This window comes from Leucoraja erinacea, unplaced genomic scaffold (assembly GCF_028641065.1).
Source record: "Leucoraja erinacea ecotype New England unplaced genomic scaffold, Leri_hhj_1 Leri_105S, whole genome shotgun sequence".
Lineage (NCBI taxonomy): Eukaryota > Metazoa > Chordata > Chondrichthyes > Rajiformes > Rajidae > Leucoraja > Leucoraja erinaceus.
This window is the reverse complement of record NW_026575297.1, coordinates 13,149-85,014: the sequence shown is the minus strand read 5'-3', so window position 1 is coordinate 85,014 and position 71,866 is coordinate 13,149. Positions and strand designations below refer to the sequence as shown.

The following is a 71,866-nucleotide window of genomic DNA, read 5'->3' as shown; positions in this document are numbered from 1 at the left end:
GGATTATTCTCCTTCCTTACAGTTGCAAAAATTAACCCAGTGCCTGCTGTGTTTAGTGCAACTGAACAAGGATTAATCAATTGGAATCAATGATTTCCCATTCTCCATTTGCATTCCGTTGCCGATATCAGAGAGGCGACGGGGGGGTAGCGCTTACATGATATTACATCCGGATTTCATTTTGGTTGAACGCTTTGCAATGCCTATCGCTGTGGCTATAGGGAGGTTTCACGTCAGTCGGGTTACGACCCATGACCCGTACTGTTGCTACGCTACTCCAAGTGGAGTACACGCGATGAACTGCAGGTAAGCACTTACCATTGTTTCCAGTGTAGCGGGCTCGTTAAAACCCGCTGAAATTGTCAATTTTTGTGCTGTAAATAATTATGGAAAGCGTGTGAGACATTTAGCCTACTTCAGAATTCCAAAAGTGAGGAGAAATGACAATATATAGAAGCGAGAGCTGATGGGACAACAACAGACAGAGTGCTTAGCGAACATTGGGCGTTTGCTCACTGCATTTCATCAACTAAGGCATTATTTGTGTTTTATCTTGATTTCTTTGGCATCTAAAAAGTTTCGAAAGTGATTAATCTGGCTGTAAATTTTTTAAATCGCCCATGGTTCTCAAGTGGGGTTTTACATACAAAATGAAAACGCGTCTGAAGGAAAATTTACAGCTAGATTTATCACTTCTGAGACTTTTTAGATACCAAAGGAATCAAGAAAAAGCACAAATAATGCCTTACTGTTGATGAAATGCAGTGAGCAAACGCGATAATTCCCAATATTTTCAATTCCGATATCTACACGGCTAATGTTCGCCAAGCACTTTAGCTGCTGTGGTCCCTTCAGCTCTGCTTCTCTTTACCTTCATTTCTCTTCACTTTTGGAATTCTAAAGTTGGGTACATGTCTCTCACACTAACCCCGACTTCTACAAATTTTTTCAGCGCAAAAAAAAAATCATAATTTTGGCGGTTTTTAACAGGTAGGAAAGTATGCGTTTCTTGCATTAATAGCATATACCAGAAGTTACGGATGTCTTCCAGATGGATTGAGTGGCCCAGTGACCTTACGTGCAACCCCCCCAATTTCCACAAGCGCCTCGGCAGCGAATTCCGAAGGCGCCATTTCAAAAAAGGGCTCAAAGAAAACTGCCATGAAGCAAGAAAGACGACAAGAAACACGAGAAGTGCAGGGAGGAGAGTTTCAGCGTCTACATCTTAAGGGTGCTGAAAGAGGTTCTCCAACGACAACTTTTAGCTCATCGCTGTGGAGGCTTCCCCTCTGGTGCATCACGCCCGCAGCCAGACCATTACTTCCTGGAGATCCAGAGTGTCGTCCGCCCCCTGCTGCCCGGGCGAAACCCGCCGCCTCAGAAGGGATGAAAGCAGTCACCGCGTATACCAGCTGCCATTAAACCGCCACTCAAAAGTTTTAAATGGAGACTATAATTGATCAAGAGCTTTGTTGGTGTCGAATTGTTGATAAATTGGCTATAATAAAATTCAAACCACTAAAAATTACAAAACCGTGGATAGTCCTGTCATGCAGCGTCCGAAAAGAAACAATCAAAGCTTCGTCAAACCTTCGTCGGCTTATCAATTTGTAATATCAAAAATGCAATCGAGACAATAAAAATCTTGTCCCTGGTTTGAAACAATCATTTAGTTGCGGTCTGCATACATTAAAATTGAAGTCATGGCTAACGTCATTCCGTTGTGTTGCTCCAATTCCATTCTGCTCGTAGCTCCTTTATTTGATATCAGTAAGATCAATATGATAGTTTATGGTAAGATAAACAGAAGTGGTGATAACGGGCAACCCTGTCTGGTACCTCTCTGAAGGGGGAAGTGGGGCGACAGTGTGCCGTTTGTTTGTACTGAGGCCACCGGGGACGAGTATAATAGACTGACCCAAAGAATAAAACTGTTACCAAGGCCAAACCTGTCCATCGCCTCATATAGGTACCTCCACTCGACCCTGTCGAAAGCTTTTTCGGCGTCGAGGGAGACCACTATCTCCGGGGTCTCACTACTCGGTGAATGGATGATGTTAAGTAGATGCCTAGTATTGTGGGAAGACTGTCGGCCTGGTATGAACCCTGTTTGGTCTAACGAGATAATAGAGGGCATCACAAGGGCTGTAGAGAGGGTTTTGAGGTCCACATTCAGGAGTGAAATTGGTCTATAGCTACTACAAAGCAGGGGATCTTTCTCCTTTTTCAGAATTAGTGAGATAGCAGCCCACGACAAGGTGGGCAGTAGGCGACGATGTAAAAACGCCTCATTGTACATATCTCTCAGGACTGGTGCGAGGAGAGCAGATAAAGCATTGTAATATTCTACAGTGAAGCCGTCAGGGCCGGGTGACTTTCCGCTTTGCAGTGATGTGATGGCTGCTTGGACCACCCAAGTCTCTCGTGGCTTCATCGTCAATTCAGGGAAACGTCATACTACTGAGCATGTCATCTGCAGTGGGAGGACTATCGGAAACGTATAGTTCAGCGTAGAATTTAGCAAATGCTTCATTAATTCTAAGAGGATCAATATGAATCTCCCCTAAACTGGATCTAATGGCTGGAATTAGCCATGAAGTCGCCTCGGTTCTGGCCTGATGGGCCAAAAGCTTCCCAGCTTTATTCACAGATTTAAAAAAGTGTTGCCTAGATTTAAGCAGTCGTAGCTTAGCTTTATTAGTAGACGTGAGGTCTAAGTCTGTTTGTAACCTAAGGCGTTCTCTATAAAGGTTAGGGTCTGGGTCAGATGCATATTTGTCATCAATGTCCTTTATTTTTTGTAACGGGTCTACCGTTTGGGACGTCTCGGTTCTTTTCAGGTTGGAGACAAGAGATAAGTTGGCCCCTAATATATGCTTTTGAAGCTTCCCAGAGTATACCTCTTTCTATGTCCGGCGAGTCATTCAGCTCAAAATATAAGGTGATTTGGGAGTGCAAGAATTGCGTGTAGTGAGCCTCTGCTAATAATGAGGAGTTGAACCTCCACTGTTTAAAGGGGTTAGTTCGTTTACGAAAGTGGAGATCGAGGGAGGTTGCAGCATGATCTGATGTTACGATGCTATGATACTCGCTGGATTTGATTTTGGAGAGCCGTCTGTTATCTAAGAGGAAGAAGTCTATACGGGTATAGGTACGGTGCACGTGGGGAAAAAATGAAAATAATTTAGTCGTGGGGAATGTAAATCTCCATAGGTCTGTGAGCCCAAGTTGTTTGGCGAATGCATGCAGAGTCTTATCTGATTTAGTTAAAGTAGAGGCTTTGTTCGAAGATCTGTCCAGTATAGGGTCTTGGACCAGATTAAAATCTCCACCCACAATGACGTGGTGATTTTCAATATTTGGGAGAGATGTAAAAAATTTGGTTACAAATGAGCTGTCATCCCAGTTGGGACAATAAATGCTGGCCAATATGACAGGTGTGTCTTGCAGTTTGCCAGACACCATGACAAAGCGGCCAGCAGGATCCTCCAGTTTTCTGTGGTTCGAACATAACGTTCTTATGAATCAGGATAGCAGTACCCCTAGCCCTATCATTAAATTTCGAGTGCAATAAGTGGCTAATGCATCCTCTCTTAATAGTGTTACCTCTCTGTTACGAAGGTGGGTCTCGTGAATAAAAAATATATTGCCTTTGAGCTGTTGCAAGTGGGCCAAGATCCTGTCAGTCTTGGTAGGACTTCCCACCCCCCTCACGTTCCACGAGACAAATCTAAGAGTGTCGTTTGGGTTTTTAACAGGTAGGAAAGTACGCGTTTCTTGCATTAATAGCATATACCGGAAGTTACGGATGTCCTCCAGATGGATTGAGAGGCTCCGTAAGTCAAGCCCTATGGCCCAGTGACCTTACGTGCAACCCCCCAATTTCCACAAGCGCCTCGGCAGCGAATTCCAAAGGCGCCATTTCAAAGAAGGACTCAAAGAAAACTGCCATGAAGCAAGAAAGACGACAAGAAACACGAGAAGTGCAGGGAGGAGAGTTTCAGCGTCTACATCTTAAGGGTGAAAGAGGTTCGCCAACGACAAATTTTAGCTCATCGCTGCGGAGGCTTCCCCTCTGGTGCATCACGCCCGCAGCCAGACCATTTCTTCCTGGAGATCCAGTGTCATCCGCCCCCTGCTGCCCGGGCGAAACCCGCCGTCTCGGAAGGGATGAAAGCAGTCACCGCGTATACCAGCTGCCATTAAACCGCCACTCAAAAGTTTCAAATGGAGACTATAATTGATCAAGAGCTTTGTTGGCGTCGAATTGTTGATGAATTGGCTATAATAAAATTCAAACCACTGAAAATTACAAAGCCGTGGATAGTCCTGTCATGCAGCGTCCGAAAAGAAACAATCAACGCTTCGTCAAACCTTCGTCGGCTTATCAATTTGTAATATCAAAAATGCAATCGAGACAATAAAAATCTTGTCCCTGGTTCGAAACAATCATTTAGTTGCGGTCTGCATACATTAAAATTGAAGTCATGACTAACGTCATGTCGTTATGTTGCTCCAATTCCATTCTGCTCGTAGCTCCTTAATTGATATCAGTAAGATCGATATAATAGTTTATAATCGATACACGTCGAATTTACTCGATTAATCAAGAAAATATCAGGATATTTTTTCGTCTCAATTTATTTTTACAATGCTGACAGGGATTATATTTGTCTTGATAAATTCAAACCTTTAATGGAAGAATATTTTGGATCTCATAATTGTGATTTTCAAAATTCATACTAACGCCCATGTTCCCAACTAATATAATTCAGTGAACGATTTTACAGTACATCTAAAATGCCAAGCAAACTCCACCCTAGTGTTTCGTCACCAGCTATTGCTGGATAATTCTAAGGACATTAATCTAGATCAAAATATCTATTTCCTTCGGATAAGCATTTTTTTTTTGGCTTGGCGCAATTTAAATATGGTTGTTAGTCTGTATAGAATTTAAGCTTTGCGGTTCAGTGACTACTTCTGTAATTCTACTGGCAAAAATTGATACCGTCAATGTTATTCCATCTGAGGTAGAGAAGAGATTTGTTTTGTGCTCCCCGGTGAGGTTTTGCTGTTTTCTTGATCATTTAGTGGCTCTGAAAAGAGCCTTTTTATAAGTGTAGTATATATTTAACCCCTTCGAGGGAAAACCAACAAGCGAGAAGTCTACCAGTCTATGACTAGAGAATTGTCTACTTCTACCAGCCCCTGGGTCCGGATTTTACGTGGGCGTCCCACCGGGCGTTTATTCATCTGCGGGTCGCCTTCCTCCTTCTGATCGACTGGTGCCGACAATAGACCCGCGTTGTCCGGGGTCTGCTTCTGCTGGGCTGGAGGCGGGACCGGGGCTTGGCATAGGGCCGGCCGAAACGTACTCGGATGGCGCTTGAAGGGTCGGGCGGCGGTCCTGCGCGGCTTGGTTTGGCGCTTGGGGCTCCTCCTCCCGGGCGCTCCCACTTTCTTCACCCGCTTGGATACCACCTTCCTGCGGGTCGCTCCCGCTTTTTTCACCCGCTTGGATGCCACCTTACTGCGGGTCGCTCCCGCTTTCTTCACCCGCTTGAATGCCACCTTCCTGCGGGCCGCTCCCGCTTTCTTCTCTCGCTTGGATCCCACCTTCCTGCGGGCCGCCCCTGCTTTCTTCTCCCGCTTAGACGCCACCTTCCTGCGGGCCGTCCCTGCTTTCTTCTCACGTCTAGACTCCACCGTCCTGCGGGCCGTCCCCACTTTCTTCCTCCTGGGCACCGCTGTCCGGTTGAACCTGAAGGAACCGGAGGCGCCGGTGCCGCTGGTCCGCACTAGCGAGCCCCTCTGCACCAGTAGCCGCACCGTCCGGTTCACGCGGCTGTTGTTGCGGCCCACGTCGTAACCTTTGGCAAACAGAGCTTTCTTCAGGGCGGCCAGCGAGATGCCGCGTCGCTCCATGCTGGACGCCGCCACCGACAGGACGCGCTCGGTGACGGTGGGACCGAACGGCGGCTTTTTGGGCAACTTCACTCGCTTGGGCTGCCGCTGAACCTGTTGTTGTTGCAGCCGCCGCAGCCGTCGCCTCTTCTTTACCGCTGCTTCTTTATCCGGCGCTGGCCGATCCTGTGGCGGGGCGGTATCACTTCCACCACCGCCTCCTCCTCCTTCTGCACCCATGCCTCCCCTCCTGCCGAAGTCGCCGGGAAATTCCGGCCTCTCGTCCTCAGCCATGTCGGAGTAGCCCGGAACCCGTTCTTTCCACTTCTTCCGATTCTAATCTCCAGTAGTGGCCGAAACTAGTGGAGCTGTGAGCGCCAGCAGGCGTTTATATGAGACATAGGCGGACGAGGAAGAGCGAATCCGGAAACAAGTCCTACAGCCTCTCATCCATGCCGCTTAGGATGCTCCATGTGCGCTCGCCCCACCGGACTACTTCTATTTTCATATGCCCTGAAATCGTTTTTCACAGGGTATTATTTTGGTAAGAACAGCGGCTAAATTGCATCATGGAAGCTCCAATCAACAGCAATGGTCTTAATAAAAGTAAGGCTCAAAATGCATCTTAATACCCCTTTAAGGATTTTAAGCCTTATTTGCACTTGCATGAGTTTCTTTCTTCATACACCCCATCAAATCGAGTCGGCATTTCATATCTGGAAAGGAATGACTGAAAATGAAAGTAAAATTCTGTCGAAACAAAACGCTCCTTATTGAACCCCATTGCACTACATCTCCCATTCCAAAGACTGCAAGCAGCTACCGTATTTTTATTAGATTGCAATTCGGGTCAGCTAATATCAGTGAAGCCTATATTTCGTCTTAAGAAGGGTCTCGACCCGAAACGTCGCCAATTTCCTTCGCCCCATAGATGCTGCTTCACTCGTTGAATTTCTCCAGCATTTTGTCGACCTTCGATTTTCCAGCATTTACAGTTCCTTCTTACCGTCCTGAAGACATCTTCATTCAATGCTGTTCCTTAGCCTTCATGTTTTGCACCCTGATAAAAACAGCAGAAAGACTATTTGAGGAATTTGCCCATCCCCTGTGGCTCCACATGTCGATGCCAGATCTTTTCTTTGGGCATCAATTATCTCTATGGTTATCCTCGTTTCAAAGTACTTGTCCCTGTGAGATGTGGTCAAAGAGTTTGGAAATGAAGGATGAAGTGCAAACAATAGGGTCCATCAGTTCTGAGTGTCTACTACGTCACTTGATCAGATGAACAGAGGGCATTCATCAAGATGAATAATAATGAAACATACAAAGTGCTCATACTCAGCAGGTCAGGTCTGTCCCTTTAGAACATGAATCGGTAAAGTTCTTGGTAAGATAATTCTTCTACCAGCACTTTGTGTTTATTGCCTTAGATTCCAACATCTGCAGTTCCCTGTGTCGACCTGATAATCCAAGGTTCTGGCTGTTCGACATTTTCTTTAGTTTGTACAGGGGGTTGCACGTAAGGTCATCGGGTCAAAGGGCGTGATGCACAGAGCTGCTCAATCCATGTGGAGGACTTGGCAGCCTCGGTATACACTTAACACATGAAACGCGTACTTTCTTACCTGTTAAAAAACGCCGAAATGAGCACCAATACAAGAGCATTTGATTCTGAGCGCTCAGTCACCCAAAACAAATAACCCCACAATATTGCAATCAAATTGCTCTGACTTTGAGTTTGTTTTATGTAGCGAAGGCTTATCGAGATGGTGCTGTCTCTCTGGACGTAACAATGAATGTGGCTATGAGTCGCGGATTGCCAAGCCAAACAGCTCACTGCACTTTCACTTCACTTCACTTCCATTGCCTTTCCAGTTTCAAGCACAGGGCAGACCAAGCTCATTTCATTTTCATTAAGAGCTAACAAATAATTTATTGCAAGTACATTGCAGACTCACAGTTCAGTTGATTCACAGCCTAGAATGAGATTTGTGGCCTCTCTCTCAGGATCTTGCAGATGGACTGAGTCATATTCAGGCATCTGGGGTTTTATAGTCCTGCCCCCCACCCCCTGGAAGGGGCATTACCTTCATTGTGGTGATTGACAGGCGCGAGGATCTCAAGGTTCTTTAAACACTCATAACTTTATTATTTTTCGTCGATGGGAAAAATGCTTGGGACTTGCTCAGTGGAGGACTGTGAGTAAAATGGCCAGAAATCATAGCGATATATGGTACCGTTTCTTCTAAAATCAATATACAGTGCAGACAGAAAGTGGTCAAGATGAGACTTTTAAATATATATCTATCTATCTGTCTCTATCTATCTCTATCTAACTCTCTCCATCTCTCTCTATTGCTCTCTATCTCTTTCTATCTCACGCCATCTCTTGCTATCTCCCCCTCTCTCTATCACTTACTTCTCTATATCTATCTCTCCATATCTATCTCTCCATATCTCTTTCTCTATATCCCTATCTCTATCTATCTATCTATCTATCTATCTATCTATCTATCTATCTATCTATCTATCTATCTATCTATCTATCTATCTATCTATCTATCTATCTATCTCGATCTATCTATCCAAATAGACAATAGGTGCAGGAGTAGGCCATTCGGCCCTTCGAAACAGCACCGCCATTCAATGTGATCATGGCTGATCATCCCCAATCAGTACCCCGTTCCTGCCTTCTCCCCATATCTCCTGACTCCGCTATTTTTAAGAGCCCTATCTAGCTCTCTCTTGAAAGCATCCAGAGAACCTGCCTCCACCGTCCTCTGAGGCAGAGAATTCCACAGACTCACCACTCTCTGTGAGAAAAAGTGCTTCCTTGTCTCCGTTCTAAACGGCTTACTCCTCATTCTTAAACTGTGGCCCCTGGTTCTGGACTCCCCCCCAACACCGGGAAAATCCTAGCATGGGTACAGGATTGGCTAACAAATAGGAAGCAGAGAGTGGCCCGATACAAAAAAGGGGAGGAAAAGTAGGGGATGAGGAGGATAGGAAGAGTCTGCAAAAGGATATAGATAAGCTAGTGTGGCCAAGCCTTTAATACAATCTTGATAGTTATTTTCTAAATGAGGAGGAGCTGCGTTGTAATGCAACGAGGGATCCCCTACATGAATCCTTCTGCAAAGCTCAGGAAGGCCAAGAGTTTTGGTGTATTGCTAGGGGGATTGAGTATAAAAACCCAGCTGCTCCATTTCCCTCAGCATACTTGATGTACAGCCCCAGCGAAGGTTTACATTCCTGCAATGAGGGGATTGAATTAACCTTAAGTAAACCTACTCGCTGCATATAAGATCTGAGGGGCCTCAATCGGGTGGATGCCCCGAGGATGTTCCCAATGATCGGGGAAACTAGAACTTCCTGCAGAATAAGGGGGCTCTTTTAAAACTGAGAGGGAAGAACTTCTTCAAAAATTTACACACAAGGGAGCAGTGGAAGCAGAAACTTTTAATATATTTAAGACTAAAATGTGGTTTTTTAGCTCACTAGGGCTACTGTAGGGCAGGGATATGGACTGCAGAGTATAGTAAGACCTCTTGGACAAGTGTCTCGCCTAGATTATTCCCGATTTTTTTCCCGATTTGGACCTCTTGTTTTTTTTATAAAGGTTCCGGTATAAAGGGGAGGGTATGCCATTCGTCTTGTTCTTCACATGAGCTGCTCGTAGCTGGTGGCATGCTCGACCTACTTTCTATGTTTCTATCCCCTCTTTCCAGAGTGTACAACCCAGCTGCTCCATTCCCTCAGCATATGACAGCCCCTGACCTACGCTGGACAAGGACCCCCAGATAAAGGCCAACATGCCATTCGTTTTCTTCACTGCCTGCTGTAGCTGCATGCTGACTTTCATAGACTGATGGACAAGGACCCCCAGATCCCGTTGTACTTCCCCTTTTCCCAACTTGACGGCATTTAGATAGTAATCTGCCTTCCTGTTTTGCTACCAAAGTGGATAACTTCACATTTGTCCGCATTAAACTTCATCTGCCCACTCCCCCAACCTGTCCAAGTCACCCTGCATTCTCATAGCATCTTCCTCACAGTTCACACTGCCAACCAGCTTTGTGCTACCTGCAAATTTGTTGTTACTTTGAATCCCTTCATCCAAATCATTAATGTATATTGTAAATAGCTGCGGTCCCAGCACCGAGCCTTGCAGTACCCCACTAGTCACTGCCTGCCATTCTGAAAGGGACCCGTTAATCCCTACTCTTTGTTTCCTGTCTGCCAGCCACTTCCCTATACAGGTCAGCACTCTACTGCCAATACCATGTGCCCTAATTTTGCCCACTAATCTTCTATGTGGGACCTTATCAAATACTTTCTGAAAGTCCAGGTACACTACATCCACTGGCTCTCCCTTGACCATTTTCCTAGTTACATCTTCAAAAAATTCCAGAAGATTAGTCAAGCATGATTTCACCTTTGTAAATCCATGCTGACTCGGACCGATCCTGTTACTGCTATCGAAATGTTCGACTCCAGCATCTTCCCCACCACCAATGTCAGGCTAACTGGTCTATAATTCCCTGTTTTCTCTCTCCCGTCTTTCTTAAAAAGTGGGATAACATTAGCTACCCTCCAATCCACAGGAACTGATCCTGAGTCTATAGAACATTGAAAAATTATCACCAATGCATCCACGATTTCTAGAGCCACTTCCTTATGTACCCTGGGATGCAGACCAACTGGCCTTGGGGATTTATCAGCCTTCAGTCCCATCAGTCTATCCAACACCATTTCCTGCCTAATGTGGATTTCCTTCAGTTCCTCTGTCACCCTAGATCCTCTGGCCACTACTATATCAGGAAGATTGTTTGTGTCCTCCTTAGTGAAGACAGATCGAAAGTACCTGTTCAATTCATCTGCCATTTCCTTGTTCCCCATAATAAATTCACCTTTTTCGGTCTCCAATGGTCCAACTTTGGTCTTAACTATTTTTTTCCTCTTCACATACCTGAAGAAGCTTTTACTATCCTGCTTTATATTATTGGCTAGCTTATCTTTGTACCTCATCGTTTCTTCCCGTATTGTCTTTTTGGTTATCTTCTGTTGTTCTTTAAACATTACCCAATCCTCTTGCTTCCCGCTCATCTTTGCTATGTTGTACTTCTTCGCTTTAATTTTTATACTGTCCCTGACGTTCCTTGTCAGCCATAGTCGTCCCTTTCTCCCCTTGGAATCTTTCTTCCTCCGAGGAATGAACTGATCCTGCACCTACTGTATCATTCTTAGAAACACCTGCCATTTTTGTTCCAGTCATCCCTGCTAGTGTATCTTTCCAGTCAACTTTGGCCAACTCCTCCCTCATGGCCCCATAGTCCCCTTTATTCAACTGCAACACTGACACCTCCGATCTACCCTTCTCCCTCTCTAATTGTAGATTTTACTTCGGAGTCATGTGAGTGATTCCGTGAAGAACCCGCCCAGTGCGCTGTTGCGGCATTATCGCACAGCTGTGCACACGCGGCCAGCGGGAGTCGGGCGCTCCCGCAACCAAGGAACGTGAGGTAAGTACTTACCTTAATCGGGCCTTGTGGTTTTTGCTCCAGGGGGAGCAAAGCAGCAGAGGAAGCGGCCCCCGTTCGACTCCAGCGAAGGAGCCGACAGTGGAGGGGGATAGGCGCAAACAGGACCGCACACGCTGCGGACCGCTAACAGGGAGCTGCGCTGATGCTGGTCCGCTGAACAGCTGTTTGGTTAACAGCAGCGGACCGGAGGGAAATTTAAAAACCCGACCGGCAGCCCTGCAGACTCCTGACAAGGAGAATCGCCGCCCGGGAACCACTACAATGCCGCCTGAAAAACGGCAGGCAGCCTCTAACTACAGGTAAGACAAAACCTTACCAAAACTACAGGTTCTACAGGAATCAACTTCCTCCAACACTGGAACAGGTGGAGACAGCAAAAATAAGTATGTCTGTCTCCCCAAGCCAGAGGAGGTCATGGAGTTCAAAACCTCCAGGAAAAACGAGGGGTCACTGGCTGAATGCCAAGGGAGCTGACACTCCTACCCCAGTGCTATTGCACTAGCCATCTCCCTTGTCGAGGGATTGATGCAACAACGGAGTTTGAGCTATGCCTCCTCCAATTTATAGCACACCCTTTTGCTCCCTCTTTTGAGGCTAGCTAAGGAGGCCAGGGCTGGGCTGGCTTAAACGCTGGGCAGGCGGACGAGAACAGCAGTATGCCAGGGGAGCAGGATCAGGAAGAGCTGCTGGGTGTCGTGGGCCACTACATGGCTCCTCCACGCGACCATCTTCCCAAACAAAGCCCTGCAGGAGTAGGCCTTTCTAGAGGCAAATCTGCAGGCAGCTGGGTCAGCAGACTCGCAGACAAGAGCTAAAAGCAGCGAACTTTGAAGCTCCTAACAGAGGGTCAAGATGTCACCGCCTTTGCTCGTTTTTTCCACGGATCATACTCACCTGGCAGGCGAGACGCCATGATCACCAAGGTGGTTCTCCCAGGATGAGACTATCCCGTTGCACTACGAGTGTGCTGACGCCTAAGATGTTCCCAAATTTGGGATACTCGACTGACATTTGTGCATATAAGACCTGCCCTCAACCCCAAATATACGGGGCTATGCAAACCGCTGCTGCGGGAAGAGAGGCAGCTAAACCTGTGCGCCTCATGAGGGCAGGCCATGGAACGAGCAGGACATCGCATCCAACACCCAGCTGGCAGCACCCCTCGGCATCCACCAGCAAATATCGAACAAGGACTGGTGAAAGCCTGGCGACCGCTTCACATTACCCCCAAAGTTCTTTTTAGACAGGGGCCCAGAGCGGAACCGTGGAAAATGCGCCGCCCCACCGACAGCACCAGCATACCAGCAAAACTAAGCCTTCATGAAAAAACAATGAACATGGAGGTAGGTAGTCGGGTTCCTCCCAGTTTACACAAAATAAGGGTGTTCTACTAACTGCGGGGGGGGGGGGGGGGGGGGGGCTGGGTAGGGGGGGCATTTACACTTGTTGATAAAAGCATATGGTGCTGTCACAAATAACTAATATATACTCAACAGTATTAGTGGATAAAAACTTGAATTCAAATTGGGCATATTACCGCCAGTTCAGCAATGCGCCCAAGGGCATTTTCTCCCTCCAAGAAAGAGAAGCGAGAAGGTCATGCTGAACTAGAAAGGCTCATTAGATTCAGATTCAGATTCAGATTCAATTTAATTGTCATTGTCAGTGTACAGTACAGAGACAACGAAATGCATTTAGCATCTCCCTTGAAGAGCGACATAGCAAACGATTTGAATAAAAAAAAAAAATATAAGTGTGGGGGGGGGGGGGGGGGGGTGATTGGCAGTCACCGAGGTACGTTGTTTAGTAGAGTGACAGCCGCCGGAAAGAAGCTGTTCCTCGACCTGCTGGTTCGGCAACGGAGAGACCTGTAGCGCCTCCCGGATGGTAGGTGGGTAAACAGTCCATGGTTGGGGTGAGAGCAGTCCTTGGCGATGCTGAGCGCCCTCCGCAGACAGCGCTTGCTTTGGACAGACTCAATGGAGGGGAGCGTGGAACCGGTGATGCGTTGGGCAATTTTCACCACCCTCTGCAGTGCCTTCTGGTCGGAGACAGAGCAGTTGCCATACCATACTGTGATGCAGTTGGTAAGGATGCTCTCGATGGTGCAGCGGTAGAAGTTCACCAGGATCTGAGGAGACAGATGGACCTTCTTCAGTCTCCTCAGGAAGAAGAGACGCTGATGAGCCTTCTTGATCAGAGTAGAGGTATTGTGGGTCCAAGAGAGGTCATCGGAGATGTTGACTCCCAGGAACCTGAAGCTAGAAACACGTTCCACCTCCGTCCCGTTAATGTGGATGGGGGTGTGCGTGCCACCTCTGGACTTCCTGAAGTCTACAATGAGCTCCTTGGTCTTCTTGGAGTTAAGGGCCAGGTTGTTGTCAGCGCACCATGCTGCTAAGTGCTGGACCTCCTCCCTGTAGGCCAGCTCATCGTTGTTGCTGATGAGGCCAATCACCGTTGTATCATCTGCATACTTGATGATGGTGTTAGTACCATGTACAGGTGTGCAGTCATAGGTGAAGAGGGAGTAGAGGAGGGGGCTCAGCACACAGCCCTGAGGAACGCCGGTGTTCAGGGTGAGGGTTGAAGAGGTGTGCTTGTCTAACCTCACAGACTGGGGTCTGTTGGTTAGAAAGTCCAGTATCCAGTTGCAGAGGGAGGGGTCGATGCCCAGGTTACCAAGTTTGGTGATCAGTTTTGATGGAATAATGGTGTTGAATGCTGAGCTGTAATCGATGAACAGCATTCTTACATAAGTGTCTCTGTTGTCAAGGTGGGAGAGGGGGGAGTGAAGTGCCGTTGAGATGGCATCCTCCGTACTCCTGTTCTTGCGGTAGGCAAACTGATAGGGATCCAGTGTGGGGGGTAGGCAGCTTTTGAGGTGTGCCAGGACCAGCCTCTCGAAGCACTTGGTGATGATGGGGGTAAGTGCAACTGGGCGGAAGTCGTTGAGGCTTGCCGCAGTGGAGTGTTTTGGCACTGGCACGATGGAGGTGGCTTTAAGGCAAGTGGGGACAACTGCTTACTAAACGGATCGTGGGAGTAAACATGAACCATTGGAATTTGTATCGAATATATTCACTAAAACTACAAAAGATGGTGAATGTAGCATCATCATTGATCTAATATCACTAAATAAATCTGTTGAGTATATACACTTTAAGATGGAGACGGGGTTTTTGTCACTGCCAGACATCTGATCTCCAAAGGATACCTTATGGCGAGCATTGATATGGAAGATGCAAACTATCTTATACCCATACACTAGGATCATTGTAGATACCTAAAAAAATTTACCTGGATAATGGATATCCCGGTTAGGGCAACAATGGGAGTATAGAGCATTCCCAATGGTCTAACCTCAGCCCTAAACTATTATAAATATTAAAAATAGCCATGAAAATATTAAGAAAACAAGCATAATCATGGCATATATTGGATGATATCCTCATATTAGGGGAAACAAAGGAATTAGCTGTGGCAGCAGTTCTAGCTACGAAACAGCTCCCTAAAGCACTGAGGTTCATCCCACGCCCAGATAAACCAGAATTGAAGCCGTTAACTACCATGGATTATCTGGGCTTCAATATCAATTCCATCCATATGACTGTTACTTTGCCAAGGTACTTGGGTCACTATAATCAAATCATGAATGTACCCACTGAAGCTATATCACAATTACAGTGGTGGGCAGACATATGTTTGGCATAGTTTTCAGCCCTATTATTATCACCAATCCCAACTTGGTTATTAAAAACCGATGCCAGTACTTTAGGCTGGGGAGCAACTAAACTCCATATCCAGCACAGGTAACAGATGGACCAATTCAGAATCATCGTTACTATACACACCGGGCATCAACTATTTGGGATTGGTGATCGCCTATTGGGCTAAAAAGCATATGCATTTCAAATGCAGCACGTACATATGCGGTTACGGATTGATAATACTATGGTGGTGGCTTATATCAACCATATGGGGAGCATAAAATCATTATTGTGCAACAAATTGGTCAAACAGATCTGGCAATGGTGTGTCAAAAGACATTTTAACTATCAGCTGCCTATTTCCTAGGAAGCTAGAACACAGTGGGAGACACCACGTCACGGGTAAAAATTTATGATAACATTGAATAGATGTCAAACCCAAAATACCTGCTAAAGGTATTAAGCAGTTTGAAAGCCAGATATCAATTTCGTTGCACAAGACGGAATCACCAGTAACCTATGTATGTGACTTAGGAACCAGATCAGAGGCAGCAGCGATAGATGCCTACACGCTGGAAGGGGGAATTTCTGCTTTGCCTTCCTCCCTTCTGCCTCATCAGTCGGGCACTTCGCAATACAGATGGAATCTGTCTCCGAGATATTGAACGTGCCCGACCGGCCTACACAGCCATGGTTCCCAGTTCATCACGACATGGTGGGCGAGTCACCTATGGATTTCCCTAGTGGACCATGGTTGCTGACTCAACCCAGTATCAGGCATAAGCCACCCATGCCATAAAAACATCAAACTCCTGGGTGCAGGTTTTGAATAGACCTTACCAGGGACTGGGATTATCCAAAGGAACCATTACCACCATGTCGGCATCCCTGCGAACAGTCACCAAGAGCATGGGAAAATACTGCCACGACGCAGGGACAACATACCAAACTATTCAACCACTGACGTATTGGAGTTCCTGGAACATCTACACCATGATTAAAAGGTGAGTTACAGTGCCGTAAATACAGCATGGAGCGCCTTGTCTGCTTATCTAAAAACAGCAGGACAGCAAAACCCAGGTATACCCATGCATGGGATATCGGTGTGATATTGACATATCTCAGAGAATGGCACCAGCCAGATCCCTCAGTCTTGCTCAATCTATGTTAAAAACGCTCATGCTTATGGCTCTTGTATACGCTCACAGAGTCCAGTCACTCCATAAAATTAGACTGGATAACATGGTGATTACCCCAGACGCATCACGTTCATCATTCTAGGTCTGGTAAAAACCTAACTCGCAGGTATATGGGACTAGGCGAGATTATGAGTTCGGCACGGACTAGTAGGGTCGAGATGGCCTGTGTTTTCCGTGCTGCAATTGTTATATGGACCAGGAACACCCAATTCACTGGTGGGATTCCGGGCCTACCCACCAGAGTCCAGGTTGAGTGTGGTGACCCGTCTACTACAATATATAGACACAACCCACAATCTTAGAGGGAGAGGAAAGCCTATGGGTCAACCACAGAAACCCCAAGATGGGGTACGAGCCAAACCACTTCAAGGTGGCTCAAACAGGTACTGAAAGCTGCCGGAATAGATAATAATACATTTTAATCCCATTCCACTAGGGCAGCATTGATATCAGCGGCTGAACGAATGGACATCCCGGTTGACCACATTCTCAATACGGCAGAATGGTCAAGGGAAACGACGTTCAGAACATTTTTTATTGTAAACCGTTGATAAGCCTGATTTAATTGCAGAAAGAATATTACAAACTGCAATATTAATTTAAGCTCAGGGGAGCTATTTATGTTGTTATTGTTAACAAATACCTTTCTGTTTCTTGTGAAAGCAGATCCATTGGTTGATTACGATAACACTTCCTCCCTCAAAAACTTCGGCAGTGAGTGAAATAAAAACTGTTACACGGTTTGAAATCACAGACCTTTGAAATCTTCACGGAATCACTCACGTGACTCCGAAGTAAAATAGTAAGATTAAACGAGTACTTACCAGTATGAAGTTTGATCTGTATTTTATGAGGAGTTACGATGAGGGATTACGTGCCCTCCGCTCCCACCCTCAATATATAGATCAAACTAATAAACTGATGTCTCATGATCTTTACTATGTTACTTCAAATATTGTGTCTATCCTGTGATTCCACACCGCTGCTTCGAAGTATGCCGCAACAGCGCACTGGGCAGGTTCTTCACGTAATCCCTCATCGTAACTCCTCATAAAATACAGATCAAACTTCATACTGGTAAGTACTCGTTTAATCTTACTATTAAACCTGACCATGTTATGGTCACTCCCTCCTAATGGTTCATTAACCTTGAGGTCCTTTATCAAATCCGGGTCATTACATAACACTAAATCCAGAATTGCCTTCTCCCTGGTAGGCTCCAATACAAGCTGTTCTAAGAATCCATCACAAAGGCACTCTACAAAGTCCCTTTCTTGGGGTCCAGTACCAACCTGATTTTCCCAGTCTACCTGCATGTTGAAATCTCCCATAACAACCACAGCATAACCACACATGCCAATTCTAACTCCTGATTCAACTTGCGCCCTATGTCCAGGCTACTGCTTGGGGGCCTGTAGATTAGTCCCAATTACGTTTTTTTTTACTCTTACAATTCCTTAGTTCTATCCATAATGACTCACCATCTCCTGTTTCAATGTCACCCCTTGCAAGGGGTGATGTGTGTGATATATACGATGTGTGAGTCAGTGAGTGTGTGTATGTGTTTGTGAGTGTGTGTATGTGTCTGTGAGTGTGTGTATGTGAGTGTGTGTGAGTGAGTGTGTGTGTATGCCGACAATGTCCATACTAGCCCTCTGGAAACCAGTCCCTTCGGCCCACAACACCCATGCTAGTGCTCCAGAAAGCCCTCCCCCCTCCACTGGCCAGCAATATTGGAATTGGTGGAGAGGTGGCATATTGCATTGTGGGACCAGCCCTCCCGTGTAAACTGGGACTAAACTAGTCCGACTTAGTCTGGTATACATATATTTATATATGAATTAATATATTTATATATATGCATATATTTATATGTATATATTTATTAATATAATTGCCTTTATGGTTTATGTACATCAGCTGACAAATCTCTGGGGGATCTTATAGAAACATATAAAATTATAAAAGGACTGGACAAGCTAGATGCAGGAAAAATGTTCCAAATGTTGGGCGAGTCCAGAACCAGCGGCCAGTCTTAGAATAAAGGGGAGGCCATTTAAGACTGAGGTGAGAAAAAACGTTTACACCTAGATAGTTGTGAATTTGTGGAATTCCCTGCCACATAGTGCAGTGGAGGCCAAATCACTGGATGGATTTAAGAGTTAGATTGGGCTCTAGGGGCTAGTGGTATTCAAGGGATACGGGGAGAAGGCAGGCACGGGTTATTGATTGGTCCGATCAGCCATAATCACAATGAATGGCAGTGCTAGCTCGAAGGGCCGAATGGCCTCCTCCTGCACCTATTTTCTATGTAAATAAATAAGATAGAGAGAAATAGTGTTGCTTTAAATCAAAGTTGCTTCTGATCCATGAGTAGGAACTTTGAGATCTATTTATCTCTAACTTGGCTCGCACACACACGTTCATATATATTTCGGGTTTGGGTCTTCTTTAGATTGATTCCAGAGATTTTTTCAAAGATGCTGCCTGACCCGCTGAGTAATTCCAGCACTTCATGTGGCCGCTGCCTCATCCTGTGAAGGATTCCGTGTTCCAATTTTGAAATGTAAACAAAATAAAAACCATACACATTTTGTCATACATTATCCAGTGAACAAATCAATAATTCGAGAATAAACTTCGATTTCATATTTAGCAGGTTTTTGTTTTCATTATTCAGCATAATTGGCACCTTTTAAATTGTTAACTGTTCAATTTGCAATCTCCCTCCATGCAGTATCGCAAATTAAACTTCACACAATCGTTTTGGCATTTTCATGACATATTTTTGTGGCTCTGAAAAGAGCCGTTGTCTGTTATGAATTATCTGCCTTCACTCAGGTGCTCTCTTGCTGCCCCGAAACAGCTAGGTTTCCTTTCTCGGAGCTAGTTTCATCCAGAGGTGTTTCTGCTTTCTTCAGAGGTCTGGTCGTTTTCCTCGGCTTTGCCCGTTGGCGACTTCCATTCCCGCCCGTCCGGTCTATTTTTTTTCTCGGGGCATTTTTTAATTTTCTTCCGCCTTTCGTCAACTTCCTGCGCCATCCGTCCTTCATTCTCCGCCGGGACGGCCCTTTCTTTCTGGGTTTCTTCGCGCGAGCGGGTCTTTTGGCCGCATATTTGCCCCTCAGTTGTTTGGTAGCCGCAGCGCCAGATACAATCACTGTTCTTTCCACCCGCTGCACCTCGTCTTTCTGCTCCTTGCTAAGTTTGAAGGAACCGGATGCGCCCACGCCCGTGACATTCACTAACGAGCCCTTGTTGATCAGGGTCCTGACCGCCTGGTTAATCCGAGAGTTGTTCTTCGTCACATTGTAGCCGCTGTCCGACAGCACCTTCTTGACACCGACTAACGAGAGCCCGCGTCGCTCATTCGTAGCTGCCACTGCTTGCACGATTAACTTGGATACTGTGGGCTTTTTGGTCATCTGCGGGCCCTTGGTCTTCCTCTCGGTACGATTGGCGCGTACAGTATGGATCATCGCAGTAATAAAAACGTGTTTCCCCCTGTGATCTGCGCGTGTCTACCTCGCTCTCCAGAAGTGAAATATTTCTAGCCGCAACCGCTATTTAACTTGATGTGACGGACGCTGCAGAGTCAAGCAACTCAAAGATCTCGGTCTCAGATTTCCTCTTATTAAATGTATAAATATAAAGGACACCTGAGACAGTTGCTGTACAACTGTTGCTTGCAAGATGACAATAAAGGGTGATTGATTGATTGGTTTGTCCATAAATCCTAAAGTGAAAAAATAATCTTACCAATAACAAATATTGGACAAAAACAAAATGTCGTTTTGCTGAAGAACGTATATCAATTGAACCAGAATATATTTATTAACGTGACGCGACGTTCACAACATGTCAGATTATTCTCTTTGCACAATTTCAGAGGTTTTCTGATTAAGTTTCTCCTCAGTAATTGAATCTTATTTTTTGCCTTAGTTTTCTTTTTTTGTATCGGGCGACGCCATCCACGGGGAATCGACCACGTCAATAATTGGATAGCTTAATTAAGGTACACAACATGGAAAAACATGACCTAATCCAATGCCTTTAAATTCAATATTTGTCAGTGAAGTGCAACCGCCGGCCTGTAACAGGCACATTCAATCAAACCCAAAACCGGGATATTTACCGGAACTTGGGTGATGGACATCAAAATGAGATTTCGTTCAGAGAAAAATAAACACATAGAAAGTCTATATTTGGATTTTGTAATCACTTAAAGTGAAACCAGGACGCCCCAGATTCGCATGAATAGCGCTCAAATCTACCCGATGTAAATTGTATTATTATAAGTACGTATATACGGTCAGATGGCGTCCAAGAAAGAAACTGTCAACTTCTCAGGTTGATACCATATGCTAATTAGGGATAGGTAAGATCTCGAGTTGTATTGGCTGAAATTGGGGAACGTTTCTGTTTTAATCTGCTGCGGAAGGCCAATCAATAATCAAAGAGGAATCAATTGACCAATGAAAACGGCAGCATTGTCCATCCGTTAGGGAGATATAAAAGTTGCGATGAGGTTTCAAGCAAAGATACTAGAGGAGCGCTCCTCTATAGTCTTTGGTTTCAAGTTCAATGAAGTTTCTGAGCAGTAGAATGGAGATGTCTGGCGGAAAAGAACGAGATAAAGCTAAGACCTATTACTCTCGAGCTGGTTTACAAAACACGACTGTTACGGAAGGGTCACGATGCTGAGCGAATTGGTGCTGGAGCTTCATAGAAACATAGAAATTAGGTGCAGGAGTAGGCCATTCGGCCCTTTGAGCCTGCACCGCCATTCAATATGATCATGGCTGATCATCCAACTCAGTATCCCGTACCTGCCTTCTCTCCATACCCCCTGATCCCCTTAGCCACAAGGGCCACATCTAACTCCCTCTTAAATATAGCCAATGAACTGGCCTCAACTACCCTCTGTGGCAGAGAGTTCCAGAGATTCACCACTCTCTGTGTGAAAAAAGTTCTTCTCATCTCGGTTTTAAAGGATTTCCCCCTTATCCTTAAGCTGTGACCCCTTGTCCTGGACTTCCCTAACATCGGGAACAATCTTCCTGCATCTAGCCTGTCCAACCCCTTAAGAATTTTGTAAGTTTCTATAAGATCCCGGTTCGGTTTGGTTATTCGCAGCGCTCAACTTAGTACCAGACAACTGAGATATTTGGACTAGCGGGCAAAGATACTAGAAGTTTCAATGAGATCGCATTCATCCTTCAAAACATCCTAGACAAAAGTGCTGGAGAAACTCAGCGGGTGAGGCAGCATCTATGGAGCGAAGGAAATAGGCAACGTTTCGGGCCGAAACCCTTCTTCAGACTGATGAGGGGCTTGGGGGTGGGGAGAAAAAAGGAGAAAGGAAGAGGAGGAGCCAGAGGGCCGAGGGAGAGCTGAGAAGGGGGGGAGACAGCAAGGGCTACCAGAAATTGGAGAAGTCAATGTTTATGCCGCTAGGGTGCAAACTTCCTTTGTGAAGACAGATCCGAAGTACCTGTTCAACTCTTCTGCCATTTCCTTGTTCCCCTTAATAATTTCACCCGTGTCTGCCTTCAAGGGACCCACTTTACTTTGCTATTTTACTTTGCTATTCTTTTTCCCTTAAAATATCTAAAGAAGCTTTTACTGTCCTTCTTTACATTCCTGGCCAGCTTCCCCTCGTACTTCAACTTTTCAGCCCGTATTGCTTGATTTTGTTTCCTTCTGTTGTCCGATGAAAGTTTCCAAATCCTCTGGCTTTTTTTGTTTTTGTTTTTGTTTTTGTTTATTTTATTAGAAGTTAATACAGTACAAAACAGTACAGTGGAACCTAATTTTAGGTGCCAACTATGTCATACCGTAATCCATTCTATATACAACCTCTAGTTTTATGTTATGAAAAGGAAGTAAGCAAGACAAGAAAAAGAAAACAATAGAAAGAGGAAAAAGTGGAAAAATAGATGGTAGAGAGTAGAAAAACGTGAAGTGTGTATATAAAAAAATAAATAAATAAATAAAAAGTGGAAAGTAGAAATAGAAGAGAAGGCCCCTTAAAAGAGAATTTTTCAAATCTGTATTCGGAGATGTAGATCTATCCACGTCATGAACGGAAATCAGCAATCTTTACGGTACCGCTGCATCACATGATTCCAAAAAGTCGATGAAAGGAGACCAACTCCTTAAGAATTGGTCATATTTATCTATTAGTCGGAGTCTCATTTTTTCAAGGCGTGCTATGTCCATCATATTCCTAATCCACATTTTAACAGTTGGTATGGTTGTACAGACTTCCGGTGGCTGCTATGAAGCAGTGAAGGCAGCTGCACTGAGCTCTCCTCTAGACAAATCGTGTTTAAAGTCGACTACCATGCCAGGATCGAGTTAAAAATTCTTATCAGGTTTGCTGAACGTCGAGGGTACTGATTCCATCAAACGGTACTGGTGGATTTGGGATTTAAAACGATCTTATCGTAAAAACTGGATGAGAAAGAGAAGAGGTCAGAGAGGATCCAAGAAGACTACAATCAGTTTCCAGCTCCAAAAAGCTCTGGATGAGCTTGAAATCACCCCTGAACCCACTTTTGAAAGTTTGGAAGAGGAGCTGGAACCTCAACAACCTACAAGCGATATGGCTGCGAGAAGTGATACAAAGGAGAAAGAAATGAAAAGCTGGGAAGGAACAGTAAGAGCTAATATTCTTAAAGATATTACTAAAGATCTTCAGAAGCAATTTGCCAAAATGAATTCTACAATTCAGAACAACTTCTCCACTATGGAGGGCAATCTTTCTAAGAAAATTGATAATAGCTGTGGCGAAGTAAAAGAGCTTTATGTAGCCGTGAACCAGCAGTTTAAAAATTTGGAGTCCAGGACTGTGAAGGAATTGGAAAGTATGCAGAGAGATTATAACAATAAACATGACACCCTGTTGAAGCAATTAACAGACACGGAAAAATTGATGGAAGAGCTGGAGGGTGAAATGGAACAGATGAGCCAATAAAAAACAGGTCTGAAAAAACAACACGATACGAATTGGGAGCTAACGAATAAACTGAATGAGAAATGTCAAGATTTAGAGGCCAGGTCAAGGAGGCAAAATCTGAGAATAGTAGGAGTTAAAGAGGGTGCTGAACACGGCCTTCAAATGCGTGATTTTATTACTAATCTACTTAAAGATGTTTTCAAACTTTCCCTTTCTTCATGTATGATGCGTTCCTTTGAATACAATTAACGGGAGATGCATTTAAAAATGGCAGGCGCGAGCACAATTATCATTTGAAGTTTGGAGGCTGATTTGTGAACATTGAAATATCTGACGGTCCAATGCGGAGATGTTTGAAAAGAAGGCATCCAGACAATACTTTATTTCAAAAGGAGAGACAAAGAACACTGCATACATTTTTCATGCGGGTACCACTTTCCAAAAGATATATTTTAAGTGCTGATCAACTACCTATCTTTTCTCATTTCACTTTATAAATTTTGTATGAATATTATTGCATGGAAGAAACTACATAAAATCTACCATATGTTGTGTGAGCAGCCCGTTCTTATTCAGTGATACCATCCATGAAAGAATGCTACTTAAACATATAATTTACCCGGGACTTGTGCTTATATCATTACAGAGGCTCGCGACGTTCATCGGCTCTACAGTTTGCAATTAATGATAGGAAACAAACTTCATTCCAATGTACATTTTAGGGTCAAAGTTCCCTTCGGCGTTTTAAGTGCATTAGATAAGCTAGTCATAAAAATAACAGAAATCATATTTACTAATTGAAACTTAACTTCTGGCAAATTTTCAATGAATTAACAATTTAAACTTTGTAATGTAATCAGCTTTTAAACACAAACTTTCCAGTTTTAACTTCTAACTGAAATATCGATGTTCTAAAGAAGTCGAGTTATAGCTGACTAAATTTAAAATTGGCGAGAAAGCGCAACTATTATGTTCAGGTTTTCCAATGTATTTTTATTCGCTTCTGTAATAATTTGGGGGAAATAAAAAAGTTGACATGACAATTTAAACACAGACACAATCGTAAACTAACAATTCACACTTGTAAATATTGATGTAAATGCGAGGACAGAACTTGTGGGCGGAAAGTTCCAATGTTTTGTGTTTTGATTCTGTCAATGAACCTCGCAGTGTAATGTTATATAAGCAAAGATTCCCATCTGTTTGCCATCAAGCAACAGATGGGGATAGAGCCATTGGTCAGGCTGGTAAAGTGAAGGCTCCTGCAGGGGTTCCTGCTGTTGCACTGGGGAATTAGTGGGGGAATCTGTTGCTGGTGAGATCTCCGTAAGAACCGGATCGAAATACCCTAATTCTGGTATTGGAGTATGATCGTACAGGTGCCGATGGAATCGGTGCCTTCACTAGGATCTTCTCCAAATAGTAAGCTTCTGTCCCGGCTGAAAACGACATGGGAAACGTGGTGGAAATAGCCGTGGAATCATAGTCATGCAGGACGCTAACAGGTCCTTCTGTCCATTTCGTCCATGCCGATATAGTTGGCCATCCAAGCTGGTTCCATTCACCCGCGTTTGACCCATATTTCTCCAAACCTCCCCTATCCTATTTACTGTCAGGGGTGGTGATGAAGGCAGAGACGATAATTGCGTTCAATAGGCTTTTAGATAGGTACAGGGTAGTGCGGGAAGATTTATGGGCCGTGTATTGGTAGATGCGATCAGATTGACTTTGCACCATGTTCGGCACAAATATTGTGGGCCGAAGGGCCCTTTCCGTTGTTATACTGTTCTCTATTTGATGTTCTATGCATCCATGTTGCTACCCTTTTTTTAAAACGCCTTTTACCTCTACCTGGTTGAGAAAGAATACGGTGACATTAACAATAACCATATAACCATATAACAATTACAGCACGGAAACAGGCCATCTCGACCCTTCTAGTCCGTGCCGAACACGTATTCTCCCCTAGTCCCATACACCTGCGTTCAGACCATAACCCTCCATTCCTTTCCCGTCCATATAACTATCCAATTTATTTTTAAATGATAAAAACGAACCTGCCTCCACCACCTTCACTGGAAGCTCATCCACACAGCCACCACTCCCTGAGTAAAGAAGTTCCCCCTCATGTTACCCCTAAACTTCTGTCCCTTAATTCTCAAGTCATGTCCCCTTGTTTGAATTTTCCCTACTCTCAGTGGGAAAAGCTTATCCACGTCAACTCTGTCTATCCCTCTCATCATTTTAAAGACCTCTATCAAGTCCCCCCTTAACCTTCTGCGCTCCAAAGAATAAAGCACTAACTTGTTCAACCTTTCTCTGTAACTTAGTTGCTGAAACCCAGGCAACATTCTAGTAAATCTCCTCTGTACTCTCTCTATTTTGTTGACATCCTTCCTATAATTAGGCGACAAAAATTGTACACCATATTCCAAAATTGGCCTCACCAATGCCCTGTACAATTTTAACATTACATCCCAACTTCTATACTCAATGCTCTGATTTATAAAGGCCAGAAGCTTTCTTTACCACCCTATCTACATGAGATTCCACTTTCAGGGAGCTGTGCGCAGTTATTCCCAGATCCCTCTGTTCGCCTGCATTCTTCAATTCCATACCATTTACCATGTACGTCCTATTTTGATTTGTCCTGCCAAGATGTAGCACCTCACACTTATCAGCTTTAAACTCCATCTGCCATCTTTCAGCCCACTCTTCCAACTGGCATAAATCTCTCCGTAGACTTTGAAAATCTACTTCATTTTCCACAACCCCACCTATCTTAGTATCATCTGCATACTTACTAATCCAATTTACCACACCATCATCCAGATCATTGATGTACATGACAAACAACAGTGGACCCAACACAGATCCCTGTGGCACCCCACTAGTCACTGGCCTCCAACCTGACAAACAACCATCCACCATTACTCTCTGGCATCTCCCATTCAGCCACTGTTGAATCCATCTTGCTACTCCACCATTATCCCCAACCATTGAACCTTCTTAACCAACCTTCCGTGAGGAACCTTGTCAAAGGCCTTACTGAAGTCCATATATACAACATCCACTGCTTTACCCTCGTCAATTTCCCGAGAAAAATTCAAGAAGATTAGTCAAACATGACCTTCCAGGCACAAATCCATGTTGACTGTTCCTAATCAGACCCTGTTTATCCAGATGCTTATATATATTATCTCTAAGTTTCCTTTCCATTAATTTGCCCACTACTGACGTCAAACTAACAGGTCTATAATTGCTAGGTTTACTCTTAGACCCCTTTTTAAACAATGGAACAACATGCGCAGTACGCCAATCCTCTGGCACTATTCCCGTTTCTAATGACATTTGAAATATTTCTGTCATAGCCCCTGCTATTTCTACATTAACTTCCCTCAATGTCCTAGGGAATATCCTGTCCGGGCCTGGAGACTTATCCACTTTTATATTTCTCAAAAGTGTCAGTACTTCCTCTTCTTTGCTCCTCATAGTTTCCATAGCTACTCTACTTGTTTCCCTTACCTCACATAATTCAATATCCTTCTCCTTGGTGAATACCAATGTTGGAAGAAATCACAGATCTGAATTACAAAAGCAAGATTATTTTTTACCGCGGGACAACTTTTGTGAAGGACTCTCTGTCATCAAGAACACAAAGTACTGGTGTAACTCAGCGGGTCAGGCAGCATCTGTGGAGTGAAATAGACAGGCGTCATTCCGAGTAGGGACCGGTCTTCAAACCCCAAACATCGCCGATCTATTCAGTTATAAGAGAAATGCATACATTTTATTTTTTTACTTGGGTCTCATTTATGTTCATGAATGTTGTAATCAGATATTGGTGTTACATGAAGTCTGCAGACTCGTAAATAAAGGAGTTCCTTGTTTCCACGACTTTGTCTCTGGCATCGTGATTGTGAGCACTCACGTTTGCATCTCACAAGCTTGGGGGCTCGGTTCCGGGATCCCACCCCGGACGGCTAGCGGGAGAAAGGACGGTGCACCCCGCTGAGTTCAGCGGTCTCGACTCCTTGCTTGCCGTCAGCCGTTTGAGCGAGTGATATCCGGACAAGAGACTCTGGAAACAAGAGGGAATCAGGTGTAAAGGAAGGGATAAATCGAGCAATTCCTGTGCACGGGACCCGGGTAAGGAAAATTGACTATTCAGTACTTCTCGGGCGATTGGGTTAAGACCTTGTGGATACCGCCCTGAAGAATTCAGGGGTCTGTACGGGCAAGGCAGGTATTACCGCCCTGAAGAGTTCAGGGGTCTGTACGGGCAAAGCAGGTATGATAAACACGGTGTTAAGAAAAAGGGACTGAGGAAAGAGGGTCCTCACATTCTGCCCGATAGTCTGTTGGGGCGAATGTTTTGTCGGACGGGAGAGGTCGGACAGGGAGATAAGAATGATATAAATTGAATAATTTATTTGAAGTAATGGAACAAATGTGATTTGTGTGTAAAAACCGGTTTGGAATGAAAGAGGAGGTTTCTATATGTGATAATTATTTTGTTTATTGCATTTGTAGACCACATTGTAAAGGTTAGTAAATAAATTAAAAAAAATAGAACACAACAAATTATAGAGTTGAACACAGACGACCACCCACAGCAGAATCAAAAATTTCCACTGTAGGTTCCTTTAAATAAATTGGAAGCAATGGGGGAAGGTTACAAACAGGTGTAAGATAACGATTAGCTGTTTGTATCCTCGTAACCTAAAAGGGGAAGTTGTAAAATCAACTTTTGGATTTTCTGATGTTCTGTCAGATTTCTTGTCAGTAAAGTTAATTTGGAAAATTGTTACTAGTGCTAGGAATTGGACATTTAAAATAGTGGGTGAATATGGATTGAAATAATTGGGAATAAGTTAATTGATGAAACATGAGCAGCTTTTATGGTTTGTTGTTTTATGGTAAACATTCAAGTTTAGAAAGAAAGGAGAGAGAGGCAGTTAGTAGATAACAGAAGTAGGAAACGACAGGTGTGAAAGTAATAAAGCAGGAGGAGTCAGTGGAAGATTTAAAAAGAAAGGTGAATGAATTTGCAAGGGTAGAATATTTGAGAAGCAAGAAATTGAGTTTAGAATAAGAAAGAAGGCATACCAGAAAGGATTAAAGTGGGAAGCATAGGGATAAAGTGATGAGACTGCTTTAAAGAGAAAAGAGAAGGACAGACACGGATTATCCCTTGGGGCACCCATAAACAGAGGGCTAAAAAAAAAAATAAAAAAAAACCTCACCCTATATCCCTGATGGGGGAGGAAATGGATTAGGTCTTTGGAGGAGGAGAACGTGGGACGATTATTGACCATGGAAGATTTGAAGGCACTGTTGGTAAAAGTGATAGGAACCACTAAAGTGACAGAACTACTGAAGATGGATGGTATAAACTGATGCGAACAATGTAATAAGCAATGGCATGCTGTTTGACACAGTCAGGCAGAGGGTATGGCAGGCCCTCAGACAATGTTACCCACTTAAGGTGAACCCCAAGGAACAAAGGGGAGATACACAAGGAGAGGCAAATAATGTAGCCTATCTGGAAAATCAGCTGAAAAGGTGGAGAGTTGAAAATGAACAAGAAATAGGCAACCAGTTGATGAACATTATATTATGAACTACTGTGGTGGATGTCATTCTTCTTAAAGTCAAGCAGATTGGAGGAGGTGATGGGATTGTCATTAATTTCCCACCCCCGATTCAGCAAACAGTTGGTCTCTGCGGTCTAGAAATATCGCAAAGATAGGAAAAAGACTTGCAAACCAGCAGGAAAAGCTTAAAAAGAAAGCTGGAAAAAGAAAGACAATGTTGTCAATAAACAACGGACCTGGTTGAAAAGACTGAAATAAGTGATGAACTGACACAGGTGAGTCCTATGACAGAACCAAGCAGGGCCAGAGAATTACATGCCAATAATAAATGTCTTTGGGGAACGTTTCCTCAAAATGTCCTATCAGGAGTGAAATTAATCTGGATATAAGCCCTAACAGGACTGGGGTCCCCAAGAGAGAAAGAGATTTAAAGGAGGATGTCAAGAAAGGCTAGGATGAGGTAGGGTTTTGAATACTAGCCCCATGTTTTAATTAGATGATAAAGGCAGAGTTGGAAGGTATACCCTTAGAAAGTATTTGATGATGTGGATGAATTGTTGGTTTGTTCCACAAGTGAAAAGCAATGTAAGAGAGAGAGAGAGATTAAAAAAAAAACTTCAGAATGTAGGACAGAGGATGATGACCTTGGGAAAGGCAGGATATTGTTCAGACTAGATTGGAAAATATGTTGAAATTGTATGGGGAAATGGAGACCAAAAGTTAGCAGTACATGTCAAGCACATAAGAAGGTAAATTAAAGTGCAGACGAAGCAGCCAGAACAGGATCTGGAAGATGATAAGCTGTTGTTTTGTCTAGGGTAAGTCTGAATCGATTTAGGTATGAGCACTGTAGTGTCGTTTATGATGAATAAGGTAATTAAGAGGTTTGGTAGACCTACAGAAATCAGCTTTGACAACGGGTTGTTTTCATTTAGAGAGAAGTCAAGTTGGCAATACAGGCTCTTAGAGTAAAATACACATTTGGGTGTGTAACACCTGCAGTCACAGGCATGGTGGAAAGAATAAATGGAACATTGAAGGTTAATATAAATAAGATTTGTGTAATTACAAAGTTGAATTGAATCGATGCCCTGCCATTGGTACTGAAGAGATGTTGCATGCAAACTAACCAGCAGGTGGCACAATGGAAAGATCCCTACAAGGGATGGAGTTTGGAACAGTTAAAGATAGAATTTAAAAAGTATATGAAACAGTTAATTATGATATACAAGTCTATTTATGAACAGGTAAAGTAAAAGCTGATGGAGATGGACCAGGAGGAAGGACCCTTTAAACCCGAAGACAAGGTGTATGTATGAGTTTTCTAAACCACCGACTGATGTTCGTTTAGAAGGTTGATATACCTAGTATCATTTCAATAATTACATGATGGCTGTCCCGCAGGTACGAATAGATAATAGCCCTGAGGTAAGTGAACAGGAGGACAAAGATGTGAGAAAAGAGTAGAGTTTTAACAAGAATGTTGTTTGACATCGGTGGTGGGAAAAATAATGGAAAGGATACTAAAGACAATAGGAATTTGGATAAATAGGGTAGGATTAGGAAGAATTAGCATGGATTTGTGATTGTGATGTTTGACTAATCTTGATTTTTTTTAATGAAAAGGTTATTAGGGAAATTGATGAGGGTAAAGTGGTGGATGTTGTCTAGATGAACTTCAATAAGGAAATAAGGTTGGTTAAGAAGGGGTTAGTAAGGAATAGCAAGATGGATTAAAAAGTGGCTGTATGGTAGATGTCAGAGAGCAATGGTGGATGGATGTTTGTCAGGTTCAAGGTCAGTGACTAGAGGGGTACCTCGGGGATGTGAGTTGGGTCCACTGTTGTCTGTCATGTGAATCAATAATCTGGATGTTGGTGTGGTAAAATAGATTAATAAGTATGTAGATGATACTAAGATAGGTGGTGTTGTGAATAATGAAGTAGATTTTAAAAGTGTACAGAGAGATTTAGGTCATTTGGAAGAGTGGGTTGAAACATGGCACATGGGTTTAATGTTGATAAGTGTGAGGTGATACATCTTGGCAGGACAAATCAAAATTGGACGTACATGGTAAATGATTGTGAATTGAGGAATGAAGTTGAACAGAGGGATCTAGGAATAACTGTGCCTAGTTCCCTGAAGGTGGAATCTCGTGTAGATAGGATGGTAAAGAAAGATTTTGGTGTGTTGGCCTTTATAAATCAGAGCATTGTGCATAGAAGTTGGGTTGTAATGTTAAATTGTACAAGGTATTGGTGAGGTCAATTGTGGAGTATGGTGTATAATTTTGGTTGGCATAATTATAGGAAAAAGGTCAACAAAATATGGAGAGTACAGAGGAGATCAATTAGAATGTTGACTGGGTTTCAGCAACTAAGATACAGAGAAAGGTTGAACAAGTTAAGTCTTTATTATTTGGGAAAGATAGAACGAATACCCACCCTAGAGGGTAGTGATGTTTTCTTAAGGAACTATTTACTGGCAGTATCTCATTCTATTACAGAATTAAAAACCAAGTCTGCCAACGCTGGCACAGAGTCCCCATCTCGACTTTCCAATCCATTCTGTGAAAGTGGGGGACTGGGATCTTGTAAAATCGTGGAAGGAAGAAAAGTTGCAACCCCGTTGGACTGGTCCATATTTGGTACTATTGACCACGGAAACAGCAGTGCAGACAAAAGAAAAAGGGTGGACACACGCAGTGCGAATAAAGGGACCGGTGGAATCTCCGGCTGAGGAGAAGTGGACGGTATAAGACAGGGAAAGAAACCACTGACTCTGATCTTTGAGAAAGAACGATTGAAATAAGAGATAAAATGCAGTGCTTGGCACATGCTAATGATGGTAATCACTGTAAGTAAATGTGGACTGGATCAACTACCTATACTACAATCAACAACGCTTTATAAATTACACTCGAGATGCAGTTGAAGGATTAGCGGAACAACTGACAGCTACCAGCCTAATGGCCTGGCAAAATCGCATGGCCTTGGACATGCTAATGGCTGAGAAGGGAGGGGTGTGTGTAATGTTTGGGGAACAATGTTGCACCTTCATCCCCAACAACACTGCTCCGGATGGGTCAGTGTCAAGAGTCCTAGCAGGTCTCACGCCCCTGTCTATCGAATTGGCCGAGAAATCTGGAATAGACACCTCCTGGACCGGGTTTCTAGACTCCTGGTTTGGGAAATGGAAGCACATCTTTACATCAGCCCTAACATCAGTGGTAGTTATGATGGGGTTGCTGTGCCTATTCGGATGTTGTATCATTCCCTGCGTACGGTGGTTGGCGCAGCGATTGATAGAGACAGCCCTGACAAAGAACAACGCCGCCATGATGGCCTTCAGAACACAGTATGACCAGCGAGAGGAGGATAGGGAGGTGAAGAGTCTGCTGCTAGCACTAGAGAAGGAGGAAATAGTATAAATCAAAATTGTGTAGCAAAAGAAAAAGGGTGGATTGTGAGGAAAGGATTAATAGGGATAGTTGATTTAGATTAGAAATCCTGAGAAATAGCTGAGGTAGGATAATGGTGAGCTTCCAGCAGTCCAGCAGAAACATTACGAGAACTGGGGAAAAGGGCAGGAACTACTCTGTACTGCGCATGCTTAATAAGATACATGAATATTACAACAACACCCATCATAACAAAATGTCTCATTTAAATGCACATGCGATGTATGATGTGGGAGGTAACCTGGACGTTGAAGGGCGTTACGGGACTTTCTGGTGAGAATGTGAACCTTAGTGCTCTGATTGGAAGGAGCCAGAAGGGGAGGCTGATTCAGCCAAATGGTGCTGTATAAGTAGAGGATGGTTTCCTGGTCTCGGTGTGTCTCGGTTGGAGAGACACCCGGGGGCTGCAGACTCATAAATAAAGGAGTTCCTTGTTTCCACGACTTTGTCTCTGGCATCGTGATTGTGAGCACTTCGTTTACATCTCACATTGACAAAAATTGAATACAATTGAATTCAGATTGTGTCTTGAAGTTATGAATGCATCATTTCCATCGTGAATCATTTCCAAATAGAGGAAGATAATCTCCACCTGTAGATTGAATTGAATTGAATTTCCTTTATTGTTATTCAAACAAGTTTGAACAAAATTTCGTGCATGACAGTTATATAGAAACATAGAAAATAGGTGCAGGAGGAGGCCATTCGGCCCTTCAAGCCAAAGGCAACAAAACACAATTACAGAGACCAAATGCTTTCTGCAGATTATAAAGCAATTTTATTAACTAATTGGCACCCTCTATTTTTACAGCTGGCAATTGGTGAAAAAAAGGTTAATACATCCAAGAATACAAAGTTTTAGGTTGCATATAATGCAGATCATTTATATATGACTTGGTTTTATGACGGGGTTTTAATAGCTCAGTCTCCATGCTACAGCTACCACAGATTTAAGCAACACTGGACATCATGCTGCACAGTGGACAACATAATATAGGACAGGACAAGCTGCTTGAAAATGCCCTGTCCTATATTATATTGTCCAGCATGATGTCCAGTTTTTCTGGTACAGATCTGCAGTAATTGACTCACTCTAACGGTAACGGCCCCGTAGTTGAGGCATCCACGTTGCGGGGCTGGAAACTGGAAGAATCCCGAGCTAATTCCCGTTCACAGGGCGCAAGGCTGAAGCTTCCGATGCCTTGCGTGTGCGTGTGCGCGTGGCCGCCAAGAAATGGTCCCCCCCCCCCCTCCTGTTTAGACCAAAGATTAGACAGCGGTTTCCGAAGGAACAGATCCTTCGGGACAGCCCCCACTCTCCCCCCGGAGTTAGCGCTGTCCGGCCACGGCCGCCCTCTGAGCGCCCACACTTTGACCGACTGTGGGCGGCAGCGCACACACACCCGCGGCCAGGTGGAACGGGGCCGCGGCTCCGGGCAGCGGACACAAGGGCCATAAACGTCCCCGGCTGCTGTCGCAGAGTTGGGGACAGACTGGTCCCTCCACCCACCCAGAATCACTGACCGCGCTACACCGGACCCCAACCACCACACTGGGGTGATTCACCCCCCGACCCCCACAACAACACACGGGGTGATTCACCCGCCCCCGCGACCCCGACACGAGGTGATTCCGCCCCCGGGAGCCGGGTTGTCTGTAGCCCCGCCGCCGCGTTTCAGGCGCCAAACTCCGGCCGTGGGTACAGTGTGGGGTCCGCGAGTGTGGAACCAGTCAGCGTCGAGTCCGGATGCTGGGACAGAAGACGGACACGCTGTACTGGCAGCCATAGTAAGTGGTTACCTGAAATTCACCGCTTGTACTCCATGAGTTGCGTGGCAACAGTACGGGTCATATGTCGTGACCTCGACTGCCCGTGCAACCTCCCTATATTAAAATTATTTGTCGATATATTCGTAAGACTACCGAAAATGTGGGTGGTTCTGAAAAGAACCGCTGGATCTTCGGTTTGTTTGTACACTCTGGATGTTTACTTGGAGCTGGTGCATTTGGTCACCGCCTTTGTCCCCTCCGACGAGGCGTGTTTGTCCAGCTCCCCCGGCAGAAGTAGGCGCTCGGCGGTCTGGATGGCCCGGGAGCTGACTGACAGCGTTTTTTTGCCCACGGTCTGCTTCGCGCCCTTCTTAGGAGCTGTTTTATGGTGCTCGGGTATTTCCTCAAATTTAAAAAAAACACAGAAAGTACCAAACATTTGCAGCGCCGTCGCCATATGCTAATGAGGAATGGAGATGCAGCAGGAACGGGTTTCAATGGCCAGTCAGAGAGATTAATATTTATTTTTATTTTTAGACATTCTGATTGGATATCTGAGGGGACGCAACACAATCCCTAACTCCACCAATCGGAAGCCATTCCCACCAAAGATCCTATAGCAAGCAAGCTAGATCACACAGAGAGGGGTGAATCTCTGGAATTCTCTGCCACAGAAGGTAGTTGAGGCCAGTTCATTGGCTATATTTAAGAGAGAGTTAGATGTGGCCCTTGTGGCTAAAGGGATCAGGGGGTATGGAGAGAAGGCAGGTACCTGTACCGGATACTGAGTTGGATGATCAGCCATGATCATATTGAATGGCGGTGCAGGCTCGAAGGGCCGAATGGCCTACTCCTGCACCTATTTTCTATGTTTCTATGTTTGTATCGACGTGGTACGATCATGGGCAGATTCATGGGCAATTTTCGGCCCCATTTACGTAACCGGCTTCCGTCTCCACACCAAAGATCCCATAGGATACTAGTGCGGAGAGGGAAGCCGGTTACGGAAACATCCTCGTAAAATAAAAGTTATTTGTGAAAAATCTTCTCCTCATTTTCAGAATTATAATTTATTAACACAAACTCTTCCCCCGCAACGTTGATTACACTGCGAGTCGGGTCTGGTTACGGAAATGGACGAAAAAAATGCCCATGTTCCGCTCCGTTGCGTACTACACGTCAGCTCATTGCATTTAGAAGGAGTGATATATCTTGCTTTGCTATAGGATCTTTGGATCCCATAGCGGAGCAAAGATACTAGTGCGGAGACGGAAGCCGGTTACGGAAACATCCTCGTAAAAATAAAAATTATTTGGTAAAAATCTTCTCCTCATTTTCAGAATTATAATTTATTAACACAAACTTCCCCCGCAACATTGATTACACTGTGAGTTGGGTCGGGTCGCGTTACTGAAATGGATGAAAAAAAGGCCCACGTTCCGCTCCGTTGCGTACTACAAGTCAGCCCATTGGATTTAGGAGGAGTGGTCTATAGGATCTTTGATTCCCACTGCCCCGTGTTCTGTTCGGGTCACATTCCAGGATGGGGCACCGATCAACCTCTGTTTTTCGGAATCTGTTTTTGAGCTCGGAACTGAATATCAAGGGTATACGTCCTATCGAAAAGACAGACTGGTGGGTAGAGGGGGGTGGTGTAGCTCTGTTAGTGATGAATGAAATTCAGTCCCTTGCGAGGTGTGACATAGAATCAGGAGATGTAGAGTCAGTATGGATAGAACTGGGGAATTGTAAGGGTAAGAATACCCTAATGGGAATTATCCACAGGCCCCCAAACAGCAGCCTAGATATAGGGTGCAAGTTGAATCAGGAGTTAAAATTGGCATGTAGCAAAGGTAATGCTACGGTGGTTATGGGAGATTTCAACATGCACGTAAAATGGGAAAATCAGGTTGGTACTGGACCCCAAGAAAGCGAGTTTGTGGAGTGCCTCCAAGATGGATTCTTTGAGCAGCTTTTACTGGAGCCTACCAGGGAGTAGGCAATACTGGATTTAGTGTTATGTAATGAACCAGATTTGATAAGGGAACTCAAGGTAAAAGAGCCAGTAGGAGGTAGTGACCATAATATGATAAGTTTTAATCTACAATTTGAGAGGGAGAGGAGAAAATTCGAAGTGTCAATATTACAGTTGAGCAAAGGAGACGATGGAGCCATGAGGGAGGAGCTGGCCAAGTTGACCGGAAAGCTACCCTAGTAGGGATGACAATGGAACAACAATGGCAGATATTTCTGGAAACAATACAGAAGGTGCAGGATCAGTTCATTCCAAAGAGGAACAAAGATTTCAAGGGGAATAAGAGGCAACGGTGGCTCACAAGTGTAAAAATAAAAGAGAAGACGTAAAACATAGCAAAGATCAGCTGGGAAGCCAGAGGATTGGGAAACCTTTAAAGAGCAACAGAAGATAACTAAAAAGGCAATACGGGGAGAAAAGACGAGGTAGGAAGGTAAGCTAGCCAAGAATATAAACGAGGATAGTAAAAGCTTCTTTAGGTATGTGAAGAGGAAAAAATTATTTAAGACAAATGTGGGTCCCTTGAAGACAGAAACAGGTGAATTTATTACGGGGAACAAGGAAATGAAATATGAGTTGAACAGGTACTTTGGATCTGTCTTCACTAAGGAAGATACAAACAATCTCCCAGATGTACTAGTGGCCAAAAGACCTCGGGTGACGGCGGAACTGAGGGATATTCACATTACGCAGGAAATGATGTTGGGTAGATTGATGCGGCTGAAGGTTGTTAAATCCCCAGGGCCTGGTGGTCTGCATCCCAGGGTAATTAAGGAAGTGGCTAGAGAAATCGTGGATGCATTGGTGATCATTTTCCAGTGTTCTATAGATTCAAGATCAGTTCCTGTGGTTTGGAGGGTAGCTAATGTTATACCACTTTTTAAGAAAAGCGTGAGAGAGAAAATAGGGAATTATAGATCAGTTAGCCTGACATTGGTGGTGGGTAAGATGCTGGAGTCAATTATTAAAGATGAAATAGCGGCACATTTGGATAGCAGTAACAGGATTGGTACGAGTCAGTATGGATTTACGAAGGGGAAATCATGCTTAACTAATCTTCTGGAATTTCTTGAGGATGTAGCTAGGAAAATGGACAAGAGAGAGCCAGTGGATGCAGTGTACCTGGACTTTTAGAAAGCATTAGATAAGGTCCCACATAGGAGATTAGAGGCAACTGGAGAATGTGATCCAGAAAATATCGCATCTCCGGCAAGGTAAGAAACTGAAAAAAAAATATTTCTCCGACCCTCTCCCCCACCCCCACATAAAACAAACCGGAGAACATTTACACAGACTTTAAAAAAAAAAACAACAACATTTTAAAAGACAAAACGGGCTGCCAATTGTTCGGCGCCCCTGGTGGTATATGTCAATGAATGTCCTGAGTCAATGGATGTTCTCGCTCCCCCCAACGCCACTCCGCTCATTCCAATGGAGGAAATCCGCGAGTTAATCGTGGCCACCGAATGAGCCCAGCATCGGCCCAGAGCCTCCTTCCGGTGGCCAAACTTACATGGGCTCTCCACCTCACTGAACCTCATCCTCAAAAGGAGGAGGAGGGGCAAGGAGGTGAAGAGGTTAATGGGGAATGACCGGTGTCAGCTCAGGTCCTTCTTGGATGACCTGGAGAAGGACGTCGAGGCTCAGCACAGTGTCGCTCCTGCTGAGGGTAGAGGGACCAGTAGATACCTTGTAGCCAAGATCCAGAGGGCAAGACGCACCGCCCCTCCAACTAGGGGGAGGAGCAGCTCTGCTGTCAGCGACCGGAGGACTGGTGACGGGATCTAGGGAGAGGGTAGGGCCAAAGATGTCCTGGTTGGTTTGCTCCTGGGCCTGGCCAGGCTGGCCATCCTCGAGTCATGTCGCAGGGCAGAAGATGGCTTTGCCCAAACCTGATGTCTGCCCCTTTTCCGGCATCCGCCCCCGGGTGGTGCTGGAGAAGGACGACGCGCTATCCATGGGCGCTCTGGGGAATTTCCGGGACTGCTGGGCACCGCGGGGGGGTGAATGCATCCTTGACAGGGATTGTAACATACTGTAGTTGTGTCGTAGTTATTTAGTATATTTGTAAGGATTGTTACATAGTTGTTTGAAAATTTAGTGTCTGGATAATTTGGTGATATTGCACTATGGTGGTGGGTGTATTACCACTGCTTTGTATCGTCATCGTAATTAAATATATTATTTTTGATACAACAAAAAAGGAGAAGGATGAGCGGCGTTGTCCGTGTAATTGCATCCTGAACATCCTCATCCACAGACCACAGTCTGTTCGAATTGGCAGAAATACCTCTTCCTCATTAACAATCAGTACAGGAGCACCAAAAGGCTGCGTGCTCAGCCCCCTGCTCTACTCACTCTATACTCACGACTGTGTAGCTGAACACAGTGCGAACTCCATCTTCAAGTTTGCTGACGACACCACCATTGTTGCACGAAATATAGATGGTGATGAGTCAGGGTATATCAGTGAGTTTGACCAATTGACCAAATGGTGCGAGCACAATAACCTGCCACTCAATATCAGTAAAACCAAATAACTGATTGTCGACTTTGGAAGAGGAAGGATGAGGATCCACAATCCTGTTTATATCAACGGACGATGGTGGAGATTCAATTTCAAACTTCAAATTCCAGGGTGTGCATATTTCCGAAGACTTTTCCTGGAACCAGCACACTGGTGCAATTATAAATAAAGCACATCACGCCTCTACTTCTAGAGAAGATTAAGGAGATTTGGTATGTCAAAGAAGATTCTCTTGAACTTCTGCAGGTGTACAGTAGAGAGCATATTGACTGGTTGCATCATGACCTGGTTCAGCAACTTGAACGTCCATCAGCGAAAAATACTGCAAAAGGTTGTGAACACTACCCAATCCATCACCGGCTCTGACCTCCCCACCATCTAAGGGATTTATCGGACTCACTGCCTCAAAAAGGCAGTCAGCATCATCAGAGACCCACACCATTCTTGCCACCCACTCATTTCACCCATGCCAACGGGATGAAGGTACAGGAGCCTGAAAACTGTATCGTCCAGGTTCAGGAACAGCTTCTTCTCCACAGCCAACGGGCTATTAATCACTACAACCTCAAATAAGCTCTGAACTACAATAGATTATTGTTATTATTATCGAAATCAAGTGTACACTTACAGTTCCACGATAGTCCATTAAACACCGGATCCTAAAATAAAAATAGATAGCGTTACAAATAACCAGCGGGTCAGGTGGCGTCCACGAGAAAGTCAAATTCTCTGAAGAAGGGTTTCGGCCCGAAACGTTGCCTATTTCCTTCGCTCCATAGATGCTGCTGCACCCGCTGAGATTCTCCAGCTTTTTTGTGTACCTAAGTCAAATTATCTAGTTGATACTATATGCTAATTAGGGATAGCTAAAATCTCGATTTTAATTCGCCAAAATTTTCGAACTTTTCTATTTTACTTCGCTAAGGACGGCCAATGGTAAACAAAGGCGGAATCCATTGACCAATGAAAAGCCGCTCGATTTACTGTCAGTGACGAAGATATAAAAGAAGCTGCGACCGTAGATTCGGGTTCATTTCGGTTTCTGAAGCGAAGATGTCAGGAAGAGGTAAAACTGGAGGGAAAGGGCGCGCCAAAACCAAGACCCGTTCTTCGCGATCTGGTTTGCAATTCCCGGTTGGTCGAATCCATCGACTGTTGCGGAAGGGCCACTATGCTGAGCGCATTGGTGCTGGCGCTCCGGTTTATTTAGCGGCGGTGCTCGAGTACCTGACAGCGGAGATTTTGGAACTGGCGGGAAACGCGGCCCGCGACAACAAGAAGACCAGGATCATCCCCCGCCACCTGCAGCTCGCCATCCGCAACGATGAGGAGCTCAACAAGCTGTTGGGTGGGGTCACCATTGCCCAAGGTGGGGTTTTGCCCAACATCCAGGCTGTGCTGCTGCCCAAGAAAACCGGCCACCCCAGCAAAATTTACATCTAAATGATATCAACAAACCTAATTTGACACAAAAGCCCCTTTTAAGAGTCACTAAATATATTCTGAAAGAGTGTTATCGTGTAATATTTGCTTTAATCGTTATATGTTTGGTTTCGATGATAATACATCATGAAAACATGCACGAAAGTGGTCCACTGAGTCTATGCCGACCATCGATCACCCGTTCACAGTAGTCCATGTTTTATCATGTCATGCACTCCATATACAATAGGGGTAATTTAAAGAAACTAAACATTTCCACAACTCCACGCGTCTTTCTGATATGAACATGGCACGGTAGGGGCGCAGCGGTCGAGTAGCTGCCTACTGTCTACGTACGGAGTATGTACGTTCTCCTGTGACCGCGTCGGTTTCCTCCCACACCAAAGACTTACAGGTTTGTAGGTTAATTGGATTGGAATCATTGTGAGTTGTCCCTAGTGTGTGTAGGATAGTCTTAATGTGCGGGGATCGCTGGTCGCCGCGGACTCGGTGGGCCTGTGAGATTCAAAAATCACAAATGCTCTTGAGACAAATTCAGACAAAGTGTTTTTATTAATTTCATATTCTGCAGAATAGGTGCCTCTCCTCTGATGTCCCCTAGAGGCACACGAAGATGGAGATGCTTTCTATCTTTATACCTTTCTTCACTATGGCCACTACCTCATGTCTCCCCATCGAGTTTCGTCCAATCATAACATAAAGCCCACATTCCCACGAGAATGTCCAGGAACGTCTCGGACCATCTCCTGACGTCAAAGGCTTCTGCTGGAGTTTTTATCTTTGTTACTTTCTTTATCTAGAATTTCTCTCTGTTCTGTATATTGTTACTTTATTCTACCAGCAGACTGGCTTCTGCTGACAGCTCATTTCTTTCTAAGTTATATTTTTCAGAGTTCTAGTATAAATCAACCATCCCTATTAACCCTTTTCTCACAGGCCGAAGGTCCTATTTCCGCGCTGTTTCTCTAAACTAAAGGAGACTAGAGCACCAGTAGTTTTACTTGGTCACAAGACTGGTCCACACACACAGCACCCGAGGACACGATCGAACGTAGGTCACGTGCTACTGCGCAGTCTACTGGACACTGGAATCAACCGTGTATTCTGTTAACTCTTTATTTGAGATGTTTTTGCTAATATAATAATAATAAGCCTTCGTTGTCATTGTACTTATTGTACATTATACAACGAAATTAGGAGAGCTACTCCTGATCAGTGCAACCAAAACACGTTCAAACAAGACAAAAACACATCCAATACATTCAATATGTTATTTAACTGCTTAAAATAGTAGATAAATTATAATTATCACACCTAGGTAGACAAATCGCACTGGGAGAATATTATACTTTAAAATTTAATAAACACTTAAAAATAATTTAAAAAAAGAAGGACTATTAGCTGAGTGGTCTTTTTTATAGTGGAATGGATGACAGCATTCTCATGTTGTGTGGATATTTGATGAATTTAGAGTTCTAATGAACCAGGGAAAGAAACTGTTCTTGAGTCTGTCCGAATTTTAACGCACCTGTACCGCCTACCAGGAGGTTGAACAGGAACTGTCCAGGATGGAAGGGGTCTGATTACTTTCCTGGCTATACAGAGCACCGAGAGCTGGAGATGTCTTCCAAGGAAGGCAGATGGCAGCTGATGATTTTCTGGGCAGTTTTCATCAAAGATTATAGATGCTTTTTGAAAAAGCAAAGAGGTTTTAACTGCAATAATATAATAACCTCACATGATTATTGTACACCATACTAAACCATGACAGCATGATTGATGATTACTGTGAACTTTCAGCAAGTTGTCATCTAGTTTTTGCAAGAGAGTGAACAGCAGATTACTATGCATGTCTGTGTTTGAATGAGTTCACCTTTGAGTAATGCCCAACTGTACTAAAGTAACAATGTTCTCCAAAAAGGAGACCGGTCCAAGACATGATTATTATTGTGAGATTGTAGTGATTTATTTCGTACCTCACGCGTACTAATAAAAACAAATAAAAATGCAATGTTTCTGTTTGTAAACCAGCCATTCATGCCAAACCCACCTATGGAATCTAAACCAAAAGATTGGGAAAATAAATGATTATATAGTCTATTTTCTGTAGGGCGCTGTTACTTTTTCTAATAAATGTTCTAATTCTTTTAATTAATTAATCTGCAACTTTTGGCACTGATGAGTTACAAATTCCTTCCTAATGATACTTTATCTAAATCTGTGCCAAATTTCAGATAGATACCAGACATGGGTCACGAAAGTTAAATTCTAGATGCTTTTTCGATGCTCGGCCCATGGTCTAAAATGAATTAAGAACCTTCTAGAGTAGCCAATGTATTCAGAATTGTTGAAAAATACAATTCTAAATTTAGTTCACAGGATATCAGAAATATTTTCCTAGTCAATCAAATATTCATAGTGAAATTTACCAACAAAACAGTTCTTCGGATATGTTAAGGTCATTTAATTACATTTTTGAATTTGCCAGTTTCTTGTGTAGGTTTGAAAATTGAAATTGCCAACGGACAACTGTCGAGTCACCGGACATCTCATTTGCATAGATGGAGCTAAATATTCATGAATGCTGCAGAGTAACAGCCAATCAGAAAGTTGTGTAATTACCACATTTCAACCAATGAGGTTAACGGATGCCGATGACAACTGTTTAGATGCTCCAATAGCACAGCATCCCGCTGATGGTCAGAGAGACATTTGGATTGTGCGTGTTGGAACATCATGGGATGATGGTCTGAGTTTAAAACAACGCAGAAATAACGGAACAAAGTATTAATACTTATTTCAGTTTATTATTGAGTCTCTTGGACCCCACTGACCACTATCTCTAGCACCATCACTGACTTCATCAACTCCGGCTCCCTGCCCTCCCAAGCCCCCAACCTCATAGTTCCCCAGCCCCGCACGGCCCGATTTTACCTTCTCCCCAAAATCCACAAACCTGACTGTCCTGGCAGACCCATTGTTTCTGCCTGTTCCTGTCCTACAGAACTTATTTCCACATATCTCAACTCCATCCTATCCCCCCTGGTTAAATCCCTCCCTACCTATGTTCAAGACAACCCACACGCTCTTCGTTGACTCTGTTTTCTAGGCCCCCATTCCCTCATCTTCACCATGGATGTCCAGTCACTCTACACCTCCATCCCCCACCAGGAGGGTCTCAAAGCGCTCCATTTCTTCCTCGACCGGAGAACCAACCAATCCCTGTCTACTGATACGCTTCTCCACCGGGCTGTAGACGCCGCGCTAGCTGGAGCTGTGTAGACCGCGCGCGGCTTCAGGCTGCCGGCTGCCCCGGGCCAGCGAAACGGAGTGCTCCCCTCCAGCGAGCCCCAGCGAGGGCTCACCCGCTCCACTCCGAGAGCCACGCTGCGCCTGCCGCTGAAGCCCCGGGCGCGTCTCAGGGAAAGGCCGCGCCGATCCTTGCTGTTAGGCCACGGGGGAGGCGACCTAGAAAAAGTTGCCTCTCCATGGAGGAGGCGGCCGAAACGGTTTCCCCCACACCACCCCCCACACAAAACACACAAAGAAACATTAAAAACATACTTTAAAACATACTAAAAAAAATTTAAAAAGTTGAAAAACTAACGTGCTGCTGACAGGGCTGCTGCCATTGCAGCGCCCCCACCTCACTTTAAAACAATGGGCTGTCATCTATGACATCTCCATTGGAGAAAATGGTTCTGACTGTCTCTCCTATCTATGCCTCATAATTGTATATACTATTATGAGGTCGCTCCTCAGCCTCCGATGCTCCAGTGGAATTAACTAAAGCATCACCACATCAGATCTCAGCAGCCTAGTTAGCCAGGTGGGGTCAAGCAGATCTCTGGTTTGATCCATGAGGATGCTGATGGTTTTCTTGGAGAATGTGATCAGGGATGCGGTCACGTACACCGAGCGCGCAAAGCACAAGATGGTCACTGCCTGTGAATGCGGTGTACGCTCTGAAAAGCCTGGGCCACACTCTCTGTAGGCTTTGTGACAGAAGAACTCCCCCATTTCTCCCGAATACAAACAAAGGCTCTTCTAAGAGCCCCCTCCCCCCCAAGCCATTCTGTCTCACTGAGTGAGCAGTGACTAAGGAGTAGATGGTGATGATAAAATCCTTAGTTGTATTTAGTTGTCTAGGTTGTTTGATCCAGCGGGATTTTATGAATATCAATGAATATGAATGATTATCGTTGAATAGAATGATGAATATCAGACATTCAGAGAATGAAAGGAATCGAAAGAAGATCCTCTACAAGTCAACTACCGGTTTTCCCCTAGCCCACTTTATTAAAAAGGACTCAAGGTGCTGGCATAACTCAGTAGTACATAAAATTATGATTTATAGGTAGGACAGACAGTATCTCTGGAGAACATGGATAGGTGACGTTTTGGGGAGGAATCCTTCTTCAGTCTGATGAGAGGAAGAGGCAGAATAAAGCATGGCAGTTAATAGCTGGTCGCAAGCCAGGGGGTGGGGTGTGTCTGAAGGGCAGATAGTTGGAACAAAGGCTAGAGATTAAAGAAGGCGGCGCAGTGGTAGAGTTGCTGTCTCACAGAGCTTGCAGCGTCAGAGACCAGGATTCGATCTCGACTACAGGTTCTGTCTGTGCAGTTTGTACGTTCTCTCCATGTGGGTTTTCTTTGTGATCTTCGGTTTCCTCTTCGGTTGTTTGTAGGTTAATTGGCTTTGTATGAGCGGTGGATGGAAGAGAGAGTGTGGTGTAGAAAGAGGAGGAGGATGTTCGAAGTTACCTCAATTTGGAGATTTTTTATAATTCTTTATTAATGCAACAATACTCAAATAGACTCTCTGACATTGGCAGCCGTATGCAAATGAAGGATGGCAAATCGGCAATTACAATTGATTAATCCTTGTTTACCTGCACCAATCACAGCAGGTGTTCGGTTTCATTTTGCAACTGGCAGGAGAACCAGAAGAATTTTTAACATGGCGGAAAAAAAAAATTCTGTCATTTAATAATCATATTAAATATTAAAACTTTGTTTACCATGACAACTGCGTTCAAATAAATTGATTTGTTTCAAAAGTAAAATAAATCTTGGGTGAGGCTCGGGATATTGAAATTCTACTCGTCTCGAAAAGAAAAAATGGCTATGAGGAAAGTCAATTCGAAAAGAGAGGCTTCTGCAACAACAACCACAACAAACATTTAAAACAAAATCACAAGGTTGTGGTGCGCAGGTCTCGAAACGAAAGAGAGGAGTCAAGTATTTTGAGAGGCACCTTTATTTGTGTTGTAGGGAAGTTCACACGAGAGAAAGATGGCACCCAAACCCCTGCCTCTGGTTAAGGGCCACCTCCGGAATGAACCACTCCCGTGCCGAGGGGTTCGACTGTTAGGGTGGCCCGACCCTTGGGAGCTGCCACAGGACCCCCCCTCACCCCAAAACCCGAGGCACGAAACGCACCGGCAGGCGCACGACCTGGCCGGCCCGCGTGCGGAAGTCAGCCGATCGTGGGGCTGGCAGAGGCATAGTTGGAGGGACAGGTCGAGGGATAGGTCGAGGGATAGGTCAAGTGACCGGCGGGAGGACAGGTGGAGTGACAGGCGGAGGGAGCCGTGAAGGGGGGCGCCCTTGAGGCCGAGGTTGGGCAACCAGCACCGGCTGGTCAATGTCCAGGTGTGCCAGCATCAACCGGTCAATCGACACGGCCTCCGGCCGGCCCCCCATGTCCAGCACAAAAGTCCATGTTCCAGCACCTGGAACGGGCCCTCGTACGGCCTCTGGAGTGGCGTCCAGCGGGCATCACGGCGCAGGAAAACGTGTGGGCAGTCCCGGAGGGCTGATGGCACATACGGGCGAAATGTCCCATGGCGGGACGTCGGGATGGGTGCAAGCCTGCCAACTCGCTCACGAAGGCGCTTTAAGGTGGATGCAGGTGTTCCCTGCTGCCCCGGCGCCGATGGCATGAACTCCCCGGGCACCAGGAGAGGCGACCCATACATGAGCTCCGCTGATGATGAGGCCAAGTCCTCCTTAGGAGCAGTCTGAATGCCCAGCATGACCCACGGCAACTCGTCCATCCAGTCCAGGACAGAAAGACACGACTTCAGCGCTGCCTTGAGCTGCCGGTGGAACCTCTCCACCAGACCGTTAGCTTGCGGGTGATAAGCCATGGTGTGGTGCAGCCGCACCCCGCGCAAGCGAGCCATGGCTGACCACAGCTCGGAGGTGAACTGTGGCCCCCGGTCTGCGGAGATGTGCGCCGGCACCCCGAAGTGAGCAATCCAGTGCGCGGACAACGCACGAGCGCACGTAGCTGATGAAGTGTCAGCCAGCGGAATGGCCTCCGGCCACCACGTGCAGCGGTCCACCATCGTGAGAAGGTGGGTGATGCCCCGGGACTGCGGAAGAGGCCCTACAATGTCTACGTGGAGATGGTCGAATCGCCGGTGAGGTAGACCGAACTCCTGGAGAGCCGAACGGACATGGCGCTGGATCTTCGCCGTCTGGCACGGAATGCAGGTGCGAGCCCAGTGGCCAACCTGCTTGCACAGACCGTACCACATGAAATGAGCAGCCACAAGTGCCGTTGTCGCCCGGATTGATGGGTGAGACAGTCCGTGGATAACCTCAAAAACCCTCCGGCACCAGGCGGCAGGGTCGATGGGGCGCAGCTGACCAGATGATACATCTCACAGGATCGTCGCTCCTCCAGGACCGAGAGGGACATCCTCAAGGTGGAGCCCAGAGATGGCAGTCCAGTAGGCGGGCATCTCACCGTCCGTGAGCTGTGCCTCTGCCAGGGCAGAATAGTAAATTCCGGGCGCCACCTCGAAAACTGCGTCGATAGCGGGGTGGGACAATGCGTCAGCCACCCGGTTCTCTTTCCCCTCGACGTAGCGCATAGATGAGGTATATTCCGAATTGTAGGTCAATTGCCGCTGCTGTCGTGCGGACCAGAGGTCGGAAACCTTCGCCAGGGCGAAAGTGTGCGGCTTGTGGTCCATGTAGGCGGTGAACGGGCGGCCCTCCAGTAAGTAGCAGAAGTGGCGCACTGCCAGGTACAGAGCCAGGAGCTCGCAATTGAACGTGCTGTATTTGGTCTGCGCGCGGTTGAGGTGGCGGCTGAAGAAGGCCAGGGGCCACCAACCTCTGCCCGTCAGTTGCTCCAGCATGGCACCAGCCGCCGACTCCGAGGCGTCCACCGTGAGAGCAGCGGGGCATCTTCCCGTGGGTGCACCAGCAGTACAGCCCGAGCAAGGGCCTCCATCGCGCCGCCAAATACTGCCACTGCCTCGTGGGTCCATTCGACGTTCTTATGCTGCCCACCCGCCAGAGGTTGATACAGCAGCCGCATGATGTGGGCCGCGGATGGCACAAAATGATGGTATCATGCCACCATGCCAACAAACTCCTGCAGGCCGCGCACCATGCGTGGGCGGGGAAACTGACGGATGGCATTGACCCTGTCCGGCAAGTCATGCGGTGGCCGAGGAAGTCGATCTCAGTTACCCCAAAACGGCACTTGTCGAGGTTGATATCCAAACCATGCTCGCTGAGCCACTGACAAAGCTGCCGGAGGTGGGCACAGTGCTCCTGCTGCGAGCGGCTGGCCACCAGGATGTCATCCAGGTAAACAAACACAAAATCGAGTTCGCGACACACCCCATCCATTAGCCGTTGAAAAGCCTGCGCAGCGTTCTTGAGGCAAAACGGCATCCGCGTGAACTCATAAAGTCCGAATAGCGTGATGATCGCCGTCTTGGGTACATCATCCGGGTGGACCAGGATCTGGTTATAACCCTGTACCAGATCCACTTTTGAAAATATTGTAACCCCAGCCAAATGTGCGGTGAAGTCCTGTATGTGGGGTACGGGGTATCATCCGCTGTTGTTGCGGCATTCAGCCGCCGGTAATCCCCGCCAGGTCGCCAGCCCCCGCTTGCCTTAGGGACCATGTGGAGTGGGGATGCCCATGGGCTGCTTGAAAGGCGGACGATCCCCAAGGACTCCATCGTGCAGAATTCCTGCCATGCCAGACACTAGTTTATCCTGCGGCAGTCGGCGTGCTCATACGTGGATAGGTGGGCCGGTAGTTTGTATAAAATGTAAACTCGATGACCGAAACTGTGGGGTCAGGATGTCCGGGAATGCGGCCAAGATCTGAGCAAAGTGGGAATCCACGAACGCCCCACCGGCTGATCCAAACGTAACGTGATCGGCTCCATCGTGGCGGCGTTGACAAACAAAGAATAAGGACATCTACAATGCCCTTGTTTGGAACACCTCACCCTGGGTGCAAATGCGGCGTAGATAGAGAATCTTTAAATTGGCATCATGTTCTGACATATCGCGGCCAGCAACGAAGATGTTATCGACAACAATAGTGCAGGGGCGTCCTGCAAACAGCTGTTCCACTGTATGTTGGAAGATTTCACTGGCGGAGTTGATGCCGAAGGGCATTCGCAGGAATTTTAACGGCCAAAGGGTATGCGAAAAGTGGTTAGTTCAGACGATTTGTCATCCAATGGGATTTGCCAGAATGAGCATCTAAAACGGAGAACCCGGTCGCTTTCCCCAAATGTGCTGCTACCTTTTCTACTGTGCGCATTGGATAGTGCGGATACTTGATCACAGTATTTAAATCTCTGGGGTTGATGCAGATTCATATTTCATCTGTTTTTCTTGGTGCAGAGGGGGGTGATGGCAAGCTGCGTACCCGGTCCAGGCGGGTGGTCAAGCCGCCTGTCCGTTATGGTGATTTTGCTTAATTGTTTGCTTACCTGCTCATAGCGTATGAGACGTGGTCGCCCTGTCACTACTGTATTGCTTTTCATTTCCAAGGGGAAGGATGTAGATGACATGTGCATGTACCTTTAACATAGTGACCTCACCACTACTAACCACTCCCCACATCACAAGTATAATTACAACCTTCCCACCCATTGATCCCTCTCTCTTGTTCCGGTGACAGACCACGAACAGCTAGGGCAGTAACGTATGTGTATCATGAATAAACAGTAGTAAAGCCACAGTGTGTTATGACTCCTCTTTACAACAACCAGTCTGAAGGGTCGTTGACTGTGGCGATGACGCCTAAGGATTCCATTCTTTGAAGTTCATATTGTACACGGTCACACATGGCATGCAGAATTCTATGAGGGGCTTGAGCAATGGGTATCATGTCAGGGTTGGTTACAATAGAGTGGTAGCTTGCCAAGCTTGCTGTCAAAAAGTTTGTTATACTGAGCAAGAATTTGTTCAGTGGAATCTTGTGTGTGGGAAAGTTGGTGCACCTCTTCTGCAAATCTTATCAATCCCAGGTCCAGGCAGGCATCAATACCAAGTAGAGTCATTACCTTGCATGAATCAATAAAAAAAATTCAGCTTGTGCACACGTGTCGTCAGATGGCACTGCAGGTCAACACTGCCAACTGGGCGAACTTCTCCTCCTCTAAATGGAATTAATGAAGCCTTTGTGTTTACGATAGTTTCACTGTTCTTAACCTTGGAAAACTCAGCATTACATTACAACAACCGTTGTGTCGAACGTTGCCACAGCTGTGGTACTGTTGATTTGGAATGTAACTTCTGGATCACATAGCATACATGTAATCTCGTATAGAGAACATATGTTTAGGCTGGAGATGTCAGGTTCCAACAAATTCTCACAAGGAGCCTAAGCTGGATTGGAACCATCTTGCTGGAGCAGATTTACCTGCTGTTTGGGTTCTGTACGATTTCAGCGGGTACGACAGCATCAAATAAAGTGGTTTCTTCTTTTACAATAGTGGCAAACTTTCCCGTAGGTTGGGTGTTGCTCGCGGACAGCAGAGTGTGGCCCACCACAATTATTACATTGTGTTATTACATTGAACATAATTCCTTCCAGTCTACCTGTCTTCAGGTGATGGGCGTTGAGCATGGGTGAGCAACACTCACTTAGTGTGATGAGTGCGGACCCTGCCCTGCGAGGCGAGTATGGGGGTTAGTGACTTTGGCAATGCGGCAAACATTATCCCTAACAACTAAGTTCAGGTAGACAGTAACATGGATAAGGGAGAGCCAATGGATGTAGTGTATCTGGACATTCAGAAAGCATTTGATAAGGTCCCACATATGAGATTAGTGGGCAAAATCAGAGCACATGGTATTGGGGGTAGGGTATTAACATGGATGGAAAATTGGTTGGCAGACAGGCAACAAAGAGTAGGAATTAATGGTTCCCTTTCAGAATGGCAGGTAGTGACTAGTGGGGTGCCTCAAGGCTCGGTGCTGGGACCACAGCTATTCACAATATATATTAATGATTTAGACGAAGAAATTAAAAGTAACATTAGCAAATTTGCAGATGACACAAAGCTGGTAAACTGTGAAGAGGATGCTATGAGGATGCAGGGCGACTTGGATAGGTTGGGTGAGTGGGAAGATGCATGGCAGATGCAGTATAATGTGGATAAATGTGAGGTTATTCACTTTAGTGGCAAGAACACGAGGCAGATTATCATCTGAATGGCAGGTAGACACAAAATGGTGGAGTAACTCAGCGGGTCAGGCAGCATCTCTGGAGCAAAGGAATGGGTGACGTTTTGGGTCGTGACCCTTCTTCTGTATGGTGTCAGGTTAGGAAAAGGGGAAGTGCAACGAGACCTGGGTGTACTTGTACATCAGTTACTGAAAGTAAGCATGCAAAAAATAACAGGCAGTGAAGAAAACTAATGGCATGTTGGCCTTCATAATAATATGATTTGAGTATAGGAGCAAAGAGGTCCTTCTGCAGTTGTACAGGGCCCTTGTGAGACCACACCTGGAGTATTGTGTGCAGTTTTGCTCTCCTAATTTGAGGAAGGACATTCTTGCTATTGAGGGAGTGCAACGTAGGTTCACGAGGTTAATTCCCGGGATGGCAGAAATGTCATATGATGAAAGAATGGAACGGCTGGGCTTGTACCCACTGGAATTTAGAAGGATGAGAGGGAATCTTACATAAACATAAAATTATTAAGGGATTGAACACGCTAGATGCAGGAAACATGTTCCCGATATTGGAGGAGTCCAGAACCAAAGGCCACAGTTTAAGTATACGGGATAGGCCATTTAGAACTGAGATGAAGAAAAACCTTTTCACCCAGAGTGTTGTGAATTTGTGGAATTATCTGCCTCAGAAGGCAGTGGGGGCCGACTCATTGGATGCATTCAAAAGATAGTTAAATAGAGCTCTAAGAGCTAGTGGAATCAAGGGAGAAAGCAGGAATGGGGTACTGATTGTGGATGATCAGCCATGATCACATTGAATGGCTCGAAGGGCTGAATGGCCTACCCCTGCACATATTTTCTATGTATCTATGTAAAATGCTGGAATAACTCAACGGAACAGGCAGCATCTCTGGAGAGAAGGAATGGGTGACGTTTCGGGTCGAGACCCTTTTTACATACTGATGTCAATGATGAGTGGGACAAAGATAGAATGCAGTCGGAGACAGTACGACTGGTGGGAGAACTGGGAAGGGGGAAGGGATGGAGTGACAGGGAAAGCAAGGGCTATTTGAAGTTAGAGACGTCAATGTTCATACCGCTGGGGTGTAAGCTACCCAAGTGAAATGTGAGGTGCTGTTCCTCCAATTTTCGCTGGGCCTCACTCTGACAATGGAGGAGGCCCCGGCCAGAAAGGTCAGGTTGGGAATAGGAGGGGAATGGCGTGAATTCACAGCTTTATCCTGCGCTACTTAATCCAAGGGCGAGGGAACGTGCGGACAGACGGACGAAAGCAACGATCATAGAGTGGAATAGATGACATTTTGGGTCGAGACCCTTCTTCAGGGGAAAGAGGAACAAGAGATACAGACGGTACTAAGGACAAATGAATGGAAGATATGCCTATATCTCCTGTTTCCCTTTCCCTTGACTGTCAGTCTGAAGAAGGGACTCGACCCGAAATGCAATCGATTCCACTCTATCATCATTGCTTTCGTCCGTCTGAGAGAGAGAGAGATGCAGGAAAGCAGCTATGACATATAATACACAATAAACTATATTATAAATACACAATAAACAAGTTGTGCATTCTTGTACTCTTACATGGGTTTGACCGCACATAAAATTACCCCCCCCCCTTCCCAAACTTAGCCTCACGGACCTTAGAATACCCCTAGTTCCTAAAATACATTTCGATCACAGCGTACACGTGACAATAAACTAAACTAAACTAAGCTAAATAATATTTCCCTGCCAGTATCAAATCTCTGTACTTGATCATAGATAACATTCCTCCTGTCGGCCTCGGACCTTCTGATCAAAGATCATGCTTCTGATCAAAGATTCTAGTGACACCATACAGAAGAAGGGTCTCGACCCGAAACGTTACCCATTCCTTTGCTCCAGAGATGCTGCTTGACCCGCTGAGTTACTCCAGCATTTTGTGTCTACTTGCCATTCTGATGATAATCTGCCTCTTGTTCTTGCCACTAAAGTGGATAACCTCACATGTATCCACATTATATTGCATCTGCCATGCATCTTCCCACTCACCCAACCTATCCAAGTCGCCCTGCATCCTCATAGCATCCTCTTCACAGTTCACCAGCTTTGTGTCACCTGCAAATTTGCTAATGTTACATTTCATTCCTTCATCTAAATCATTAATATGTTGCGAATAGCTGCGGTCCTGTCAGCTGTGGCTGACATACCTGCAGCCTATCGTAGTGCAGGAACACTGTGAATGACTGCTCATTTCCAGCCATTTAAAGGCTGTGGGCCGGCTTCACCAACGCTTTAAAAGCCGCTCCCAGAGCCGGCTCCGTCATTCCAGTCCCTGTATCACACTGAGCTCTCACTGTTAAAGGATAATGGCCCGGACCAAGCAGACAGCGCGCAGATCGACCGGAGGGAAAGCTCCTCGCAAACAACTGACGACCAAAGCAGCGAGGAAGAGCGCCCCAGCCACGGGCGGAGTGAAGAAGCCTCATCGCTACCGGCCCGGCACCGTGGCTCTGAGAGAGATCCGGCGCTACCAGAAATCCACCGAGCTGCTCATCCGCAAACTGCCCTTCCAGCGCCTGGTGCGGGAGATCGCTCAGGACTTCAAGACAGACCTGCGCTTCCAGAGCTCGTCCGTCATGGCCCTGCAGGAGGCCAGCGAGGCTTACCTGGTGGGGCTCTTTGAGGACACCAATCTGTGCGCCATCCACGCCAAGCGAGTCACCATCATGCCCAAAGACATCCAGCTGGCCCGCCGCATCCGTGGGGAGCGCGCCTGAACTTGGCCTCGGCATCACGGACAACAAGCGGCTCTTTTGAGAGCCACCGACCCGGCAGCAGAAAGAGCTGTGCCGTCAATGTGCAGTTGTATTTCTGTCCCCATCTTTCTGTAGGGTTTTAGCTGAAATGATGGCGCAGTGACCGCAGCTGAGCGGACTCCGAACCAGCTGATTTCAGTGTCTCGGGAGACTACATTTTCACCAGAGATGTTGCCAGTTCCGCTACAGCACTTTGTTTTCTCAGAGTAAATTCTAATGGGTCGTCAGTGGCGTCAATTTTTGTTGACGTAGGTAATGTCCTAGGTTGTCGCCAGGTGTCGTAGGTGAATTTCATTAAAACTAGTCCCTGGCAGTCGGTTAGTGGGACAGGGCCATAAGTCGTCTCAAATATCTCCATTCCGCACGTTTTCTGCTGGGGGGGTAATAAGCAGCCTCGATGTCCCCGGCGTGGGATTGGAGTAGTCGGTGGTGTGCTGACCCGACGGCAGCAATGTCATCGCGGGTCCTGTCCTTGGGGTGGTCGGGCACATCGCGAACCCGGCCGCGTCGGGTGGTTGGGACTGCGACTGGGTCCGAGAGAATCGATGGGTCCCTGTCTGGAGGAGGGCAAGCTTGTGATCTTTGGTGGAGGGCAGGTAGTTGAAGGAGTTGATTGAAGGCGTAGGTCTGGTAAGATTAAAGTCAAGCTGAGATCCGTGGCCAAGAAGGCAACTAATGCATCAGAATAGCGGGCACGTGGACCCGACGTCAAGCGGGCTCCATGTTGACATTTGAATAAAATATTGCGACGTTACTGAGTAGCCATCTGCCATCAATTATAGGAGGGTTCCAAGTTAGGTCATCGGATCAAAGGGCGTGACGCACGGAGCAGCTCAATCCATCTGGAGGACATGGCAGCTTCCGGCATACACTGTTAACACACGAAACAGTACTTTCTTACCTGTTTAAAAAATGCCAAAATGGCCAATTTTTGTGCTGTATATAATTGTGCCGGGTGACTGAGCGCTCTGAACCAAATGCTCTAGTATTTTTGCTCTCAACCCGAGCACCAAAGTGTAAGCGGCCAAAGAAGCGCATCCCTTGGGACAGCCCCCACTCTCCCCCCTCCCCTAAACCCCCCCCCCCCCCCCCCCCTCCACATCCACACACCCCTACCCCTTCCCTCCACCCGCCGTCAGCGTTGTCGGGCCATGGCCACCCTCCACCCACCCTCGCCCTGTGCGGCCGCACTGTTTTGGGTTGTGTGTCGGCAGCGCCCACACACGGGGCCGCCAGTGGACACACGGGGACGAAAACCTGGCAACGTTATCGTCCCCGTCAGCTGCAGCAGAGTTGGGGACAGTCTAGTCCCGCCACCCACCCAGTCACTGACCCACCCCCCACTGACCACTCCCCTACTGACCACTCCTGACCACCTGGCAACGTCCCCGTCAGCTGCAGTAGAGTTGGGGACAGGCTGGAGATGTCAAGTTGGGAAAAGGGGAACTACAACGAGATCTGGGGGCCCTTGTTCATCAGTCAATGAAAGTAAGCATGCAGTACCGCTGGCAGTGAAGAAAGCGAATGGCATGTTGGTCTTAATAACAAGAGTATAGGAGCAAAGAGGTCCTTCTGTTGTTGTACAGGGCCCTAGTGAGACCACACCTGGAGTATTGTGTGCAGTTTTGGTCCGCTAATTTAAGGAAGAACATTCTTGCTATTGAGGGAGTGCAGCGTAGGTTTACAAGGTTAATTCCCGGGATGGCGGGACTGTCATATGCTGAGGGAATGGAGCGGCTAGGCTTGCATACTCTGGAATTTAGAAGGACGAGAGGGTATCTTATTGAAACATACAAGATTAAAAAGGGTTCGGACACGCGAGAGGCAGAAAACATGTTCCTGATGTTGGGGGAGTCCAGAACCAGGGGCCACAGATTAAGAATAAGGGGTAAGCCATTTAGAACGGATATGAGGAAACACTTTTTCACACAGAGAGTTGTGAGTCTGTGGAATTCTCTGCCTTAGAGGACGGTGGAGGCCTGTTCTCTGCATACTTTCAAGAGAGAGCTAGATAGGGCTCTTAAAGATAGTGGAGTCAGGGGATATGGGGTGAAGGCAGGAACGGCATACTGATCGGGGATGATCAGCCATGATAACATTGAATGGCTCGAAGGGTCGAATGGCCTATTCCTTCATCTATTGTTTATTTCTCTTGTCATTTGTTCTATATCTCTCTGCATCACTGTCTTTCTCATTTTCCTTTCCCCTGACTTCTCTGAAGAATGGTCCCGACCCGAAACGTCACCCATTCATTCTCCCCGGTGATGCTGATTGTCCCATTGAGTTACTCCAGCATTTTGAGTCCGTTGTAAGGATTTATTGACCTGTTTCCAGAAAGTGTTCAGATAACCCTGCTGGGCCTCAACACCACCCTGTGTCACTGGATCTTGGACTTTCTGACAGAGAGACCGCAGTCAGTCCGTGTTGGCAAGAACACTTCAGGCTCGATCACGCTGAGCACCGGCTCCCCTCAAGGCTGTGTGCTCAGCTCGCTGTTGTTCACATTGCTCACACATGACTGTGCTGCCAGATTCAGGGACAATAAGATCATAAAATTCGCGGATGACACTACATTGGTGGGACTCATCAGTGGAGATGACGAATCAATGTACAGGGAGGAAGTAGAACAACTGGTGGACTGGTGCGGCAAAAATAATCTAGAATTGAATGTCGACAAAACTAAGGAGATGGTTGTGGACTTCAGGAGGGCGCAGCCAAAGCATACATCCCTCAACATCAGTGGCACTGCAGTGGAGAGAGTGGAGAGCATAAAGTTCCTCGGTGTGCAAATTACGGACAGCCTCACCTGGTCCAGGAACACCACTGGGACCGTCAAACGGGCCCATCAGCGACTGCACTTCCTGAGGAAACTAAAACAGGCCTCACTCCCCACCAACATCCTCAGGACTTTCTACAGGGGCACGGTGGAGTCTGTACTCGCGTACTGCATAAATACGTGGTACTGCACCTGCAACTGCTCGGACAGGAAGGCTCTGCAGAGGGTGGTGAGGGGAGCAGAGAGGATCATTGGCGTCTCCCTACCCTCGGTACAAGAACTGTTCCAGAGCCGCTGTCTGAAAAAAGCTCAGAGAATTGCTAAGGACAAACTGCACCCCCTCCACATACACCTGGATCTCCTGCCATCAGGCAAGAGATATCGAAGCATCAAAGCCCGGACTACAAGACTGCTAAACAGCTTCCTACCACAGGCTGTGAGGCTGCTAAACAATCACTCTGTACTCACAGTCACTTGATTCTGCGGCTGGCACGGACACTTTAATAACTGGCACTGGCCACTCAAATCAGCGGCCCCGGACATTTTTTATGATTGGTTTATTGTATTTTAACATTGTGTTTTTACCTGCTTTTAACTATTTATACTGTTCCATCAGGGACTGGATTGTTTTTAGTGTTATTATGTGTGAAATGTTTTAAATTTCATGTGCGATGCTCTGCTATTCACTGGGAAACGTCTTTTCATTTTGCACTGTACAACTGTTGCTTGCAAGATGACAATAAAGGTTGATTGATTAATTGATTGATATTTGAGTGTTGCATTTATAAAGAACTAGACCAAGTGCAGACCCGTTGGCAGAGAGAGAAGGGGCAGAGACAGAAACACAGATAGAGGTGCAAGAGGGAGAGAAGGGGGGGGAGGCGGAGAAGAGGAAGGGTGGGTGGGTGAAGGGGGGGAGGAGAGAGAGAGGGGGAGAGAGAGGGGGGAGAGGTGGGGAGCAGGGAGGGTGGAGGAAAGAGGGGGAGGGGTGTGTGTGTGGCGGGGAGGGGGTTTAGGGGAGGGAGGGTGTGCTGAGAGGTGAGGGGATGGGGAGAGGTGGGGAGCAGGGAGGGGGAGGGGGGTGGAGGGAAGGGGGTAGGGGTGTGTGGAGGGGAGGGGGGTTTAGGGGAGGGATGGTGGAGGAGGGGATGGAGTGGAGGAGGGGGGGAGGGGGAGAGGGGGGGGGGGGAGGGGGGGGGGGAGAGAGTGGGGGGGAGGGGGGAGAGAGGGTGTGCTGAGAGGGGGGATGGGCTAAGGGGAGGGTGAGAGTTGGGGGGAGCAGGGAGGGTGGAGGGAAGGGGGTATGGGGTGTGGATGGGGGGTTTAGGGGTGGGACGGTGGGGGAGGGAATGGAGGGGGGAGAGAGGGAGGGAGAGAGAGAGGGGAGAGGGAGGGGGGTGGGGGAAGAGGAGGAGAGAAAAGGACAGATTGGGAGGAGAGGAGAGGAGGGGAGAGAAGAGAGAGAAACAGAGAGAGAGACAGAGAGATGAGAGGGTGTGCTGAGAGGGGGGTGAGGTGAGGGAAGAGAGAGGGGGGGGGAGAGAGGAGGGAGAGAGAGAGAGAGAGTGCCTTTTTATTTCAATCCAAACAATAATTTGCAGGCAGTGCTTTTTTACTTTAAGGGTACTTACTCGTAGTTGTGTGGACATTTGTTCAGTTTTATTCACAGCTCAGAGGAGGACCGGAAGGCAGGCAGAGGGACGTGGAAGTTAAACGTGAAACTGTTGACCCCAGAGAACGTTGAGGAGCTAAAGAGGGACTATGCATGTTGGAGAACGGTGAGGCCCCTCTTTGACTCCCCGACACTGTGGTGGGAAGCAACCAAGGAGAACATTAAGAGGTTCTTCATAGCCAAAGGGGTTCAGAAAGCAAGACAGAGTCAGAGGGAATTGTGCCAACTACAGACAGATTTGCAACAACTGCTCCTTCTGCAGTCGAGGGGGGTGGATGTGAGGGAGGAACTTAGAGAGGTGAAGGACCGGCAAGCTCGGCTCTTTACCTCTGAATCCTCCAAGATCATCTTCCGATCTAGGGTCTGCCATGTGGAGCAGGATGAGACGTGCTCACGTTTCTTCTTCCATAAGGTTCACAGGGGGAGCTCTGTGATCAACAGCCTTAGGGAGGAGGACGGCTCGGTAGCATCCTCGCAGACAGACATGCTGAGGGTCTGCAAATCCTTTTACACGGAATTGTATGACAGAAAGGCCACAGACAGCACCGCCTCCCAGAACTTCCTGTCCTCTATCACGGAGGTCTTGGAGGACAGCAAGCGGGAGAGTCTGGACCAACCACTGACCCTAGAGGAGCTGACTGGCTCCATCCGCTCCTTTGACTCGAGTAAAACTCCCGGAAGCGATGGCTTACCGGCCGAGTTGTACTCGGCTCTGTGGGACTGGGTGGGCCCAGACCTGCTGGAAGTGTACAACGACATGCTTCTAGCAGGCAGCATGTCAGACTCCATGAGGAAGGGCAGCATTATCCTAATCTACAAGCAGAAGGGGGAGAGGAAGGATATAAAGAATTGGAGACCCATAACATTGTTGAATGTAGATTACAAGATCCTGTCTAAGGCCATCGCCAACCGGGTCAAGTCTGCTCTGGGACGGGTAATCCACCCGGACCAAACCTGTGCTGTACCTGGCAGGAAAATCTCAGACAGCCTAGCGCTGCTGAGAGATACCATCGCCTACGTGCAGGACAGACGGGTGGATGCCTGCCTAGTCAGCTTGGACCAGGAGAAGGCCTTCGACAGGATATCGCACACGTACATGAGGGACGTGCTCTCCAAAATGGGTTTTGGGGAGGGAATCCGAAATTGGATCAAACTGCTCTACACCAATATCAGTAGTGCAGTCCAAATCAATGGGTGGGAATCAGACAGTTTCCCTGTAAGGTCTGGAGTCAGGCAGGGTTGCCCTCTCTCTCCTGTCTTGTTTGTCTGCTGTATTGAAACTTTTGCCGAGTCCATCAGGAAGGATGCGAGCATAAGAGGAGTGACATTGCCAGGCAGTGGAGGCATTCAAGTAAAGACCTCCATGTATATGGACGATGTCGCCGTCTTCTGCTCGGATCCAAGGTCGGTCCGCAGATTGATCAGCATCTCCGACCAGTTTGAGTCGGCCACGGGAGCCAGGGTGAACCGCAGGAAGAGCGAGGCCATGCTCTTTGGCAACTGGCCCGACCGATCTTCCATCCCCTTCACCATCAAGCCTGACTTCTTGAAGGTGCTGGGGATCTGGTTCGGGGGGGCTGAGGCGAGTAACAAGAATTGGCTGGAGCGGGTAGCCAAGGTGGGGAAGAAGCTGGAGCTGTGGAGGCAACGCTCCCTCTCCATAACCGGGAAAAATTTGGTCATCAGGTGTGAGGTGCTCTCGGGGTTGCTGTATTTGGCACAAGTGTGGCCTGTCCCTCCCTCCTACGCCACGGGGATCACCCGGGCCGTCTTCCAGTTCATCTGGGGGTCGAGATTAGACTGGGTGCGACGGGTCACAATGTACAAGTCGGCAGACAACGGGGGTAAAAGCGTGCCCAACGTCGCCCTCATCCTGATGGCCACCTTTGTGTGTGGCTGCATCAGGCGGAGTGTAGAGCCAAGGCACGTGGGCACTAAGTGTCACTACCTGCTGAGGTTCTACCTGTCCCCGGTGTTGCGAAGGATGGGCCTGGCGCAGATGCCACGCAATGTGCCAGTCAGCTGGACATTGCCGCCCCATCTGTCGTCTGTGGAAAGCTTCTTCCGGACCAACACCTTTGACCACAAGTCCATCGGGCAGTGGTCAGCACGGAATGTCCTGCAAGCACTGCAGGGAAAGGACTCGATGGATCCGGTGGCGTGGTTCCCAGAGCAGACTGCCCAGCTTGTCTGGCAAAATGCCTCATCGCCAGAACTCACCAACAAGCACCAAGACCTGACTTGGCTGGCGGTGAGGGGAGCCCTCTCAGTTAGATCCTTCCTGCACCGTCGGAACCTCACTACCAGCTCACGCTGCCCCTGGGACGGTTGCGGTGGAGAAGAGACGGTTGCCCACCTCTTTGCAGAGTGTGGGTTTGCAAAACAAGTCTGGAGAGGTATGCAAGGGTCCCTGGAACGATTTATCCCGAACAGCTCCGTCACAGAGGACTCTGTGATTTACGGATTGTTCCCAGGGACACATTCAGAGACTGACATCGAGTGCTGCTGGAGGGTCATCAACTCGGTCAAAGATGCTCTTTGGTCTGCCCGAGCGTTGCTCACCACCCAGCAGAGCGAGATGTCCGTCAGGGAATGTTGCCGACTGGCCCACTGCAGACTGCAGGAGTACGTGCTAAGGGACTCGCTGAAGCTTGGTGCAGCCAATGCCAAGGCTCGGTGGGGGAGGACCACAGTCTAGGGTCCTTCCGCTGCTGGACATAGGGGGCACGGTATGGTGGAGACGCCCCTCAAATTAAGGGAAGGTATCCCACGCCAGGGGGCCACATGAGTGGCACGGGTGGGGGACATTATTTGTGGAAGTGAAAATGTCAGATGGAATTTTCGCACTGTAAACACTGTATATATTTATTACTTGGACAGGGGCCACAGAGTGGCACGGGTGGGGGACTGTTTGGTGAAATTTGAAAAATGTAAAAAAAATTGTACTGAAAAAAAAAAACTTGTATAGTCTCCGAAAATGTCGGATGAATTTTGTTTGTTTGAATGGTTCAGGAATTGTATATATTTATCAATTGAATAAAGTATATTTTGAAATTAAAAAAAAATAATTGCCCGGACCAAGCAGACAACACACAGATCAGACTATTTGGATTTTTGCATGTTTCCAATAATAAATAATCACTTTAAATCTGTTTAAATTTGTGACTAGCAATATTTTGCTGTAACTCCTGATAAACCATGTCTGCTACCTAAGATGCCACCACCTACTTTGAGTGTCACGGGGGCGCTATGCTATTGGATCATCTAAACTATCGTCATCTGCATCCTTTAATCGTATTGGTTGAAATATCATAAGGACACAGCATTTTGATTGGCAGTTATTCTGCAGCATTCATGAATATTTAGATCCATCTATGCAAATGAGATGTCCGTGGCCGTTGGCAATTTGAATTTATATTTTTTAAATAATAAAAATATTAGAAGCAATGTACAATTATATAAACCATGGCATATAACATAATACATTTCGTGTATACCTTCTTGTTTTATGTTTAACAATAAACAAATAACAAAAGTAAGAAAAGGAGAGATTAAGTAAAGTAGTGATGTGTAGGCCCCAAAAATTAACGATGAATAGTTTATGGATCGATAAAGAAAAAGAGCCCATAAAGAGAAAAAGGAGAAAAAGAGAAAGCCAGAAAGGAAATACAACAGAAGAAGAAAAACAAACAAAGAAAAAATAATTGGAAAAACAAAATTTGTATTTAAAGCTGACAAATTAGTTTAATGATGTCAAATTAAATGGCCTTAAAATATCCGAAGGACTGTTATGTTGGTAAATTTAAATTTGAATATTTGATTGACTTTAGGAAAATATTTATGTTATCTGCGAGCTAAATCTAGAATTGTCTTTTTGTACAATTCTGAATACATTGCCCACTCCAGAAAGTTCTTAATTCATTTTTGCATTTCTTTCTGTCACAAAATCTTGAAGAGTAACATAACTGTTCAATTGTTCAGTTATTTCTTATTTCAGTAACCAATTTATTATTTCAGTATCCAATTACAGCATTGAGATAATCCCGGATAAGATTACCAACATTCAAGGGAAAGAGAGTGCAGGAAATGTTACAGAAGGCTCTAGAATAAATGGGACAGAAAGTTTAAGAAGGGATGAGTAAGGTCAGGTAAAAACGGGACCTGTGTGAGAGGAGAATACCAAATCAAATGTGTTGTATTTGAATGCGCGTAGTATAAGAACAAAGTGGATGAGCTTGGAGCACAGTGAGAAATTGGCAGGTATGATGTTGTGGGAATTACAGAAACATAGCTGCATAGGAATCGGAGTTGGGAACTGAATCTTCAAGGTTATATGTCCTATCGGAAAGACACACAAGTGGGCAGTGGGGGTGGGGTAGCACTGGTGGTAAGGAATGAAATCTGACAAAGGGTCAGAGGATGCAGAGTCATTGTGGATAGAGCTGAGAAATTGCAAGGGTAAAAAGACACTGATGAGAGTTATTTTCAGGCCCCCAACCAGTAGCCAAGATAAAGGATACAAATTACATCAGGTGATAGAATTGGCATGTTAGAAAGGCAATGCTATGGTAGTCATGTGATATTTTAATATGCAGGTTGGTACTGTAGCCCAAGAAAGGGAATTTGTAGAGCAGCTTGTGATACCACATTCAAGGAACTATGTACCTGCAATTCTAGTTCCCTCTGCTGTACAATACTCCGCACAGCCCTGCCATTCACTATGAAGTTCTTGCCCTGGTTTGGCTTTCCAAAATGCAACATCACACATTTAACCGCATTAATCAGTCCTCATCCCAATTGCCCAACTGATCAATATTTTATAAATATCTTTGCTATATACGATACCACTCACTTTAGTGTCTTCTGCAAATTTACTATTCATGCCTTCTGCCTTCTCTTCCAGATCCTTTATATAACCCACAAACAGCAATGGATCCCACAACTCCCTCTGCTTCCTTCCATGAAACCAATTCTCTATCCAGTTGACTAGCTCCCAAGATTCCATGCAATCTGGCAATCCAGAACAGCCTACCATATGAGCAACAGAATATCATGGTTCAATAATGCAGCTCATGAACATCACCCAGTAAATGAAGATTCTAACACCTTTTTGTGTTGGCCTGTTTGGACAAAAGGGGAGATTGGGGATATAATATTTTGTTTTGTCATCAACATAGGCAGCACTTCATTCTGTGGGAATCAAACTTTACTCCAGAGAATTTTGCCTTCTACGCATTTGCCTTCCATCTCTGACATCTCTCTACCATTTCTTTCACCTGGACCATCTCCGACACCTCCCTACCGTTACTAGATCTGACCATCTCCATCACAGGAAACAGACTATTGACCGGCACCTACTGTAAACCTACTGACTCCCATAACTATCTTGACTACACTTCTTCCCACCCTTCTTCTTGTAAAGACTCTGGTGGGGGATTTCTTCTTGTAAATCCCTTGCTCCCAATTCCTTCTTCTATGCCACATCTGCACCCAGGATGGGTTTTTCCACACAAGGGCTTTGGAGATGTCCTCATTCTTTAGGGAACGGGGGTTCCCCTCTTCCATTATAGATGAGGCTCTCACTAGAGTCTCCTCAATATCCTGCAGCTCGGCTCTTAATCCCCCTCCCCCTTCACATAAGAAGGAGACCCCCTTGTCCTCACCTTCCAGTACATAAGCCTTCGCAAACAACATATAATCCTCCAACATTTTCGCCACCTCCAAAGGGATCCCACTACTGGACATATCTCCAGATTCAGGCAGAGTTTATTCTCAAGTTATTCAATAACTGAACCATCCTATCACCAACAAGAGAGCAAACCTGAATTACCAGCTACGTCAATGGGGACACTTGCACTATCTATAAACATATTTTACAGTGCTTTATATTAAAGTATTATTCCCTTCATCTTGTATCATCGTGGATGGCTTGATTAAAATAGTTACTAAAATTAGAGCACATGGTATTGGGGTAGGGTGTTGACATGGATAGAAAATTGGTTGGCAGACCGGAAGCAAAGAATAGGAGAGAACGGGTCCTTTTCAGAATGACAGACGGTGGCGAGTGGAGTGCCGCAAGGCTCGGTGTTGGGACCGCAACCGTCTACCATATATATTAATGATTTGGAAGAGGGAATTAGGAGCTACACTAGCAAGGGGAGCGAGGAACCAGTGATGCGTTGGGCAATTTTCACCACCCTCTGCAATGCCTTCCGGTCGGAGACAGAGCAGTTGCCATACCATACTGTGATGCAGTTGGTAAGGATGCTCTCGATGGTGCAGCGGTAGAAGTTCACCAGGATCTGAGGAGACAGATGGACCTTCTTCAGTCTCCTCAGGAAAAAGAGACGCTGATGAGCCTTCTTGATCAGAGTAGAGGTATTGTGGGTCCAAGAGAGGTCATCGGAGATGTTGACTCCCAGGAACCTGAAGCTAGAAACACGTTCCACCTCCGTCCCGTTAATGTGGATGGGGGTGTGCGTGCCGCCTCTGGACTTCCTAAAGTCTACAATGAGCTCCTTGGTAATAATATAGATAAATGTGAGGTTATCCACTTTTGCAGCAAAAACAAGGGGGCAAATTATTTTCTCAATGGGGTTAGGTTATGTCAGGGGGAGGTGCAGCGAGACCTGGGCGTCCATGTACACCAGTCACTGAAAGTTGTCTTACAGGTTCAGCAGGCAGTGAAGAAAGCTAATGGAATGTTGGCCTTCATAACAAGAGGATTTCAGTATATGAGTAAAGAGGTTCTTCTGCAGTTGTATAAGGCTCTGGTGAGACCACATCTGGAGTATTGTCTACAGTTTTGGTCTCCTAATTTGAGGAAGGACATCCTTGTGATTGAGGCAGTGCAGCGTAGGTTCACGAGATTGATACCTGGGATGGCGGGACTGTCATATGAGGAAAGATTAAAAAGACTAGGCTTGTATTCACTGGAGTTTAGATGGATGATGGGGGATCTCATAGAAGCATATGAGATTATAAAAGGACTGGACAAGCTAGATGCAGGAAAAATGTTCCCAATGTTGGGCGAGCTCCGAACCAGGGGCCACAGTCTTAGAATAAAGGGGAGGTTATTTAAGACTGAGGTGAGAAAAAACGTTTTCACCCAGAGTTGTGAATTTATGGAATTCCCTGCCACAGAGGGCAGTGGAGGCCAAATCACTAGATGGATTTAAGAGAGAATAAGATAAAGCTCTAGGGGCTAGTGGAGTCAAGGGATATGGGGTGAAGGCAGGCACGGGTTATTGATAGGGGACGATCAGCCATGATCACTATGCTCGAAGGGCCGAATGGCCTTCTCCTGCACCTATTTTCTATGTATCGTCTTTCCGTTGACTGTGTGGTACACTACAAAAAAGCTTTTCACTCGTACACGTGACAATAAACTAAACTAAACTAAACTAAGCTAAATAATATTCCCCTGCAAGTATCAAATGTCTCTCTTTGGTCACAGATACTATTTCTCCGGCTCTGGAACTTCTGATACTGTCAGCTGTGGCTGACATACCTGCAGCCAATCGTAGTGTAGGGACACTGTGAATGACTGCTCATTTCCAGCCATTTAAAGGCTGTGGGCCGGCTTCACCAACGCTTTAAAAGCCGCTCCCAGAGCCGGCTCCGTCATTCCAGTCCCTGTATCACCCTGAGCTCTCACTGTTAAAGGATAATGGCCCGGACCAAGCAGACAGCGCGCAGATCGACCGGAGGGAAAGCTCCGCGCAAACAACTGACGACCAAAGCAGCGAGGAAGAGCGCCCCAGCCACGGGCGGAGTGAAGAAGCCTCATCGATACCGGCCCGGCACCGTGGCTCTGAGAGAGATCCGGCGCTACCAGAAATCCACCGAGCTGCTCATCCGCAAACTGCCCTTCCAGCGCCTGGTGCGGGAGATCGCTCAGGACTTCAAGACAGACCTGCGCTTCCAGAGCTCGTCCGTCATGGCCCTGCAGGAGGCCAGCGAGGCTTACCTGGTGGGGCTCTTTGAGGACACCAATCTGTGCGCCATCCACGCCAAGCGAGTCACCATCATGCCCAAAGACATCCAGCTGGCCCGCCGCATCCGTGGGGAGCGCGCCTGAACTTGGCCTCGGCATCACGGACAACAAGCGGCTCTTTTGAGAGCCACCGACCCGGCAGCAGAAAGAGCTGTGCCGTCAATGTGCAGTTGTATTTCTGTCCCCATCTTTCTGTAGGGTTTTAGAGGCTGAATGAGAGATGCCAGAGAGTAATGGTGGATGGTTGTTTGTCAGGTTGGAGGCCAGTGACTAGTGGGGTGCCACAGGGATCTGTGTTGGGTCCACTGTTGTTTGTCATGTACATCAATGATCTGGATGATGGTGTTGTAAATTGGATTAGTAAGTATGCAGATGATACTAAGATAGGTGGGGTTGTGGATAATTAAGTAGATTTTCAAAGTACAGAGAGATTTATGCCAGTTGGAAGAGTGGACTGAAAGATGGCAGATGGAGTTTAATGCTGATAAGTGTGAGGTGCTATATCTTGGCAGGACAAATCAAAATAGGACGTACATGGTAAATGGTAGGGAATTGAAGAATGCAGGTGAACAGAGGGATCTGGGAATAACTGCACAGTTCCCTGAAAGTGGAATCTCATGTAGATAGGGTGGTAAAGAAAGATTTTGGTGTGCTGGCCTTTATAAATCAGAGCATTGAGTATGGAAGTTGGGATGTAATGTTAAAATTGTACAAGGCATTGGTGAGGCCAATTCTGGAGTATGGTGTACAATTTTGGTCGCCTAATTATAGGAAGGATGTCAACAAAATAGAGAGGGTACAGAGGAGATTTACTAGAATGTTGCCTGGGTTTCAGCAACTAAGTTACAGAGAAAGGTTGAACAAGTTAGGGCTTTATTCTTTGGAGCGCAGAAGGTTAAGGGGGGGGACTTGATAGAGGTCTTTAAAATGATGAGAGGGATAGACAGAGTTGACGTGGATAAGCTTTTCCCACTGAGAGGAGGGAAGATGCAAACAAGGGGACATGACTTGAGAATTAAGGGACTGAAGTTTAGGGATAACATGAGGGGGAACTTCTTTACTCAGACAGTGGTGGCTGTGTGGAATGAGCTTCCAGTGAAGGTGGTGGAGGCAGGTTTGTTTTTTTATCATTTAAAAATAAATTTGATAGTTATATGGAAAGGAATGGAGGGTTTTGGTCTGAGCGCAGGTATATGGGACTAGGGGATAATACGTGTTCGGCACGGACTAGAAGGGTCGAGATGGCCTGTTTCCGTGCTGTAATTGTTATATGGTTATATGGTTATTATATGGAAATGATGGTGCAGTGACCGCTGCTGAACAGACTCCGAACCAGCTGATTTCAATGTCTCGGGAGACTAAATTCTCTCCAGAGATGTTGCCAGTTCCACTACAGCACTTTCTGTATCTCAAGAGTAAATTGTGGGCATGTCCCACTTAGGCGATTTTAGTGGCGACAATCTTTCTTGTCGTAGGTTGTCGCCAGGTGTCGTGGGTGAATTCGATTATGGGCCTGTCCCACAGGCGATTTTTCAGTGGACTGATGGCGACTCAAGTTGTCGGCAGTCGCCTGAAAAACCGGAACTGGAATGGTGACTGTCGGAGCAGAACACACACACAGACACATCGCAAAGGCGGGGGCCAGGGCAAGCGGGGGAGCGCTGTCTAAAACATTCCCACAGTGCAAATCCAAGGTGATACAGCCACACACCGTGATGAACAGGAAGATTGGCGCTGGTTGGAATGCTTCTCTTTCTGATTCCTCATTCGCATACATTGAGCTATTAAATCGTGCACAGACACACTTTCCGCACAATGCTTCAATCAGTATCAAAGGACAGAACACATAAAAAGGGGGCCACTAAATACAGGTGTAGAAAATCAAAGAGGTAGAGTTACAGTATCTACATGTACAAAGTGTTGAAGCAGGTTCATCCGGATAAGGTCATAAGAAATAGGAATAGAATTAGGCCATTTGGCCCATCAATTCTACTCTGTCATTCAATCATGGCTGATCTATTTCCCCCTCTAACCCCATTCTCCTGCTGTTTCCCCATAGCCTCAGACACCTGTACAAATCAAGAATCTATCTATCTCTGCCTTAAAAATGATTTGATCTCCGCAGCCTTCTGTGGCAAAGAATTCCACAGATTCGCCACCCTGTGACTAAAGAATTTCTTCTCATCATCTTCCTAAAATAACTTCCTTTAATTTTCAGGCTATGACTAGATTCTCCCACTGGATACGGGCATATTTTCCTCTGCCATCATTTCATCAACTCTTTCGTCGACGACTTCTTCGAGCGCATCGCCTCGAAAGCTTCCCACCTTATCCATTACAGTAAACAGATCTCTTCTTGGAAGATCCAGACTGCCGCCCACCTGCTGCTGCATGAGGAACTGGCCAAGCACGCCGTTTTTGAAGGAACAAAAGCAGTCGCCAAATATACCAGCTACAAGTATAAAATTTCACCCAACCACAATCCAAAGCCTCTTTTCAGTGCCACTTAGAATAATGCAAAAGGGTGACCAACATGTTATTTTTTGTCGATAACAGAAGACGGGCAAGAACTCATGAACAAAACTTAGCATACAGGTGTCAGACACTGATTATTTACTTAACCTACAAGTGTCAGACACTGACCTGACAATTTAATCATATTATAATTATAATTGACTATTTGAATTTTTGCATTTTTCCAATAATAAATAATCACTTTAAATCTGTTTATATTTCTGAATAGCAATATGATACAATTTTGCTGTAATTTTTGATAAACCATATTTGCTACCTATGATGCCACTACCTGCTTAAGTGACCTGGAGTCATACAGCATGCAAACACGCCCTTCATTCCAACTTGTCAATGCTGACCAAAATGACCCACCCTCGTATGTTCCACCTGCCCGAATTTGCCCAAATGTCCCCCTAAATATTTACTCTCCACGTGCCTGTCAAAATATCTTTGAAATATTGTTGTAGTACCTGCCTCAACTGCCTCCTCTGGAGGTGTGTTCCATATACTGAACAAACGAAAACAAACCTCAAGGTTACTATTAAATCTTTCCCTTCTTACCAGTGTCATTTGGTTCATGATTTTATGACTCAGAGTAAAATACTCTGCATTCACCCTATCACTTCCCTGATGATATTATACATCTCTGTTAGATCACCCCTCCGTCTTTTGCACTCCAAGTAATAAAGTCCTCGCATAATAAGTAATAAACAAGTAATAAACATATTAACGTAATTTACATCGAGGGATTCTGAGCACTGTTCAAGTTAACCTGGGGCATTCCCATTTCTAATAACAATAATAAATACTTTATTGATCCCCTCAGGGAAATTCAGATGTCCAGAAGCCCCCAACCAACAATCCCACACATTCAAAACGAACGTAGACAGAACATACATAAAATACAATGTGGACACTACCTGAGAGCAATAAATACTTTAAAAAAAACAATACTTAACAATTAAAAATTATAAAATGCAAAAATGCATCCCCCTACAGCCTAGCTGTCCGAATTATAAAATCTAATGGCTGCAGGGGTGAAGGATCTCCTGAACCGCTCCATTCTACAGCGTAGGGAGAGGAGCCGGATGTTGCTCCGAGTGCTCTTTTGACTCTCCAGAAATACATGGAGGGGATGCCTGGGGTTTTTCAGGATGACCTGCACCTTGTGCCTCATACACCTCTTAAGCACATCCATCCCAGAGTCTACTCTCCCCTCCAGCACTGAGCTAGCTCATTTTACCAGTTTGTCAAGCTTCTTGTTTTTTTTGCACTAATGCTGTTGCCCCAGCAGAAAACCGCGTAGAAAATAACACTTGCAACCACAGTGTTGTAAAACATGTGCAGCATATTATTACGCACATTGAAGGATTTGAGCCTTCTGAGGAAAAAGAGTCTGCTCTGGCCTTTTTTGTAGAGGGCGTCAGAGTTGACAGACCAGTGCAGTTTGTTATCCAGGAGCATTATAAGGTATTTATAATGTCTGCACCACCTCAATGTCAGTCCCTGCAGCGTTGACTGGCTGAAGGGGGAGCTTGAACCTGCCAAAGTTAACAACCATCTCTTTAGTCTTGGTTGTGTTCAGGATGAGACAGTTCTCTTTACTCCAAGCACAGAAGGCACTGGTCAAGTTCCTGTATTCCTCCTCATTACCATTCCTTACACATGCCACAATCGCTGTGTCATCTGAATATTTCTGTACGTGGCATGTGTCAAACTTATAATTGAAGTCTGCAGTATACAGGGTGAAGAGGAACGGGGCCAGAACCGTTCCCTGTGGAGCTCCAACATTGCACACCACTGTCCCGGAAACACAGTCCCCCAAACTGTGGTCGACCCGTCAGGTAGTTGTATATCCAGGAGATAAAGGTGGAGTCCATCCCCATCTTCTCAAACTTTCAGAATCAGGGGTTGGATGGTGTTGAACGGACTTGAAAAGTCGAAGAACATAATCCTCACATAGCCACCTGGTTCGTCCAAAAAGGAGTAGATCCGGTGCAGCATGTAGAGGACTGCGTCATCCACCCCAATGTTCTCCTGGTATGCAAACTGTAGTGGGTCGAGTGCGTGCTCGACTTGTAGTCTAAGGAGACGAATGAGTAGCCGCTCCATTGTTTACATGATATGAGATGTAAGGGCCACCGGTCTGTAGTCGTTGATCTCGATCGGCCGCCCTGCTTTGGGAACCGGCACAAGACATGATGTTTTCCACAGACCTGGTACCATCCCTGACTGGAGACTCAGGTTGAAAATGGTCTGGAGGGGCTCCGCCAGCTGAGCCGCACAGTCTTTCAGTAGCCTGGGACATACACCATCAGGGCCAGCTGCTTTACCAGGGCGCAACCTCCTCAGCTCAGCTCTCACCTCGTCCACCATGAAGAACAGTTGAGGAGATGCCGGCATAGGAGGTGCTGCAGCTGTGGTGTTGGGGCGGCTGCCTCGTGGAGGTGATGGTGGGGGAGAGGCTGCACCTGTAGAGGTGGGAGGGGATTCCAGATCAAACCTGTTATAGAACAGGTTAAACTCATTGGCCTTGTCCACGTCTCCTGACGGCTGTCTTCTCTTCTCCTGGAAGCCAGTGATGGTCTTCATTCCTCTCCACACCTCTTTGATGTTGTTGTGCTGCGGTTTCCTCTCCAGCTTCCTTTTATAGTTCCCTTTTGCCTGCTTCATGCTCCTTTTCAGGTCATGCTGCACCCTCTTGATCTTTTCCCGGTCACCAACCTTGAAAGCCTCCTTTTTGTCGTTTAGGAGGCTCTTGATATTGCTAGTAATCTAAGGTTTGTTATTGGGAAATCAACAAACAGTTCTAAAGGGCCTGTCCCACGAGCAAGCAACTGCATGTGGCAAGCGTGACCAAACCAGAAGCGGGGGGCGCGCGGAGGACGAGTGATCCCCGTACAGGGCCGGCTCACACCAGCATGTGACTGCATGCGGCGAGCGCGACCAAACCAGAAGCGTGGGTCGCGCGGAAGTCGCGTGAGTGACATGAAGTTCAAGCGAAGTCCGCGGGAAGTTCGCGCGTGACGTACGGTGTCAAGAAGCTGCGTATGCCCGTCATGGCAGTGCTTACTGCGGCTGTGGGCCAGCAGGCCATTGCTCCTCGTAATTTCTGAACACTGTCAGTTTTCCGGAGCCCCGTGCGATGTCAGGACCAGCTCCGCACAACTCCATAGAGCTCCGGCGATTGAAGTGTGACCGGCCCTGTGAGGCCGTACGGCCCAAGCGACCACGTTAGGTCACGCAGTCGTATGCTCGTGGGACAGGCCCTTTACTGGCACAACAACATCCCTACACAAGTTGATGTAGTCTGTTATGCATTCAGCCATCCTGTCGATGTCCATACTGCTGTTGAATTCCTGTGGCTCCATCAGTATGTCCCAGTCCCAGTCAGTCTCTTTAAAAGATTACGGAGGATATATGGGATGAAAGCTTACAGCATATACATTACTGTTCGTTAAACGGCAGACACTCTTTAATACAAT

The 71,866-nt window shown here is 46.1% G+C and overlaps 4 protein-coding genes across 4 annotated transcripts; 2 read left to right on the top strand and 2 right to left on the bottom strand.

The window, feature by feature from the left end:
• Positions 1-4,695: 4,695 nt before the first annotated feature.
• Positions 4,696-6,211, bottom strand: LOC129715211 (histone H1.1-like). The gene has a single exon (XM_055665072.1). The coding sequence runs from the start codon at positions 6,196-6,198 to the stop codon at positions 5,167-5,169; it is 1,032 nt and encodes a 343-aa protein (XP_055521047.1). The 5' UTR covers positions 6,199-6,211; the 3' UTR covers positions 4,696-5,166.
• Positions 6,212-17,800: 11,589 nt separating this feature from the next.
• Positions 17,801-33,407, bottom strand: LOC129715212 (histone H1-like). The gene has a single exon (XM_055665073.1). It carries the CDS (start codon positions 19,833-19,835, stop codon positions 19,194-19,196), a length of 642 nt encoding a protein of 213 aa, XP_055521048.1. The 5' UTR covers positions 19,836-33,407; the 3' UTR covers positions 17,801-19,193.
• A 6,337-nt stretch (positions 33,408-39,744) lies between these two features.
• Positions 39,745-40,239, top strand: LOC129715214 (histone H2A-like). Its single transcript, XM_055665074.1, has one exon. It carries the CDS (start codon positions 39,760-39,762, stop codon positions 40,147-40,149), a length of 390 nt encoding a protein of 129 aa, XP_055521049.1. The 5' UTR covers positions 39,745-39,759; the 3' UTR covers positions 40,150-40,239.
• A 12,104-nt stretch (positions 40,240-52,343) lies between these two features.
• On the top strand, positions 52,344-68,951 carry LOC129715216 (histone H3.v1-like). Its single transcript, XM_055665076.1, has 3 exons — positions 52,344-53,378; positions 54,638-54,813; positions 65,537-68,951. The coding sequence occupies exons 1-3, from the start codon at positions 52,974-52,976 to the stop codon at positions 65,949-65,951; spliced, it is 996 nt and encodes a 331-aa protein (XP_055521051.1). The 5' UTR covers positions 52,344-52,973; the 3' UTR covers positions 65,952-68,951.
• Positions 68,952-71,866: the final 2,915 nt, after the last annotated feature.

Coding starts and splice junctions, on each gene's coding strand:
- LOC129715211 (XM_055665072.1), bottom strand. CDS start 6,198: ATGGCTGAGGACGAGAGGCCGGAATTTCCCGGCGACTTCGGCAGGAGG.
- LOC129715216 (XM_055665076.1), top strand. CDS start 52,974: ATGGCCCGGACCAAGCAGACAGCGCGCAGATCGACCGGAGGGAAAGCT. Junction 53,379..54,637: donor GCCGCATCCGTGGGGAGCGC/GCCTGAACTTGG, acceptor GTGTGTCGGCAG/CGCCCACACACGGGGCCGCC. Junction 54,814..65,536: donor GACCACCTGGCAACGTCCCC/GTCAGCTGCAGT, acceptor TCACTGTTAAAG/GATAATGGCCCGGACCAAGC.
- LOC129715212 (XM_055665073.1), bottom strand. CDS start 19,835: ATGATCCATACTGTACGCGCCAATCGTACCGAGAGGAAGACCAAGGGC.
- LOC129715214 (XM_055665074.1), top strand. CDS start 39,760: ATGTCAGGAAGAGGTAAAACTGGAGGGAAAGGGCGCGCCAAAACCAAG.